Source organism: Mastigoproctus giganteus, chromosome 5, assembly GCF_048544385.1.
Source record: "Mastigoproctus giganteus isolate SK-2022 chromosome 5, ASM4854438v1, whole genome shotgun sequence".
Taxonomy (NCBI): domain Eukaryota; kingdom Metazoa; phylum Arthropoda; class Arachnida; order Uropygi; family Thelyphonidae; genus Mastigoproctus; species Mastigoproctus giganteus.
Genome location: NC_143579.1, coordinates 55,637,631 through 55,709,719, shown reverse-complemented (window position 1 = coordinate 55,709,719; position 72,089 = coordinate 55,637,631). Strand labels below are relative to the sequence as shown.

The 72,089-nt window shown below is 37.6% G+C and overlaps 2 protein-coding genes across 2 annotated transcripts; one reads left to right on the top strand and one right to left on the bottom strand.

Moving 5' to 3' along the window:
* The first annotated feature begins 29,390 nt into the window (after nt 1-29,390).
* LOC150085408 (growth hormone secretagogue receptor type 1-like) lies at nt 29,391-34,157 on the top strand. The gene is made up of 2 exons (XM_090374557.1): nt 29,391-30,112; nt 33,313-34,157. The coding sequence occupies exons 1-2, from the start codon at nt 29,764-29,766 to the stop codon at nt 34,155-34,157; spliced, it is 1,194 nt and encodes a 397-aa protein (XP_090230683.1). The 5' UTR covers nt 29,391-29,763.
* Nucleotides 34,158-44,190: 10,033 nt separating this feature from the next.
* On the bottom strand, nt 44,191-70,792 carry P5CS (Delta[1]-pyrroline-5-carboxylate synthase). Its single transcript, XM_090374556.1, has 14 exons — nt 70,551-70,792; nt 70,136-70,279; nt 69,535-69,651; nt 66,015-66,179; nt 62,981-63,196; nt 59,618-59,780; nt 57,436-57,579; nt 56,533-56,750; nt 56,145-56,282; nt 52,174-52,369; nt 49,582-49,703; nt 49,236-49,422; nt 48,966-49,061; nt 44,191-44,366 (listed from the first exon to the last, which is right to left on the bottom strand). Exons 1-14 carry the CDS (start codon nt 70,788-70,790, stop codon nt 44,191-44,193), a joined length of 2,322 nt encoding a protein of 773 aa, XP_090230682.1. The 5' UTR covers nt 70,791-70,792.
* Between the last annotated feature and the right edge of the window lie 1,297 nt (nt 70,793-72,089).

Sequence of the window (72,089 nt, the reverse complement as noted above, 5' to 3'; positions counted from 1 at the left end):
TTTGAGGGAGGCGTCCAGAGAGGGTATTGAGCTATTGAGGTTAATAATGAGGGCATCATTAGACTGAGGAGAGATTCCTTTGGATTGGAGAAAGCCAACGTATCGCGAATACATAAAGGCGGTTCTAAGCTTGCAGTCGGTAACTACAGACTGGTTATTCTGACTTCAGTGGTAGAGAAAATCTTGGAGTAAATGATTAAGAGTGCAGTCCAGGGACATTTAGATAGAAATAGCATCGTGAAGGACACACACACACAATATGGTTTGTTATGGGAAAATTATGTTTAACTAATATGGTAAGCTATTTCGATAGTTACTCCTCAGCTGGATGCAGCGAACAGTTTCTACGTGGTTTATTTCGATTTTAGCAAGGCATTTAATTCAGTCTCTTATGGAAGGTTTTGTATAAGCTGGAACATGTTGGAATTACTGGAAAGATTCTAAGATGGATTGCAGGACGACTGCAGGGCAGTGGGTTTCAGATTGGTGTAAAACTAGAGGTTTTACACCAATCTGAAGAATTTTACACCAATTCTTCAGATTGGTGTAAAATCAGAAGTGGGGTCCCTCAAGAATCGATTCTTCGACCGCTGTTTTTTTTTTTTTTTTCTGATTTTCATAAACGATACGACAAAGGGTGTGATGCCAAAATCTGCAAAAGATGTAAATATTGAGAGAGTTATTAATTATATTAATTCTCAGTACAAGAAGCGCCCCTTCAGAGTGACTTCAACAGGCTTAAAGAGTGGTCAGAAAAGTGGCAGTTATATTTAATGCTGCAAAATACAAGGTATTTTGACTTGAGAAATAGAAACCCAAAAATAAGTTATACACTTGGTGGGGTTATATTAAAAACAGTAAAGGAAGAAAGCGATCTGGGAATTAAAATACAGGAAGATATTGAGTTCTCTGAGCATTGTAAACAGGCAGCAAGGAAGACCCATGGATAAAGGAAGAAACTATGGTACTATAAAATTGACGGTTGAAATATTTTGGTCCGAGTTGAATACCTTCAGAGAACGATAGCTATTGGGATCCAGTTCCCCCTTTTTTTAAAATTGAAATTATGTGCACGTGTTCAAAAGCAGACAGAAGGATAACAGCCATGGAAGACAACACTTGACCAAAATGGTTAGAAGAGGAATAAGTGAGGTTATATTCCTTAACAAAGATAGTAGGAATAGTGTCTGTACCAGGAACAGAGAATCTTTTAGTGACATGAATAAATTTATGCTGGCACCATTCTACCGCAAAAATTACATAAACGTTTCAATAATAAAAACAGTTCTGCTACCAAAATCTCCATGACACATACGTTTCCTTATTAGTTTGTGTCTACTACAATCGACCTTTGTATGTGTTCCAACCAACTCAATCTATCAGTTGTAATAATGGATTTTCGTGAAAATATTTGCAAAATACAATTTGGCTCTCTTTTCTCCATCCTGTCTCCATTATTGAGGAAGGAATTCTTCTAATTTAAATCAAATTATTTATTAGAGCACCCGTTCCCATCTGTAACATATCGCAATATGTTGGTAACTTCCCCATCTAGGTATAAATTTAAAAGCGTCCTGCTATGTTTCTGGATAGGTATGGAGCAGTCCGAAGTACAAAATATGCACCAAGTTTTACAGTGCATACAAGGATTATTTTGAGATGCCTATGGGTCATCAAGACAAGTTGCGGATTCTTCATTTCTCGGGTGGTATTTGTGGATCAACATTACAGTGATGGTCTTGTAGTAGTCGTAAGTGTATGCAATTCGCTATACCTGGAATATGGAGGAAGCACAAATCATGACGACTGCTACTTTGGTATCGAGAATATATCAAAATTTAAAACGTCTGCGGATCGAAAAGCTGTAATGTTTCCTAACATACCATCCTCTGTTATTCTGACATCACACGACGAGACCTTCCAGTTGCCAATCCAACTTCCAGAGAAGAGTCTTCAGACTTCTTCAACCAAGAGCACACTGAAGTGGTCCTGGGTGAGGAATTTGGCGAACAGGATAATTGCGATTACACTTCAGATGTTCAAATAAAGCGGAATATTTCCCTAACCAAAAAGAATTGGATGCTTAGTAAGCGACTTGAGTCTAACCAAATCCAGTACAGAGCTTCTGGCATCTTGTTGAAAAGAGTGGAATCTATTGGATCCCAGCTGAAATCTAGTAGAGTCCACATATTTAAACGAGATGCCAGAAGCGTCACGGCATATTAACCGTGACCAGTAAAAATGGGATGTCTGCGGGGACTAAAGGTGCTCGGGTTTATCTGTGTTTTTAATGTGGTTTCACAAATTTCTCTTTCTTTCTCTACTTCTGGGACAGCTCGGCAGTAGATAAACATTACAAGAGAAGAAACTGGTCTGCAAAGACGAAGTCGCAGCTTGACGTACAGAATGTAGTAAATAGTCCCTTGGTCCCAAGAAACTTTTGCTTCCACCACTCCGTATCAACCAGCTGGGCCAAGGTGATACTCTCAAGCATATAATATCTGCGTTCCCAGAAGTGAGTAATGCAAAAGTGAAACGCTGCATAGTTATTGGCACACAAGTTATTGGCTTCACAAGAATTGGAAGACGAAATCATTGATGCTGAGCTAAATCCAGACAAAAAGATTTTATTTATATGCATTTCTTGGTGTTTCTGTATGAATGTTGGTATACTAATTCAATATGACAATAAATTCATTAATTTCCCTCGTTTGTTTGACAGTTTTTTAAACTGCTAGATATAAGTGGAAAAAAATGATGCATTAGTAATCTAAAAAGTGCGCGAGCAACTTACATTAAAATACAAAGTGAAATAAGGTAACAAAAATGACGGAACTTAGCAAAGTACTTAAAAATGCGAAGAAGAAGAAGAAGACAGATTATAAAGAACGCAGTTAAGTAAAGGAAAGTTCATGTTACTCGGGGTGTTTGCACGCTAAATGGAAGCAGGCTGGCTGTCTGTGGAAATTTTATTTAGTGAACCGCGTGACCTAAATGGAGAAAAATTGCTTGCTTGTCTTATGTCTAAGAACATGAAGCATTGCAGATCTTTTCTCTCTCTGTCTCTCCTTCCCGATCCATTATAAGCAAAGAAAAAGAAGATAGTAAAGAGATACAAAAAGGAGACTGTGTGAAAAATATGACATAATATAGTTAGAGCGACATATTCTTGAGAAAATAATTCAATGCTTTCAATGCGGAAAAGTATTTTTAGTTAAACCTTCAGCTTTTAAATTAAACGAGTGGTAAACCATATACGCATCTCATTTGTCATTTTTAGTTTCAGTAATATTCCAAACGCATTAACATCGAAGGTTCATTTAATGGTGATTCAAAAGTTTTTACAATAACTTCGGCACGTTTTCTTCGCGAGAAAATATGCCTTCAGTACGCCGCAAATTTTTAATACGCGATCGATCGCTTGTGCAACTTAATTAGCGAGTTTTTGAGCGTGCCAGTAAAGTGTTATAAGTTACCCCTTCTAAAGAACAAAATTATTAAAATTCTTCCAACTAGTCATGGGCCTGGAAGCTCGTGTCATATTGCGCATCTACCTTGTTTTGTAGATCTTTATTGATCTGCCACATGACACTGTTCAAAAGTTATGCGACAAATTCTACGCTGTTGTCAGTATAAAGAACATCTTTATACTGTTGTTAGTACAAAGAGTTTCTTTATACGACGCTACACCCACTGCATTCAACTCACTAAAGCAGATTATGAGAAACCTTTGGAAGAATGTATACGAAAGCAACAAAGAATTCTTCATTAATCGACAAGGGATGAACAACCTCCATACATAAGAGTTGAATGGCATAACTATTGATGATCCTGTTCAAGTTTCTGAAAATAATTGAATAAATACTTTGCATCTACATTCACGAGTGAAGAAACTTCTATGGATTGGAATATCAAAGCATACCAAGGTATAGCTGAGAGCCAAATGATTTTTGTGATAAATGAAAGGAAGCTGCAAGAGGAATTGTTGAAGCTAAAAGTAAAAAGGAACTCTGGACTGATGGTACTATGCAATTATACTGAAAGGAGCAGCAAGGGAGTTAAGTAACCCATAATTATGAAAGTATCCTTGGATTCAGGAGGAGGGCCCTACAGATTATGTTTCAAAATTTCTCTCCTATTCTCACAGCGTGGGGGGGATTCGGAGGGCAAAGCTAGAAATTACAGACCTGTAAGCTTGATTTCTGTTCCATGTACAATGATGAAGGATCATATTGATTGGAATGGAGTTATATGATAATTAAGCACGAATTCATCAAAGGAAGATCTTGTTCGATTGAACTGATCAGATATTACAACGTATCCCAAAAAGCAACTGGATGCAAAATTATAATTTTGACATCATATATTTTGATTTCACTAACAAGTTTCTGGACAGAGGGAGAGGGGTTATTAATGGCCACTGCTATTCATGGACTAATATTAACAGTAGAATCCCTTATTTCAGTGCTGGGGCCATTGTTTTCTATATTATTAATGATATTGGTGAAGGAATGCAGGCTTAATGTAAATTTGAAGATGATACGACGTTAGCAGAGTGATTAATGATAGTAATCAGGATATGGTACTGCAAGAAGATCTAAAAAAATAGGTAGATAGACTGACAAGTGGCAGTTGAAGTCTAACATTGACATGTGCAAGGGGAATAAGTAGCAGTAATCCCAGATTAACACACGAAATGTATGATACCACACTCAGGGTAGTGCAGAACGAAAAAGACTTGGGGTCATTGTGCAGTCGGTCATGCAGTTCTCCGAGCACTTCAGACTGACTGCCAAAACAGTTCATAGTGTTTTGTCGATGGTATACAAGAATTTTGCCAGCAGGGATAAGAAAGCGATTATCCTTTTGTATAAGACAATGGTTAAGCCATATATTGAGTAGCATACAGGGTCTTCGTTTAATGAAAGATGTGGATCTTGGAATGGGTGAAAAGAAGTACAATAAGATTCGACAGAAGCAAGAAAGGAGTCTTACCAAGAAAGACTTCAGTTCTGCTAATTACAGTCATTGGAAACCAGGCACCTACTAAGAGATTTGATTGAGGTGTTAAGACTTTGAATGGATTGAGCAAGCTCAATTCTGATAGCATCCTTCCTCTTGTTCAGACTGCACACGTGAGGGGACATAAATTCAAATTGAGAGAGGATGGTTGCAGGATAGATGTGCAGAAGTTTGCCTTCAGCCAGCGGGTAGTTGATTGTTGTAATTTGATATTTTTTTTGCGTCATCCGTTACTTTTCAAGTTGTTGTAATGAGTTGTATGTGCCTTTAAACAAAGACTTTTTAGATTTGTGTCAGCCCATCTCTGGACACACACTGTACAGTTCAAAATCAATCTGTAATAACAGGAAGGCAGAATTTCTGTTTATTCCTTCTTTTACATAGAGTTCAACTCAGCTACTGATTGCGGGTGTGTTAACCTGACCCGGAACAAACCTACTAGTTTATCCCAAAGATGTTCAATGGGGTTAAGGTCTGAGCAGCCACTAAAGTTTTTTCATTCTCGCCTCCGTTTTCAAATGAAGTCGCTACAGGCTATTCCGTATGACGTAGTGCATGGCCATGATGAAAGAGAAAAATACTCTCCCAGACTGTTGCCACAGTGTGGGAAGAACGGAATTATCCAGAATACCAATGAACTGCTGGCATTCATTGTTTCAGGAATGAGGAACAGTGGTGCAAACCCAACCCACGAAAACACTCCCAGACGCTGACAGCACCCTCGCCAAACCTGCCAGTGTCTTTCCGTCAAATTATACGATACATCTGAGCGTTCTCGACTATAGCAGCATCCTGACGTTTCCATTTGGTGATTACGTCAAACAAACTATTACATTAGGGTCACCCGGAAAGTATTTCATATATCCATATATGTATTGTGTCTCTAAATTCGCATTATAGCCTTAGTTGCTAATGCGCCAATAAACTCCAATCCAATCCAGTCTGTAAATTGCGTGTGTTCTCTGGTCGAGGTGATTACGTCAGTCACCGTGATGTAGGGGTATTGGCGTTTTGCTGCAATGTCCCGAACAGGTTGATTGCTAACGAAGCAGTCTATGATCGCTGGAAATAACTAACGCCACTTTATTTTATGCCTATACCTCACACGTAGATAATTTCTGAAATTTCAGTGGCTTTTTGGAAATTTCGATACTTTTGGCAATATAGTGTCCTTTGTAATCTTCCCAAATTCTTAATCTCCAAACTTATGACAGCTTTAGTTGCTACTCTGCCATCGGAATTTTTCATTTGTTTTCTGCTATGAACGGATGAACGCCTTAAATTAGCTCCACATAAAAGTACAGCAATTTCTCATTTTAACAACGATCATTCCCAAAAATAAATTGACTCGAAAATACAATGGTACAATCTTACGCTTTCCTTTATACTGACAAAGTTTCGAGAACTAATGATGTACCAATAAAAGTTTCCAGTGCCCTTCTCTTGTCAACGAGGATCATTACTTGTGTTGTTAGAATGATTCAGGTATTTGAATGCGACCATTGTGACTCTTACTCACGTCTCATAACATTCCTCGCAAAAGAAGGGCAATTATGGCAACGAAACGTTCTTTAGGAAGATGCAAAATTTTCGTAGAGACCTTGTCATAACAAATAAACTCATAAATCAACCAGATGGAATGGAAAAGTAACTAATCTTAAACAGAGGATATAATGTGTGAAATCAGCTCTCCAGAGCTAAACATTATGCAATTAAGGTATCTAACCAAACTTCGAAAGTAATATTGAGTTATTAAATAAGTAGATGGAGGGTAAACGCAATTAGAGATACAATATCAAGTTTAATGTCTAAACTATATTGTGTCTGTGAAAAACACGAATTTTCAAGTGAAAAACCATGAATTCTTCTCCTGAGACCGTCTAACTCAAGCCTTTCCAACCTGGTTTGAGAGGAGGGATTATAACTATTGTACTAACTGCGAGGGCAGCCTGAAGTTGAGAACAACTTTGATAAGGATTTGAGAACAATAAATTAGAGATACACAGTCAGATATGCATAGACGAGAAGAAAGTAGATGTACGTTCTATAAATACTTTTTTGATTAGAGGGATACAATATGTGTCGAACAGGTAATGTACAGTACCCTCTACCTGCATGCTAGCCACTGGAATATGGAAGCTGCAGTAGGATGAGGACAAAATTTGTATTTCTTGCGACTATTTTTCTATTATTTAATGGCAGAGAGAGAGAGAGAGAGGGGTGGCTTTATTTATTCGGTTAAGACATTAACTAGCTGAATTAATTAAGAAGCAAAATATAATTAAAAATCTGCAAAGAATAAGCGAAGACGTGATGCAGAAAAAAATTAAAAACAAAAGATAACTGATTCTAACAACTTGAACAAGGCTAATTAAAATAGGAAGGACGGAAAAAAGTAGGAACAATGAGTTGCAAGACAGATTACACACTAATCAAGTTTGGTCCAATTAACTACTAAGTCACTACGCGTATGAAATTAATTACGCGCGAATTTTGTATATTTTATCTGTCATTCAATAACCAGAATTTGATTCTTTTTCAACTACCACCACGTGTACCCTAAAACTGATTTTGTTTACTGTAAACACCTCACTTTTATCTCGAAAACAAACGAGTTTTTGAGCTGTATTATCTACCCGCGCTGAGGGCCAATCATTAACTTCCCTTCCACCGACTCGCTGGATCAGACAAACATGCTGATAAGAATTCATCTGAGAGAGAGTCATTCTATCCTAATTAGCATATTTAACTAACCCTTAATGTAGCTATTTGCGAGTTAGTCCATCAACGACAAAGCTAGGAGGTCTCCATGGCAACGTTCCCTTCAGAACAACTGTCCATAATAATAACAGAATATCGTCCTCCTTCCATTTCTGCACTGGAAATAATTTCAATCTATTTTAAAAGAAAAATACCCTCAAAGTCTGGCCTTTGCCAACCTGGAATCTCCAACGAATGCGCCGTAATTAAATTATTTTCGTCCCACTGCCAAGGGATCATTAGCAACCCACTCTTGTTTCAACAACATTTAAACTCCAACACCTCCCAGGAATTCTGCTTATTTCAAATTGCACTGCAGCCTAGGCTGCCGATCGATCAATAAGTTTCTTACGCTTGGACTGTTCATCGTAGATAAAAGAAGTTCTCTTCGACGTACCACGCGATAATGGATGAATGGAGAACCCCCTTCTATGGCACGTTCATTAGAAGTGCACTTTTCAGCGCTGCGATCTGGAAATATCGTGAAAAAAAAGTACTTTTGAAAAAGCCAAAAGTTTGTTTGTCCCATAAGATTAGCTCTGACTTCTTGAGAAGTTTGGTGTCATGGTGGTTCGGAGAATGAAGTCTCTATAGTCGATTAAAATCTCCAAAAAAAAGTTTCAAATGCATTTTATTGCCATCTTAAATTAACTAGCAGTTCAGCAAACACTATTCTTTCCTTCGTTTTCTCTCCCCTCTTTCGACAAAAAATTCTGTTGCTGTTTTCTACCAATAAAAGCCGTTCATGACAGTTTCTGTTCGCTTTATTCTCAAGGTCGTCTTGGATTTTTACTTTCCTTTTATCTTCTTTCCACGTCAGGGTGCCGTAACCCCTCATCTACCTTATTCCTCTCTTTTTCGTTCATTTCATATCTGTCTGTGTAATCGCGAAAGGTCTTTGCTGTAAAAAAAAAAGAAAATCGTTAAAAAGGATTATATTAAAGCCACTTTTTAAAATCACTTTAAGGTACTGTGTACTTTTTATCTTGGTATCCTTTTCTGTTTGCTTGAAAAGGGCGCTGATCACACCAAGTCTGTAAGATTTCAATATACATCGTCCATCAATAGCGTCTAATCTATAGCCAGTATGCTTGGCCTGTTTATAATCTTCGCTGCAGCACAATGGTTATACACGAAGCACTGTCCTTCCACATCGCGTGGAAAAGATCTGAGTTCAAGTCCCGTCAATGACGCAAAGAATTGTGGAAAAATACCACACATGCTCTATATTGTCTTTTTTCACAATGTGGCCGAGTTTGCAGGTTTCGGATGTTTATGGATTATGGAGTGGTTCTGTCTCCCGGAAATTGGAGTTCTTTGTCCATTAAACTGACAAACCAACTCAAATATACACATGATTACAGATATAGTATACTAATACCTCATAGCTTTAGTTGCTTTGGCGCTTAACACACATACACCACATCGCCTGTCTCTGGATGAAATCCCGTTTCCGAAAGGAAGGAAAATATACAGCCTCCATCCGAGGCCAAATAACTAAGCCACAATTTGGAAAATCTGACAGGAGTCGAACCCAGTTAATGATCCACAACTTTCCTTGTTTTAGCCTCAAATGCAATTTGGATAGCCTTAGCAGTTTATGTTATCCAAAGGAATAATCTATTCAAAAGTTACTTGTATCATCTTTCATTGCAATGTATTTCTGAAATTTCTAAAGATTTTTCTATCGCTTAAAGCTAGAGTTAGAAGTTTTTTCATATAATAATCAGTAATCTTGTATTTCTTAACTCTCAATTCTTTAATCTCCGAGTTAGCCCGTTCCTTAATCCTTAATCCGTTCATTCCTTAATCATCAGTCCGTCCATTCCTTAATTCTTAATCTATTCATTCCTTAATCTTTAACCTAATTATCCGTTACTCCATTTGTTCCATACTCCTTAATATCTTTGAATTTTGGAACTGCTAATGAAGCCAGAGGAACACTTCTCTGAATTTGAACGTTGTTTTCGGTTCTTTCTTCAAACTTAAACATAAGTTTGATTTGGAATATTCCATAATAAATTATAACACTCCAAATGTTCACATCTGGTGAGTATGGGCTTGGCACACCAGGGTTCTGAGCTGGACATCATCATTCTTCTCTTTCTTGGTGATTCCTTTCTACTTCTGACTCTCTCTCTGTCTCTCTCAGGGTAACTCTGGAATTTCTTTTGGCTGGTGCAGCATAAGCCTCAGACTTCGTTGTACCATATGGCTAATAATAATAATAATAATAAGCCTTTTTTTAATTTGCGCATGTGTCAAATAGATATCTCATGAGCGAAAACTAATAAACTATACTACGTTGTCACCACGCAAAGGTAAACATTATCTGTCTCTAGAGAAGTGCATCGATATGTCAGTCACAGCCTTTTTATAACCCTTCCTCGGTGCAAGAAAAAGGACAAACAGAACTTGGTTACTAGACGTAGAATCTGGTTGGAAATTATCTGCTTCCTTGGGATAAGACAGCGGTGTGTTGCTAACGGAATTTAAAGCAGACTTTCTCAGATTACTACTCAGCACGCGTAATACTACTCACCACGTATAATACTACTCATTCCAACCGAGCTCTTGGCAACACCCCAGACACGAAAGTCATACTCGGAGTTCTAAACATCGATTCGTTCCACGCTTCGGTTGTTATATCACTATGACGTCACCGCACGATGCAGGAATGTAATTTTTGAGAATGAAGAACTGCAGTGCAACTCAATTTCAAAAAAAAGTGCAATCTGCATACTGAATATACATATGCGATGTGAATTGAGGAGATAGATCACTTTCCTCGCGATGTATACGTATTCTATACTCACTGGCCAAAAAATTAGAAATCCCTTTTGCAAATGATCTCAACAGATATTAAACGTACGGTAAGCGAATATACAGTAAGTTGTCACATGGTATGATTACAAGATCCTTGGTATCCGTCTTGTTTTCAGAGAGGTATTATCGTTGGAACACGTTTGGCAGGAGCCACAATTTAGAAAACAAAGGAGATCACTGATGTGTCGAAAGCAACCATCTCAACAGCATTCAATGGGTGGAAGACGAAAGAGGAATGCAGCTGTAAAAGGAAGAAATTAGGTTAAAAGTCGGTACTTCGAGAACGAGACCGCAGGAATTTAAAGCGAATTGTGCGTCAGAATATAAGGTTGTACAATGTGTAGCAAATTACTAAAAAATTCAATTTAGGCAAAGAAAGACCATTTCCATCCGAACTATGCGGTGGAAGTTGAGCAGCCTAGGATTTCGTAGTCGTGTGCTTATACGCAAGCTACTTCTTTCTGTAAAAAATCGAAATATTTGACTGCGGTGGTCCGAGCAACACCAAGACTGTTGAACAATACAAAAAGAGTCTCAATTTACACTTTTTACTCATGAATCCAGACTGTCTGTTGTCCATTACTCAAGCGGCTGAAAACGGTGTCATGGTATTGGGTACGTTCTGTTGGTGCGAACTATGTCTGCTCATACCATCTGAAGGCCATGTTACCTTCAATGAATATCTTTTGTCGTGTCGGATCAACTTCACACTGCAGCGTTTCATTTATACCCGGATTATGTTGGATTCTTTCACGAAGAAAAGGCAAAACTATTGTAATTGAATGGTTCGAGGAACATTCCGAAGGTTTCCAACATCTACTCTGGCCTCCAATTCTCCAGAGATTAAAAATGTCTGGAATATGTTGGAAAGTGCATTTCGGCATCGCAGTATTCTACCGACAACAATATCCTGACAAATATCCTGCTCGAAGAATTGTCCTAATGGAATCCAATGGAATCCATGTGACAACGTGTACAGGCTTGTAATTCGGCAAAACGTAGCATTTCTTGATACTGAATATAGGCTTCTAATTTTTTGGATCGGTGAATGTACAACTGTGAGGGGGTTTTCTAATGAATCCTCTAAGGTTATTAGTTAATCTGTTAAGATTATATCTTGTATGGATATAAATTGAATTTAGCTGCTAACATCGAATCATTACTTGATAATTTGTTTACTGAAACCAGAACAAGGACGCCCTTTTCAGCAATATTTACACTTTGAGATATTCTCCGAAACCACTAAATAAACCCAGCTGCCTTGACTAAAATTATATTCTCACAAGAAACTTTATCACGGGCGGTTTGTTTTATGTTGGCCACTTAAATGCTAATACCTTTTAATAACTTAACTTAGCCAGGCTTCAGTCTCCAGAGAGGCAATAAACACGGGTTGTCACTGTCCAGAACGGCATCTATTGTCTGTAAATCACCTGTATCAACCGTGTTTGGCAATTAACTTTTTATTTATTACTACAAACCACACATCCACTCAGGTTCCCTTTATACGAGGTTTCCTGGTACAAACAACTCGTTTAACCTTCTTGAACTCAATGACTGCCAAATCCTAAGAGACATCTAAAGATGCTAAACAAACCCTGCAAAAAAGTCCAAAAGTTTAAAATAACCATTTGTTATCTCCTCGAAGATACTTTATTCAGACAAAAAACTGTTGAGTGTACCTAAAGAAACATTTTATAGTAATTATTTTTTCAAGAAGAAACGAGAAACAGTCCTGGAGTCTGAAATATTTATTAATGAATCGAAATTCTTTTTTTATCATTAAGAAAGATGAATTGCATTGGCATACCCTGGGAAAGTAAAGTTGCTGTTTAAAAGTCTTCCGATGATTAGTATTGACGAGAAAAAAAAAGGTTTTCTTAATGAGAGGCTTCTTAATGCTTCTTAAGAGTTCATTCTTTCTTTAGCATCATCGTCTTGGTCATAATGGCTAGCAAGGATTGCTTTTTTGGCTGGGAACGAAAAGTCTTTAGTAATATATAAATTACAGCAGGAGTTAATGGTGAATACCATTAACCTATGACCTATGTCTGCATCAGACAAGGCCATCGAGGGTTGGCGACTGATAATATGTCCTTAAGTTTGGCGTCTTAAAACAGAAAGGAGATTTTTCCCAAAATGAGACAACAGAATTGATTACTTGCAACCCTAGCAGTTCGCAGAGACACGTTTAACACATCAGGATAAGTTACTTCCGATGTAATTTATACAGTTTTAGTATACGCGCATGTGCAAATCTGATCTGAATTAACTTTGTTTCCAAAGTCTTTAAAATTCTCTTAAACGATCCTCGTAACTAAAGCGGACAAATGAGTCTTTTTTTTTTTTTTTTACCATCAGTATACACATGGAAATAAAGTTGTGAGTTGATATCTGATCAGCCAGTTAATGGACGTTTTTTTTCAGATTAAATTATTGGACAGTTCCACCCATATCTAAATAAACATCTTAAATGAATAAAGAATCTTCGTTGACGCTAGTCGCAAGGGAAATTATATGCAGGACGAAATCAAGATAGTGAATTTAATTATCCGAAAGACAAATTATAATCGATTTATAGTCTGGTTTTAACCTACACCATTCTTTTGTTTATTCATACAAAGAGACAGTCAGATAATAGGAAAAATATACGGTATTCAGATAAAGTTCCTTGAGTTGTAATTGGCTTATATTTATTGGATTACCACAGTGAATACTTTGAAAGAATTCACAGAAAGCAGAATATTGTACAACTCAATCAAAAAGTTCCAAAACTAACCACCAGGTGATCTAAAAATATAAAACGTCATCATTGTATAATGTTCATGAATCGTTTGGTCAAGTACAGTTGCAATTAAAATTGTATCTTTTGGTAACAAACTGTGTCTTCTTCTAAACTTTCCTATCAAATGGTAGCTATACACAAGAAGGGGTTACAAAACTGCCGTCCACTTACAGCACCGTGGCCGGCACTCCGCTCTCCTAATGGACTGCGTAACATGATCACTAAGTCTGATGCAACGGGATCACAGGAGATGCTAGCTGGATGTTGTGGAAAGAAGATTTCCGTTATTGAAGAAATCGGAGGTAAAAGAGAAAGCGATGGATCTCGCCCATAGCAGCTTCAAGTGCACGAGCTGTCGTATGTATCCGAAATACTCAGTGGTACAGAAATCTTAAGGATACTACCCATAAAAATTCAACGAATCCGAGTGGCTTTTCTCCTTCACTGAATTTGAATTTTTCATCAACAGCACCTCCTCTTACATAATTTATTCTTTCATAAATTCGACTTTTCATCCTACTAAACAGACAAGTTGATCACATACACGAGAAAATTTACAGACACGATATATCGATATTCCACAGCCTCTGGGGAATATCAGTATATCTGGGAAAAATTCTCAAACAACTCACAGACAGTCCAGTAGTGTTTGGTGTTCTTTGGGAATCTTCCTTTGTAACCTTTTATATTCAATCTTTATGTTATTGATGTATTTACAGAATTTAACTAACGAAAGAAGGGAAGTTTCCGGATTTTCCATCCAAAATAACCTTAGTGTCCGGAAGATCAGCCCTCGTGGTAGCACAGTTGGTAGACTTGCCATCCTCCCTACACTGGGTAGAAAAGACCTGAGTTCGAGTCCTGTCGATGATGGAAGGAATTTTTATGGGCATTTTCACAACGTAGTTGAGCTAGTCGGTCACAGGCGAGGGTAGCATGTTTTCTTCTCCCGGAAACTCGGGTTTTTCGTCCAGCAAACAGAAAATTGACATCAGAACACACGAAATTTACAGACAATATACGCGAATCAATATGGCCTTAGTTGTTGATGCTCCTAAAACCTTACTACAACAGCTACAACCGGAAGATCGAAGGTTTCCACCCTTGCTTTAGGGTGGAAAGCCTGAATAATTGAGCCACGGCGTGAAAAAAACCATTAAATTCCATTATATTCCAGGAACCATGATTTACCACAACCATGATTGTAATACATTGAGCAGATGTTTGAGCTTTTCCTGTTGGCTGCTTTCGAGTCTTTCCAGAATGTTTACTATAGCTTGTTAATTATCACACTTGTTTAAATATTCCTACTCTTCTCTCATTTTGTCCTTTGTATTCTTGATGAATAACGTATCAAGGACTAGAATGAAATCGTGTCTCTGGTATTTATAGAGTAATGAAAGCTCGAACGAATGATGTGCTGCACGTAAACGCGTCTTGATGGCACAGAAACGTATTAACTAAATTTATTTTAGATAATAAATAAATAAATATTTATTGATTATTTCTTACGATTTTTCATCCCGCAATCCAGTTATAGAACATGCGCAATCTACTGATACAATAACCAGAGAATACTCAGCTGTTCCATTAAAGAAAGTTTAGAGTTAGTTGCTGAGACGCGGACGATAAACTTCAAGCTGCTCTTTTTCTTTTTTTCAAACAAATATCATCTTCGTGATACAAGGTCATTGACTACCACACGTCAAAGAAGTGCACTTAACATCGCATTACTTGGAGATCGAAAAAGATAATTCAATGCAAATCACGGACCGAAAAGATTATTTTATCAGTATGATGTCCACAAACAATGGATGTCTCTCATTCCATTATATTTATTCTTTGAATAAAAAGTTAAGAAGCTCTGCCCGGCGTAGAAAGACGAGAAATTTATATGAGAGAGAGAGAGAAGGAAAGAATGAAAGAAAGAGGGTGGAGGAAGAAAGCGAAAGAAAGGGGGAAAAGAAATAGAGAGACAGACAGAGAGAGGGAACGAAGAAAGAGAGAGAGGGGAGAAATAAAGGAAGAGAGGTGGAGAAAGAGAGGGGGAGAGAGAGAGAGAGGGAGAGAAAGAGGATGATACAAACAGTGGGTGAGAAGAAGAGGAAGACTGAGAGGGAGGAGGCAAAGAGAGAAGAAAGAGAAAGAAAGAAAGAAAGACAGAGAGGAGATTGAAAGAGACAGGAGAGGGGAGAAAGAAAGAGAGAGAGAGAGAGAGAGAGAGAGGGACGGAGGGATGAGAAAGAAAGAGAGGTGGAAAGAGTGCATTGAAAGAGAGAGATGGAAAGAGTGGGTTGAAAGAGAGAAAGACAGAGAAAGGAGAAAGAGAGAGACAGGCAGATAAAGAGAAAGAGAAGAGAGAGATAGGAGAGAAGATCCAGAAAGAGAGGAAGGAACAGAGGGAGCAAAAGAGCGACAGACAGAGAGAAGAGAGGAAAGAGAGAGAAAGCGAGACAGAAAGAAGGAGCGAAAGACAGGTGGGAAGAAAGAGAGAGGGGAAGAAAAGAGAAAAGATGGAGAGAGGAGGCAGAAAAAGAGAAGAGAGGAGGCAGAGGAAGGGAGAGAGGTAGGGAGAGAAGAGAGAAGAGAGAGAGGAAGAAAGACTGAGAGAGAGGATAAAGAGAAACACAGACAGAGTGAGAACAAGCGAGATAGAAATAAAGAAAGACAAAGAGTGCAAGAGGGAAGGAGGGGATAAAGAAAGAGAGGGAGAAAGAAATGGAGAGGGAGTTTTCTTATGCACATTTCTGTTTTTTTTCTTGTGCATACAGCGATAAACCCAGTAATGATGATGTCCGCAGATGCCTCAAAACCTGTAAGGCGAAAAGACGCTTGAACTTTGTTGTAAACGCTAGAAAGTTACCTCCTCGAGCGAGATCACTTCAATCACACCTCAGTGGAAGCATTAACCGCAAACATTGACGCAAATCGAAGTAGCAGCTGAAATAACAGATATCATTCACGTCTGGGAGCGTCCTTCCTCGTCTCTTAGCAACAGTGGCATAGCAAAAGTGTTTTTCTTTTCCATCTGACAGTTGCACTTAACACCTGGCAAACTGCTTCATTCGTAATGGTTCCCATCAGCCACACATCGCTTCCATCTCTCTTTTGCTTTAAATTTTCCGCGTCTTCTTCACGCCCGTCAACATTTCGTTTCTTTGTGCGTCTGAGAGGTTTCCGTAAATCGGTTGTTTACGATAAATTGTAGCGTTTCTTATTCGACTCCTTCAGCGCGTGAGTTAAAGCACCACCTCTTGAGTTACGCTTACGCAACAGTCAGAAAAAGAGAGGCGACAGAATACCCCAACTAATATTATCTTACTGGGGGATTACTCCTAATCCCTGTTGGGCTTTTAGGTAATCCCTGTGATCTAATTTCGTTATAAGTACCTTCCACAGGATTATTGTTAATCTTGTGTTCTTTTCCTCCGCTAATGTGGAGTGTGTGCGGAAGGAAGGGGAAGATGTTTATAATTTGCACCAAAGTAGCCAAGGCCATGAGGCTTCCTGTACGTTGTGTCTATAATTCGCGTGGATTGATTCGATAGAGGGTGAGGCAATGAAACGGAGCTTCAAGATCGTCCCATCACACTTGCTAAGTATATTCAATGCCTGTCTCAGTGATGGTAACTTTCTGTCCCTGGAATAACGCGTTGCTGAAGCTTATTTTGAAGTCGCCAAGAACACCTGGGAACAGTGTGGAGTCCTACTGCCCCATACCATTGCTTAGTAGGCTGGGAAGTGTTTTTGAAGCTGCGAGAATCTTAGATTATGTGCATAATAACTATTGCTTTCACCTGGAAAAGGAACTGATGGTGATCTGGAGAAATTGGTGGCAATTGTCCAAAACTGTAATAAAAAATACTGTCTAGGTATATTTGTAGATTTTGAAGGTGCTTTGACACTATTCAATGGGACAGCGTTTTAATGGTGTTACGCAGGGCAAAATGCAAGATCTGTTCTCTTATAAAATATTACTTCCGGAATTGGTTTGTCACTGTAAAATTATCTTGTGGAAGAATTAGGCAAAGAGTAGTTAGAGGCTGTCCACAGGAATCCGTTTTCGGCTCGTTAATGTGGAATCTCGTGTTCAATGAGTGGTTGCTGCAAACGTATCGGGACATGTCCATAGTAGCATATTCCGATGATTTGGTTTTTCTTGTACAAAGCAACTCAAGACAACAGTTGGAGGGAGAAAAATTCATTCCAATTCTGTTGATGGAGCAGTATCGTTGGAGTAGATTTCACAGGTTAACAATTTCACAAAGCAAAAGTACAACAATCTTACCGAAAGGGCACTTATCTATAAATAGAAACTCGGTATCCAGCATCGGGGATGTTAGCCTGAAATGCCTCAAGAGTATCAAATACTTAGGGATTAAAATAGATCGCCAATTACTATTTGTATCGTATGTTACACACATTGCAAAAAAAGGGTCGGCATTTTGTGCACATGATTGAAAGAGTTACGAGAAAGGAGTGGGGAATCAGAGGAAGGTCGTTGGAAATCCTATATGATTGCGTCTTCCTAACAATTGTCAACTATGGAAGACATGTTTAGTCAGACTGTGCTTTGCAAAACATTAATGTGAAGAAAATGTACTCTGTACATTGGACGATGTTATTGAAGCGGTCCATGTCTTGCAAAACTGTATCAAATGACGCGCTGTGGATTGTAATTGGACGCATACCTATAGATTTGGCTCTTAGTTTTAGAGGCATGTGTTATTACCTGCGTCGACGAATCCCTTATGAAAGAATGGACATCTGCAGCAGATAGTACAAAAAGAAGTGTCACTAAAAAATTATTTCCTATCGTCAACAAAGAAAGTAAGGGAATGCCACGTTGGTTCAGCCCAACTCTTGAATTCTGGGGGTACGCACTGCTTTTGTGGACTTAGGGAGGATTGGGAACGCGTCTTATATATGTGTGTCAGGAATATGAAACCTCTGGAAGGACTTTGTTAAGCAGGCCTGACACTTGCAATACTTGAAGCCTGGATGCGAGGAACAGCTTGTTGATTCAAAGGAGAATTTTGCTGCTTTTCAGGTATATTCAATCCAGATTTTAGAAGGAGGCGCTTGTTGTTGGAGCTAGAGCAGCATTAGTATGGAGAAAGTCTCTGTGCAACGATATATAGCAATCATGTGGATCGGCAGCCTTACATCAAGTCTTTATCATTGAGCATTGCTTAGTGCAGCCTTTCTTAGGTGTTTTCCTATAACGGACTGGAGTTTCTTCTCTGACTGCTCCAAGCTGACAGCACTGAGCGTTCAACGGTACCTTCAAATTGGTCTTGTGCTATAATGCACACGCGTCTCCTTGTGGTGCTGTGCAGTGTTTGCCCTAATGGTATGCTGCTTCAGTGTTCCCTGCATCTCCTTGTGATGTACTGGAAACTGGTTTTCTGCCTACATCTAAGTTTCATCTCATTCTGGCGCAATGCTCAATGGATATTTTACAATACACGTATCGTACTTTATTGGCTTTCATTGCGTTGTATAGAAGGCTTCGTTCCATGCCTCTTTCGGTGCATTAGGATATGTCCCTTGGGTGCAGTAATTAAGGTGGATTAATATGATAAGCATCACAGCTCTATTAATGTTGGATCGATCCTATTGGCAGGTTAGTAGCCTTTGAAACGGAACTTACTTGAGACAGAATAAGCACAGGACGTGAAGTAGCCATTTCGAATAATGGTGAGCTGTTACTCTGTTGAAACCACGGTGGGTGGTTTGTGAGATAATGCGGGATGACGAGAGAGGTCATGCGTTTATGCGGATGTTTGTGGACTGACCTGATGAAAACCATTTCTCTTTGGTAACGGGCATGGGCGTTTCAATGGTTAGTCTAATGGTGAAAAGTTCTGGCTCATGGTTGCATACCTATGGGTTACCTGCTGTGATCCTGCTTTGGTTAGTGAAGAACAGATGTACAAGTTAGTGGACATTGTCTTGTGGAACTTTAGATAGAAGATCGGAAGTTGTCTGCGACCGGGGAACATCTCGTACAGTGGTATGCAACCTATATGAACTGAAGAGCCAACTATGAAATTGATCTCAGTGTTGCGGTAGGAGCAGCATCTAAAGGCCAGGCTTGAGTTTGAATTTGTGATCCATCACCCTTGGAGCACCTGTCGTCTCCTGTTGGTGGCTGGGTTCTTGTCGGAGAAACTAGGAGTTCCTGTGGTGGATTAAGGCCACCACGATCAGCCTGCCACTTGTGATGACGACGGTTCAATAGCTAATCGTTGCTTTGCTTTCTTCAAGATGGTTCGGACTCGTGCGCTACTGAGCTGCGTATTCCTTAGTATTTAACCTTTTAAGGAATACTTGTATATGGATTGCGTTCCATTTCCAGCTTTACCATTGCTATGTGATTAGTACATCAGCTTCATATGTTCTGTTCTCCATGTGCCCGGAATGATAACCAACTGGTGGTAGTATATGTTATGCTATAAATTGCATGCACAGTATTGGAAACTCCACCATGCAATATATGGTGGAGTTTCCAGGGACTGGAAACTCCACCATCTATGCATGGATTGGGATGAGATATTAACGAAGGCGGTCCAAGCTGGCTGGGACCGCCTTCGTTAATAAATTTTAAAGAAGTCCACATTGACCCGTCTCAATTTGAATAAAATCGGCCCACAGAACTTCTGTTTTTATTTTTTTTCTCAAAACTTTGAATTATCTCTATACATAAATGGAAGAATACTTCTGACGTTCGATCGAACATTACTCGTTAAATAAAAGTAAGATCACCCCAAATTTTTAGGAGATATATTCTGTTCATCCCCAGAATGGAAAGTTTTAGGAGATATATTCTGTTCGTCCCCAGAAAGGATTCGAAATCAATTTCGATTCGATAGCACTTCCCCTCCTAGAAATCTAGGAAAAGTCGAATGTACATAAAATTTTCAGCATATTTTCGTTGATTCCAGTGCAGCCTTTTTGAGACCAATTTCAATTCCCCGACGACCTAGAGAAAAAAAAATGCGATAAATTTGGAACAGCAACTCCTAACGTTTTCAAAAATTCAGAAAACTCTTTCTTATACGACGACAACAATCTAAAATTCTGTTATAGTAATTACCATGACTCCCTACCATGGAGAATATCATGCAAAAGAACTCCTCTTCAGAATATCTCTTCATCCACAACCATCACAGTAAAGACTATACAAGCATCTGTCAGAGTTTCATTCTCATCCCAATCCATGCACCGAGGCTGTTAACCTCAAAACTTTCCTGCTATCTAAAGTGTACTTGCCTTCGGATGTTTCTCATTAATAAGCAGAATGATGTATGAAACAAGCTACACGAATTTGGACTTAGTCGGTTAAACTTTTCAGAGACCTCCAAAATACAGACAACAACTATTTGGACATGTGATGCTTTGTGCCCTTTCCTAATTTTGACTTTTATTTTCGCCGGTTATAATGCGCAGAAAGTAATTAACCAGGTAAGTGTATTATTATCTTAATCAGGGAGGACTTGACGATCGTAAAGCCATGTCGTGAACTAATTATGCTCCAAGGTTTGTTGAACTTCGAAATGATAACGTCACTAGTATGAGGCGCTGTACATATATTATCGTTGACTAATACGCAGAACTATGCAAATGTAGGAAATAAAATATTCGTTAATGTATACTGTATGACTTTATACAGCAAACATCAGCGTACATAAACGTACACTACCCCATAGAACAGTGGACAAAAAGATCGCAACATATGATTAAAACTTGGAAAACGTTTTAAATAAGTCAAACAGAAGAGTAATACACACCCTCATCGGTAGCACAGTTGGTAGAATCGCTGTCTTCTCCACACAGGGTGGAAAAAACCAGAGTTCGAGTCTCGTCGATGACGGGAGGAGTTTTTATGGCCTTTTTCAGAACGTGGCCGAGTTACTCGGTCTCAGGCGAGGTCAGCTTGGTTTTCAGAGCAACATAATGTTAGTTATTGATGTTCCTAAAATTCAAGCTCAACCTAAACAAATCATGCTCAATAAATAGTTTTATGATGAAAATATCGAGTTAAACTCTGTTTAAGTGAACTAAAGACACTATTGTTATGGCAATCGATGGGATATTGGTTCTTTTCTGAACCTAGACGAGATTTAACCTTCAGGTCACTTATGGCGCATGATTTCAGTTGACGAAAAGGTAGTTTTGTACCGATTTTCTTCAAGAAACAACAGTAAAGTTCCCAATTTTAGTGACACTGTGAGGGGACGCGTTTCCATCGAGGATGAAGGGGAAAATCTAGCGTGTTTAGAATGTTTTACATTTACTTTTACGAGTATGTAGAACTCGAGTGACCACATTTATCTCTCCTAAATATCACCAAACGTGTCATGGTCTATGTCTTAGGCTGTCCTTATGGTATTTCGGTCTGTCACACTTGAATGCATGTTTTGAACGAACAGAATGGGATCTTTCAGTCTCTTGTTGATTCTTTTACAATGAAGAAACCATCGGAATGTAATGTTAAGTTGCACGATTTCAGTTTAAACTAAGTCATGCTGTACTTGGTTGGAGAATCTCTCAAATTTAATCATCCGATGGATTATGGTTTATACAGTGGAGAAAACATTTCCTTAAATATCGTTATCGCGCGTTCATTATTTAAAAACTGGACCTAGAATTAATGGCATAGAACTGGACATGGAATTAACAACGTAGATAGATAGATAGGTAGAGAGAGAGAGCGAGGAGTACGAGATGCTTCATGATTATGTTCCATGTTTACGTATGTATGACGAAGAGATTATTGGATTTTCAGTCACCTACTAGACGTCGAAGTAAAGGTCACAGGGTCATTTCCACAGAGCTGTGTCTATAATTGAATAGCGCCGCATTTGAGTAAGAAAAACAAGTTTCGTTAATTTACCTTTTCTTTAACAGTCGGTTAGATACGCTTAATTAGCAAGTGCGTGTGTGGTCAGAATAACCGAATGCCATGAAGAGATCACACGGATGGTTGACAACAACCAATTATTCTCTCTCTCTGTTCTCCCGTCCAGCTATTAAACCAATTCTTTGCCGTCTATTATTTTCTTATCTTTTTTGTTCGCCAGGAAAAAGATTACAATTGAAAGGGAAAAAAGTAGGTGGAGAAAGAGGTGGGAAGCAAAATAAGGAGAGCGAAGTGTTTGGTGGACATCCAGCGTTTAGTTGAGGAAATAGGAATGTAGAAATGTTTTCCCATCTTCTTGCGCTATTGAGTGGAGATACTCTTCGTTCCTCCCTCGATACGCAGAAACGAAAGAGAAAAGATGAAGCGGTTTCTGTTGCAGTCAACCATTTGCATCGGTTAATTGCCTCTTGGCCTCGACCTCGTCAGTTAAATGTGTGCCTCACGATTAACACGCTCGATGCAAAACCATTTTGAAGTAGAAACGATTTTTTCTCTCTCCCGGAACACGCAAACCGGAAATCAAAACCTGAGGTTTTAACTGCATATAGCAATATAAACATTGTTGTAATGTACTGCATTTCATATTGCAGTATAACTAAGATTTGTCTCCCTCTTCCTCTTTCTCTTTCTCTCTATTCCTTTTTCGTTTTTTCTTTTTCCTCTCTTTCTTCTTCTTCTCCTTCTTCATATTCCTCTCTCTCTCTCTCTCCCATTTTCGCTCTTTCTTTTCCCTCTGTTCCTTCGTCTTCTTCTCATGCTCTTTCTTCGTCTTCCTTTCTCTCTATTTTTTTATCCTTCCCTTTCACACGTTTCACATCTTTCTTTCTGTTTATTTTTCCTTTTCTCTGTTTCTTTCGTTGTCTTTCACTTTATTTATTTCTCTCTCCCCTCTACCGCTTTATCTCTATTTGATTTTTCTCTTTCTTTCTTTCTATTTTTTCTTGGACTGTCTCTCTTTTACTATTTCTGTTTTACTATTTCTCTATACTCTTTCATTCTCTTTCTTTTTCCCCCTTCCCATTTTTCTTCTTCTTCTTCGTGTTCTTCCCTCGCTCCCCTCTTTCTTCTTTCTCTCTCTATTTCTTTCTAGTTTTTTTTCTTTCGTTATTTTTCTTTCTCGTTGTTTTCACTGTCTTTCTCTCTTGCTTTATTTCTTGTTCGATTTTTGAAAAAGAAATTCACTTTCTTATTTCAATTTCTTTTTTCTTCTTCCCCTTATCACTCTTTCTTTATTTATCTTCCTCTCTCCCTTCCTCCTTCTTTTTCACTCTCTCTGATTCGCCCTTTCGCTTTCTTTTTTCTTTCTGTCTCTCATTTACTCTTTCTCCGTATCTTTCACTTTCTCCGTCCATCTTCACTTTCTCTCTTTCTTCCTCTCGTTATCTCTCTTTTTTCTTCCTTTCCTCCTTTTCTTTCTCTCTATCTTCTTCGACCCTCTTTTCTCTATTCTATTTTTTTCTCTCTTTTTCCTCAAATTTTGTTTTCTTTTTCTTTCTCTCTCTTTATTATCTCACTCGCCATCTTTTTTTCTATTGCTTTTTCTTTTACTCTTTCTCTCTTTTTTTTCCTTTTTCTTTCTCTTTCTCTCCCTTTTTTCTGCGTCTTTTTTCCCCCTCATATCTAACCAGATTTCCAAATTATCTCCTGATACACAATTGCTTCGTTCTGTTTTCTTATCGTGGATCTTCTGTCATCCATTGCTTATTTTTCATCAACATCCATCCAAACTCCGTTATCTTCCGCTAAATGGACTACAGAAAGACATTTTGCTTAGCCACCTACCTTATCTAGCAAGTACAGTAAGAAAAGAGTTGTCTGGGAGGTGCATCTACTAATTTGTGTTGTCAAACTGGAAGTTGTTGAAGCACTCTCTCGTCCATTAGTAGGAACTCCTCAACCTAAAGCCCTAGCCAACCGTAATAAGAAGAGCAATTTGGGAAAATAAGAAAAGAGAGAAGAGAGAGGAAACATTTTTCTGATTTTATCACTTAGGAAGTAAGTTATTGTTTCTTATAATACGCGTAATTGTTATATCAAAACAAACTACCCCCATTTGTACGATGACTTGACTTTTCAAACTCCACTGCAGAGACATTTAAAACTGGTTGCATTGAAAATTACGTTTCGAATAAATCAACACATTTCTGTTAATATGTTTAAGTGTACCTTCAAACATATTGGAGAATTAACCACGCGAACGTAGCCTCCGTTGCCTGACTTTCCTGCAAAGAAAGCTATCAATCCCACTGCAAGAAGTGTTCCTAATAATATCAAATTCTTCTTCTACCCAGCAGGGAGTAAATCTTCCTCTCAGAGTCTGCCATATCTTGAATAAATCATCGGAGGCCATAACACATAACTACAGTACTATCAATGCCATCAGAAAACCCATCAAGCGATTTCGAGAACGGATTTATTCAATACACCGTGGTCTGTAAACAGCAGAAACTGGTCGAAATCGCTTTAAAGAGTTATTGTTCAATTTCGTAGGAAGAAGGCCGACAGTGGTCATAAACATCGATAAAATTAACATCACAAATCGTGTTTAGTACTTCTAGGAGAAGGGGCTTCGGCTAGAGGAAACAGATGACCAATTACGAATATTCGTGTGTATGTTTCCTTAAAGATAAATGGCTTCAGTGAGGAATGTTTATCGATAACATTTTAGGAAATCCATAAGGGCTAAGTTTCTGAATGAATCCGAATTCATTGGTGTTTCTTATATTTCTTAAATCATATGGGAGCCTTGAAAGTACCCGCCTTAAAAAGTAACGCCACAAACTCGTTGATTATTCTTTTTCAAATAATTGTACACCTGTATTTCCGCTCTGAAAAGGTTAGAAAATTTTACAAAAATTAAAATATACTCACTGGCAAAAAAATTAGAACCTTTATTCAGTATCTAGTCGGGCCACATTCTCTGAATTACAGCTCGTACATGTCAGAACATGGCTGAGGAAATGCAGCTCTAGATTTGACCATTCTTCCATCAGAATATTTGTCAGCTGCCGTTTTGTGGTCAGGGAAAACTGCGAAGTCGAACTGTCCTTTCCAACATATCCCAGACATTTTCAATTGGATTCAGATCTGTAGAATTAGGCTACCAAGGTAGATGTTAAAAATCTTGGCAATGTTCCTCGGACATAGTTTTTACACTGGAGATAGTTCTGCGTTTTCATCTTGAAAGAATCCCTCACGACAATCCTGGTAAAAATGATGCACTATAGGATGAAATTGGTTCCATACGACAGAAAGATATTCATTAGAGGTAATACAATTTTCTAGTAGTATGAGAGGATCCAGTCCGTTCCAACAGAATGTGCCACTTACCATACTACCACCTCCAGCCGCTTGTATGGGGGACAAGAGACAGTCTGGATGCATGGCTTCTTCACTCGACACTCATCAGGCCACATGATCTTTTTCCATAGTCCAGTCTTGGAGTTGGCAGCACCACTCCAGTCGAATATTCTGATTTCTTACAGAAAAAAGTACCTTTCTTATAGGCACACGACTCCTAAATTCCAATTCTTCAACCCTCACCTACAGTTCGGCTTTAAATGGGGATGTAATTCCAATTCGCTTTAGATTCCACTCTTGAAGTACTTTCTGCAACATTTCTTCCTTTTAGAGCTGCATTCTCTTTTAGTCTTTCACACACTGTGTACTTTTGAGATGGTTGGTTTCGACACACCACAGATTTTCTTTGTGTTCTGAATTATGGCTCCTGCTAAATATACTCCAACAATAACATCTTTCTGAAAATGGAAAGATCACCTGTCTTCCCCTTGACCGGATCGAAAGGAGTCTCAGAAAATTGGACAGTATTGGTCTAATACAAAGTAACTTGTGAACCTTGTGATCATTCCATTTGACAACTTACATTTTCACACATTACGTTTAACTATCTGTTATCGCCAACTGGAAAATGTTTCTAACTTGTGACCAGTGAGTGTAGTTTAACTGACATGAGTCCCTGTAGAATAGTTCATCTATAAAGCGTGTTTGAATTCTATATGCCAAACCAAAGAGGGGAAACATTTTAGCATTTTATTTTGTTTCCACAGATACATTCTTCTGCAGGTAAAGAATAAGACAATATTCGTGGAACCAAAGATTGTAGCCATCACACTGGGACATTTTTCTTATAGTTACTGCATCGCAAAAGCTCATTAATCGTAAAGAATGATGGGACAGGCACCTCTACAAATGACATTTGCTGGTTTGATGCGTAGCTTCTTTGTAGAAGCACTCTACCGCGATAAATCATGCCGTACAGCCCCGTACGAATCGAGCATTCACTTACGGACGTCCCAATGGACATTTGGAACTCTAACATAACGTTTTTCAAAAATGTCTCACCGCTCGCTTTCATCACTTTCTTCTATCCTTTCAATACATCGGCTGTAGTTCACTTCGCGTGGTTCAAACGTGTGGCCATTCCATGCCTTAAGAAATTGCTGCTATGGCAACCGAAGATTAAGCCTCGTTGAAATTCCGTGTCTTGCTGAGACTCATTCTGCGTGTTTATGGTACGATGATGTGTGTTAAGTACCAAACGAACCAAGGTTATAAGGCATCAGCATTTTGGATTTTTCGTTCAACCTTACTGTTCGAAAAACCTCAGTTTATGGGGGAGAAAAAACATGCTAGCTTCGTCTGAGACAGTCAAACTCAGTCACTTTGTTAAAAAAGCCCACAAAAAATTTCTCGCGACGGGATTCGAACTAAAGCCTTATCCACTCGTATAAGGACTGAATTCGAATCGTGAGTTTAAAAAAGTCCCTCTAATTCTTGAATCATGATTATGAGATCATTGCTAAACAAAACAGAGGACTTCTCAGACATCATTCAAGTGTTTAATTGTCGCCACCACTGGCAAAACTGATATAAGTTTTCCTTGGAATTGTCCCTAGACCGTTGAGAGCTCAACAGACAACTGATTGTATGTCTAGCTGTTAGGACCAGATAACCGTCCAAGATGACCGTTATCTGAACTTGTCTTCGAGACACCGCTCTTGTTTTCCTGTGTTGTTGTCGTGACCTTAAAATTACCAAATTACCATTCTTGACACATTTACACCCTTTTTGATTTGCATGTTCTGGAGTATAAAATGAAATTCTAAGGCCATAGTAGGATCGACCATGTTAAATTACTTTAGGATGTCAAATTCTAAGGTAAACTCTACAAAAAACATGGCTTGGTTTTAAGTTTTGGACATCAGTGTATATTAGCACTTCAGTAGGCAGTGGACTGGATAATAAAATTTCAAATTTGATCATTTGATTTGATGACGTTACCTGGACAATAATACTGAGAGTAAGAAGTACAAGGGGGTGGTCAAAAAAGTTCTGAGAAAGGAGTATAAAAGACATAAGTAAAAAATTCTATGTTTTTTTTCATTGTATTTGACTTGCAAAGAGATTAATCCTTAAAAGAGTGTTCAGGTCGAGCATCCAATCAAACATGCACGTCTGCTTTTAGTTCTTCGTCATCTTGAGTTCCACAAAGATGAGACTTGAGGTTTCTGAGTAAATAATAGTTACTTGGAGCCAGCTTTCAGCTGTATAGTTTAATTGTCCAAATCCACATTCATAAATTTTCATCATACGTTTTGCGCTGACGTGCATTGTCATGTAGAAGCAAAACCCGATTGCTCAAATTTTCTCATCTTTTTTTCCCGAATTACAGCTTTTAAACTTTGGCAAAGGCTGGCAAAATATTCCCCTGTTATTGTAGTTTTAGGTGAAAGGTAATCAATTAACAGCAATCCCTTTGTGTTCCAGCTGACTGTTCGGTTCGAACTTTATGAAGTTTTCAGATTCCTTGTGCTTCTCTCTCTCCTGCATGCTTTCTAATTTGGATTCAAGATCACAACAATGTAGCCAAATTTCATCACCAGTTGCCACTCGGGATGAAAGTCCATCTGGATTTTCAATAAATGATTTTAAATTCTCTTTTGTATCGTATAATTCATTAATACATTTTATATACCCTATTCTCAATACTTTTTGACCATACCTCGTATTTCTCAAAGTTCGGAGAGAGAATAATTGTTCGTAATTAGACTATGGTTGAAAATAATAGTAAGTAATGAGCCGCTTATTGTCCAATCATTGGAAGTGAATTTTTAATTAGTGAAATATCTGAGAGGCAAATCAGCTAGTTCCATTAACTCAACGTCGACTTGCAGTAGTTAAGAAGTTCTTCTGTTTGAAAACTCCTTGACTACCTCCAAGATTTTACTTCCATAAACTCATAAAACCCAGTAAGGCCTTAAAAGGTGATATTGCCGACACACCTTTCTTTGTTGTCCACGATCGTTATTCCACTTAAGCAATATTCCAGTTTAATAGCAATGGCATCAACCTTTTAGGAAGGCACTGCAACTATTCCCATTAAGCAAAGTTATATCCCGAGGAAAAATAGTCCCTTCTGCTCAGAATTAAATTATGGGTACTAATAAGCTGAAGAGCAATTCTTCCCCCTTCTCAAGCTCATTGAAGTTTGCTTTCAAAGCTCCAGGCGACTGAGCAACTTAATAATGCATCTTTTGTTTAAAATTCTTCATATCACAAGCGGAAGCTCAACGTGGAAGTACTTTTATGAAAAATAATTATTCAGTAAATGAAACAAATAGGCCTCAGTTTATCACCTCATTTGGAAAGTCTTCGAAGTCATTCGCTAACGTCATAAATACATTTCAAATGTTATCAGCTATTATCCCCCTACCATTCTCTAAAGAATTCTCTTTAATCATAACTAATATTTTGTGTTATTTATGAAATTTTAAGGACTGTTCTTTAATTTTCAGTCTCTCGCCTTGAATTGATCGCTCGTTTACAACAACGTCTAGCGATTCGGGAAATGTAAATACCAGCGAGAACATCTTCGTCCAATAAGAAGTTGTATGTCTTTTCAGTACTGCCATTTCTAGTTTTAAATTACAAAAAGGAGAAACAGAAGTGATAAAACACTGCAGGATGCTTTTGAAGTAACTTTGATTCTGTTAAAATGACGTCCATAAGTGCAGAGATATTTTGTGCAGAAAACATTTCTTTAGAAACAATAACTGCCTTCGAAAATAACATTTTAAAGTGTAATGGTCAACGGACAGCCATTTGAAAATCACCCAGCAAGAAACTGAATAATGGATACACAGAACTGCAGGCGTAAACCGCCCTCTGGAGACAAAAATGAACATTATTTCCTTGAGATAGGAAGAATATGTTTTGGGAATGTATGAAGAATTTTCATTCTTTAACTGAGTAATCATGTGATGATTCTAGTAAAGCACCCGTCATGCAACAGGACAGCTATGGAAATGATCCGCCCAATATTGGGCTTCTCCACATCGTCAACCAGCCATCCCTATTTATCACCACCTCCTTCCAAGTGGCACAAACAGGGTATCCATAACCAAGTCCAAAACCAATCGATGTCATGAATAATAGCGACATCTGGTGCAACACTACGAAAGTAGAAGAACCAAAAGGCAGCAGCGACACTTCGGCAATATGGTGTGGTCCGGAGCATTCGGGACAACTGGAGTTGCCTCCGTACATTCGCATCACCGTGTCCGTGATCTGCTCAGCCGTGTTCGTTGTCGGCACAGTCGGCAACCTGTTGGTACCTGTAGTGGTGTGTCGAAACAAAGAGTTGAGGAACTCGACCAATATTTTCCTCATTAATTTGAGCGTTGCAGACCTTCTGGTTCTCTTGGTTTGCATGCCGCCCACCATTATAGAGTTACACTCGACACCCGAAGTCTGGATATTGGGAGAAGGCATGTGTGAGTATCTTCTCTTGACTTAGTTTTTGATTATTTATTCTTCTGAATATCATTTATAATTTATTTAATTAATGTTATAAACTTATATATTTATAATTATATTTATTTATTATCTAAAAGTGCCCTCGTGGGTGATACAGTTGGTAGAATCGCCCTCTTACCCACAACTGGTGGAAAAGACCTGAGTTCGAAAACCCGTCGATAACGAGATGAATTTTTGTGGGCCTTTTTCGCACCTTGGCTAAGTTATCGGTCTCAGGTGAGGGTAGCATGGTTTTTTCTCCCGGAAACTCGAGTTTTTCGTCCAGCAAACAGAAAATCGACCACAGAACCCACGCAATTTACAAACAGTGTATATGGAGCAATATGGCCTTAGTCGCTGATGCCCCTATTACAATAATAATTATCTAAAAGTGATATGAATTTTCTTATGAGGTATACTTATCCATATACACCGATGAGCCAAAACATTATGACAAGTGAGTCGTTATGCAAATCGAAGCAACTGCAGGTGAACTACAGCGCGTGCGCGGGTCGGGACAGGGTATAAAAAACACCTGATACTGAGCTCCATTAATCAGTGATACTGTTGTTCTTCAGTTGGGAAAGGCAGCGGACTTAAGCTAGTTTGACAAAGGGCAAATTGTCATGACCAGACGACTGGGTCATAGCAAATTCAAAACGGCACGGCTGATGGGATGCTCACTGTCAGCCGTAGTTAGTACCTCCGAAAGTGGTCCGAGCAGGGAAAACCCACGAAACGCCGACGAGGTGTTGGACGACCACGGCTCATTGATGCACGAGGTGAGCGAAGGCTCTTCCGGATGGTACGTGGCAACAGAAGGGCGACTGTGGCGCAACTCGCCGGTAATTGGAATAATGGTGACGGGAGTAACGTGTCACAACGCACAGTACATTGCACCCTACTGAAAATGGGGGCCGCAGGCCTCTCCGAGTACCCGTGCTACCCACGGTTCACCGACAACAGCGCCTACAATGGGCGCGCAAGCATCGAAACTGGACCTTGAGAATCGAGCATCGAAATTGGAAAGAGGTCGTCTGGTCCGATGAATCACGTTTCCTGTTGCACCATGTGGACGGCCGGGTACACGTGCGTCGTTTACCTGGGGAAGTGATGGTGCCTGGATGCACCGTGGGACGAAAACAAGCCGGTGGCGACGGTGTCATGCTTTGGGCGATGTTGTGCTGGGATGCATACCCCACTGACATACCTGGGGGTCTTCTTCTCTATTCACCCCACATTTCTGTCTTTTCCCCCCAGCCTTCAGTCTTTCTCCCCACTACTTCTAAATGCCACAACGTTTTGAAGTAGTGGGGAGAATTCAAAATTAAACTGCTTAGCCGTGCATCACTCTTTTGGACTCCTAATCTCATTAACGTCTTACCAAAACATCTTTCACAGCGTTTTCAGCCTCCAAATTTAACTACATCAAAATTTCTTGCCAGACACATTTAGGCATATAGAATATATCATTTCAGCGTATAGCCCCTCGAAAGCTTCTAAATTATTCTAACAAACTCTAATGACAAACCGCGAGCACTTTTTTTTCCTTTTTAGGTCCTAGACTAAAGGTATACTGCAATCACAGGAAAGTAGGCGGCAGGAACCGCCAGAGTACTATATATTACAGGTATCACCCAGCCAGCTTCCCCGTGGCACGGTATGGTAACGTCGAGACCCATTAGGGACCCGAGGACTAACAGGCCAGATGAACAAGGGCACAACATTCTACATACCACACGACCCATATACTTTTAAATCCCTGGCTTGTCCGACACAGTGTACATACGCGGAGATGGGAGAGATCCCAGGAGCCTTTAGACCCAACTATACCTATACCTATACCTAAACATCATTGCTGACCAGGTATGCCAACGGCCTTCCCGTCTAGCGGTGCCGTCTTTAAGCAGGATAATGCACCATGCCACATCGCCCGGATTGTTCGAGACTTGTTCGCGGAACATGAGGAAGACTTCCAGGTTCATTGCCCTGACATCCAAATTCCCCAGACATCAATCCCTTCGAGCATCTGTGGTTTGTGTTGGAACAGCAACTCCGATCTGCGGCATCTCAACTACGGACCTCACAGGAGTTAAAGGATCTGCTAGTTACGTGTTGGTACCAGATACTAGAAGGCACATTTAGAAATCTTGTAGGGTCCATGCCTCGCCGGGTACGAGCTGTTTTGGCTGCACGTGGAGGACCAACATCATATTAGGTAGGTGGTCATAAGTACACCTACTTAATAACAAATAGGACTCTCTTTAGCCCCTCTTTAGTCTGGATTGCCGTTGGCCGGATGCTGTTTGGTTAGTGGACCAATCTTGATACGCCCGAAACACAGTCCTACGCGAAAATTCCAACAAGGTTGCAGTTTCCCAGATACTCATACTGGCGCATCTGGCGCAGGCTTATGCCACTTTCAAAGTCACTTAAATCTTTTGTCCTATTTCTTATTCTCGCACTGAAGTGGACACATACAGCATCCCTACATATCTGCCCACCTATCGTATGGCACGAATATGTGATGCTATTATTGACGGAGCGCTCCATTTCATGGAAATGTGGGTGCATCTAATAAAGTAGCCACTCGCTGTATATAAGGCAAAAAATAAATGAATAAAACGGAATACTGAAAAAATAGGAAAGAGTGAGATGTTTATCTTCGAAGTGGACAGGCTAATTCGATCCTAGATGTTCTCCATAAGACAACTAACACATCCTCACAGACGGGAAAAATTAAAATATATCATATTTTTAGAAAAAAGAAATTAAAAAGTTTTCTGATTTCAGATTGACCGCTTATGCAAATAAACCTCGATTACAAAACTCCCCAGAGTACACCATCTCTGATCTAAAAATTACCAAATTAAGAGTTCAAAGTTATCGTCAGTAATCGTGATTAATGGTGGGTCTTGTGGGAGTTGAAACGCGACACTCGCTCGCTACCAACCAGCGAGTCATGACCCCTCACTCAACTTTTTTTTTTATTCAAGGAACTCTTCCGACACTTCAATTATATTTAATTATAGGTTACAGTTACCACTTCACGCTCTCAGCACGAGAAGAAATGATCAAAAAGATAGGGCCTAAAATGCATACGGTTAAGCTTAATTTATATAAGAGGATCTTTCTTTTATCCGTGAACTAATTTTATCTTTTTTTTTTCTGTCTTTAGGCAAGATTCTTCCTTTTCTAGAGATGACCGTTGCTCACAGTTCAATCCTCACCATCCTGGCAATTAGTTTCGAGCGTTATTACGCCATCTGCAAGCCTCTGAAGGCCAGTTACGTCTGCACCAAGATGCGAGCTTTAGCCATCATCGGAGCAGTGTGGATTGTCGCTTCATCCGTGACCTTCCCAGTGTTTCTGCTCACCGAATTCAGCTACGCCCCTAACATGGATGATGGTACCCTCGTTCCGGTGTGTTTAACAGCGAGCGACGCAATGTGGCAGAAGATATATTTCGTAATGGTCACTCTGTTGTTCTTTTGGCTTCCTCTGGGGGTGTTGGTTCTCGTTTACGGGAAAATCACACAGACCCTGGTCACCGACAGACAAATTCTACGCTCGGCTACAGAAAGATCGCAGATGAAAGCTAGAAAACAGGTGGTGGTGATGTTAAGCGCTGTTGTGGTGTGTTTCTTCGTGTGTCTGATGCCCTTTCGCCTGTTCATGCTTTGGATCATCTTTGTGCAGTCTGAGAGAGTGGAAGAAATTGGGATGGAGATGTACTACAATATCCTCTATCTCTGTAGGGTGATGTTGTACATAAATTCCGCTTCCAATCCTCTTCTGTACAACCTTATTTCGTCGAAATTCCGACAAGCTTTTGTCTGCCTGTTGTGCCATTACAGACCTTTATTTTTCACCCGACAGGTCACCTCTACAGTCGCTACCTCGATCACTGGCACGTCCCACAGCAGTCTTAAAAAGACGTCCTCTCATTCAGCTTCTCCCAAACCTAGTCTAAAAACAGTAACTGTTGTGGTATTGGGCACTACCCGTAAAGCTGATGTGTAACAGAGCTTCGAGTCTTGTATCTTCTAATACGAATAAACTGCATTTTAAAACCCAGTTTCTTAAAATTTGATTTAAAGAAAAAATGAGTTCTAAAAATGAAAATAAAAATCGTGAGTTTTTAAAACTAAAAGCAACAGTCAGGCTTCTTTCAAAGTTTCCTACTTGATTATGAAATTCCAAAGAAAATATGTACGCTTAATAAAAGCAACCTTTCTTTCTTATTTTCACTCACTGATGACCAAGTATATGGCTAATATGCAGTTTTTTGCTATTTCTGGAGTTATTAATATTTCATAAAATCGATATCCGTTATTGTAAGAGTTTGCAGCTGTCGTCACTAAACATATTGGACTGTGGGGTCACCGTACTGGCAATGAAGCAATTTCCTCAGATTTGGAAATTTAAATTATCGTAAGAGAAAGACACACATCTGCTTATTGCTTATAGGAGTTTTTGTATCGTATTTTCTTCATAAAAAAAAGAAAGAAACTAAGCATATCAAGTTGTTCATATACACTCAGTGATCACTAAATTATGGCCACCACATTACCAACGGATTATACCACGTAGCTCGCAGTGCAAAAAGCCGAACAGATTTGTATGCTAGAGAAGTGGTAATTTGATCTGGTTGTGCAAGTCAAAGTGATAAAGTAGCAGTTATGGAACGCAGCAAAGATACCAAGAAGTTTCAATAGGGCATAACTGTAGGAGCTCGTGTCGGTGCTTTCATATCGGAAATGGTGTCTTATCGACTATCCACTGAGGTGTACAAAGAAAAGATGTCGAAAGGTCAGACCAACTCCAGCTGACAAAACTGTACAGGATTACGCAAGCTGGATGTTCGTGGTGAGTGAAGGTGCAGAACGTTGTACGGTTTCAACGGCGGGTCACTGTGCGACAGATGACATCGCAGTATGGGGAATGCAAGAACAGGATCCCAAATGGCGATGTGCCGCACACTTAGACTTATGGGGTTTCACAGCAGGCGACCCAACACACCCTCTCCTCACCGCTGATTATCGTCGACGGTGAATGCTGTGGTATCAACAACACACTGGAGGACTGGAAACGAATGTTCTGGCTGAATGAATCCAAATACTTGGTGCAACACACCGACGGACGCCTTCGTGTGTTGCACCATTGACCCATCGTGCTCGTTTCCCACTCTCCAAGAAGATGGCGGTGGTTGCTTAATATGGGGCACGTTTTTCTGGTAAGAACTAGGACCCCTGATGCGTATGGACCAACATTTCACTGGTGTGGTCTACCGGCAACGCGTATTAACATGTACACTACACAAAATACATCCAGGCCTCTACGCAAAGTGTATTATAGGTGGATTTGGACGAGAGTCTTGGGGCCACCGAAGTACAGATAGATACATGCATACCTGCAATTCTTGGGAGACCCGTGTGCCCTGCCACGTTCCATTTTTTAGGACAGAAACGGTGTCATTGGACCCACATTGTGCACAAGTGCGAGAATACAGTGAAGATATCACCCATCTTGATTAGCCTCAAAATTTTCCGATCTCAATCCAATTAAACATCTGTAGGATGTTTTGGAACAAGAAGTGAGGCGTATGGCCACGCAACCCTCATCTATTCCAACACTGTGGAAAGCCTTTCAGCTGAAGATCCCTACGGACGTCTTCAGTCATCTAATGTAGTCAATGGCTAGACGAATAACGGCTGTTATCCGTGCAAACGGTGACCCAACAGGATATTAGGTAGATGGTCATAATTCAGTGATCACTCAGTGTCTTTCAAAATAAGTTTTGTTTGTAACATTAAATTCGGTGGGGATTTTGTTTTTGTTTAAATCAGTCCGACATAAGATCTACCAAGAAAACTGTCTTAAGGCAGCTGGAATTTACTGAAAATGCAATATACAACGACAATAAAGAGCTGAAGATAAATGACTTTAAATGGTTGTTTTCCTCTGAGATGTTAATAGCCTTTTTTGTTTGTTGTTTGTCATCTTACTAAAAGATAAATAACAGTCACAGCTCACGATACTGCTTTTCTGTCTTATGTGGATCGTTGGCTTTTCAAAGCAAGGACGAAATACATCAGCTGGCAAACACAATATGTCACCATTATCCATTTATTGGCAGACAGGCTAACGACCGGAGGTTCCGATACTCTTGGGATATTCCTCAGCGATTGGAGAAATTTCTTTTTTTTTTTCTATCTCGATGATTGCTCTTTTGTTGGTGCTGATGTTTCCCACCCAAGACTCCTCAGTTTGAACAGCTGACATCGATAAAAAAAAGGAAGTAAACGAAACATCTTTAAGCACTCCATATCTGGTGAAAGAATGCATCTATATTCAATTTTAAAATTCTGGAGTTGCTGTAATGAATCTAAAGTTGCCTTCAGCCACGTGACGTCGTGTAGGGGAGGTGGAGATGGGCTGTCTTAATCTGACTTACAGATTTATTACGTTTCTTTAGCTGATCTCTTAAACGTAGAGCTGGATCGATATCACAAGGTGAAAGAGATAACAACGTGCCCTAAGAGAACCCTATAAGCCATCGAACCAAGGTAAATACCTGACATTAAAGTGTGGTTACTATCGATCCTTAAGTATATAGTCTTTCGACCTTGATATCTGCATTAACGTCACGCGCACTTAAAGGATATTCTGTTGGTGAAGATTAATGAATATATTTTTTTAAGATTATGTTTATGAATATATACTTTTGTTAAATTCATCCTTGTTATTGTTTCATTTAATGAAACAATAACAAGAAAAAGAAAAAAATACAATTAATAAAGTAATCTCATCCTTTCTTTACTTACTTTAATACTGTAATAAACCAATGACGAATGAACTGCGTGGATATAGTTTATGCTAATCCTCATGAACATTTAATTTAATAAACCAAAGATTGTTTATCCTAAAATCAAAACCACGTGAAGTTAGCAAACCTTTTCTCACCTGCACAGTTAATTATTTGAAAGAAAGATAATGTCAGATTTTATTCGAAAAGAAAAGTCAGATTTCATTTCGAATTTAAGCACCTCAAGGATCTTCGCTAGGATCTTTTTTTACTATTTATAATAATGAAATGGTAGTACGTTCATGCTCTTTAAATATTTTAAATACATTCAAATGGATTAAATTATATAAAACTATTTGAAAAGTAGAACATGCAAACGTATTTTGAATTTTGTCTTATATAAAATTACATGTTTAAGGGAGACTAATAATGTCCAAATGTATTATTTAAAACAGCTAAATTTGTAGTCAAAGAAGTCCATTATTTTATATGCTACCATTGACATATGGATATAATTTGGATACTTTTATTATTAGTTTTCAAGAATGGGAAAGAGGTAAGATCTGGTTATAATCTGTCCATTAATGTTTAAAAATAATTATATCTGATTACACTCATTAGGAAATTATTTAAATTATATTGTATTTATTTAATTTTGATATTTATATTATGTTTTGAATTTATCGATTCTTGTCCTTTAACATAAATAGTTGACTATGAAAAATATACAGCAGGTTCTTAAGTGTAGTTGGGAAACTTGTTTTCCCGGATGGAAAGTATAAGTGCGTGCTGAAGGTGCTCTCAGCCACGTTTACGAACCAATGCATGTTGAGATAAGTTCCAGCAACGGTATTGTGGATCCAGAAAGAGCGACATGCTAATGGCTGGGTCTCGTGGGTTTCTCCAAATTCCCCTTATTGATATCTAGAATTGACATCGTTACGAATTTGCTAATTCCCTCTGAAACTTTGGAGAAAGACCCCGAGCCCATTCCGTTGAATTGCACCAGTCCAATGAATGGCATCGCTAAAGTAAATAAAACTCCGTGAATAAAGCACTTTTTTGTAACAGCTGTGTTTCCACTACTTTTTGAACACCCCTCTTAAATAAAAATAATGCAATAAAGTAAAAAAAAATTATAAAAAATATTTGCATAGAGAGATAATAGTAAATGTATAATCTGGAAATATCGAAGGTCCTGTATGATGTAAAATATATTTTTTGAAATATATGTATATATATTCACAAATAACATAAATCAGGAATCAGCGTAACTGCTGAAACAAGATCAAATTTTTCCTTCATCGCTACACTAAGCCTGATGGAGTCTGAATTTACAGTTATCCAAGCGTAGGAGGATGCAATATACACTCTTAGCTGACAGCCTTCAGCTATATTGGTTTCCCAAATATAGAATTTTCCTTCTCATCTCATGTTTAAATGTTTAGGGAAAATATTTCGATAAGAATGTCCGAGGAAGAGCAAACAATACTTCAGATCGATCAGTTTATTATATTAAGAGATGGAAATCCCTTGCTCTCCATTGTAAACAGAATGCCAATATTCCATATTTTTCACGGCTTTGTCTGTTATTCAAAAGCTGGTTTACTCATCTCTTCGCGTAGGTTTAGGCTAGCCTTGTACAATATATCGCGCACCTTTAAATGATATAAGATACTTTAACTGAAAAACACGCTTTAGAGCACAATTGATATTGAAGTATACAATATCGGTTATATTTTGTCTGAAGGGAAATCAGAACTATTTTTGGTAGTGTGAAAAGCAAAGAAACGTGAACCCATGCAGCACTTATTGAAGATATACTCTATATTGCCAAAAGTAAGCGGACAGAGTTTGATTCACATTAGGAAACTTTGGAAAAAGTTGTAGAAATCGCCTGTGATATGTAATTTAAATTAATTGAAGAAATACTACGCAACGAAATAGGACTTCAGAGTAATTTATGGATTTTTTATTTTTCTATTTTTCTGGACGAAAAACACGGGAGAAAAATCCATAACCATGCTACCCTCGCCTGAGACCGACTAACTCGGCCATAAAAATTCCTCACGCCATCGACGGACTCAAACTCAGGTCTTCTTTTTTCACCTGGTGGGAGGACGACGATCCTACCAACTGAACTTTGGCCCATTTCTCCTTCAACATAGGTCAGTTCAGCTACTAATTGTGGTTGCGTTGGCCTGGCCTGATGCCAACATTCCAGTTCATCCCAAAGATGTTTAATGGAGTTAAAGTCGGAAGCTGTGGGGGCCAATGAAGTTTTTGACAGCTCATATCTTCAGACTAAGTCTCTGCAGGCTTTGCAGTATGAGAAGCGCGTCACGTTTGAAATATAAACACATGGATGAAGGGTGTAATTTATTTTTCCCCAAATCCCAGGAGTGTACGGTTACTTTTGGCAATATAGTATATACAGTGGTGTGTTCTCTCGCGAGGAATACAGTAATAGTAGCAGCGCGATCATAGCAACACACATTTTGTGTGTAAACCAAAATCAATACAATTAGTCCTCGCTTAACATGAAAACGCGTTAAATGCATATTAGACAACCTTCAAGAATTAATGGAGGAGATGCGACCAAGGTCAGAATTTTTGTGAGGATCTGTATTTTTAAATACGCTATATTCGAGAGGTACTTATTGGTAAGGTCAAATGGTTAGTAACATTAAAAACGATTTTTTAGAAGAAAGCATGGTAGAAAAAGACCCGATCTTTCTTAAAACTGAGATTTACAAGCTAACGTTGATACATTCATCACTGTGGTAACATCAGGAGAGTCCTAATCGTAATTTTTCCAACGCTCTCTCTCTCTGTTACTAGAATAATAACAAACTCTCCTAGAGCCCAGCCTTTTCTAATCTGGTGAAGTAGCCCTGCATCAATCTAGAACGACCCCACACGAGATAATGGCACTATTACGTCTTGCCCAATATACAAGAGCAGACGACGCTTAGTAGCAGGCGAACTAAATAAATGGATTGTGTTTCTCTGCTCTACCAAAGCTGGTGTCTGCAAGTAGCCTTATCGTTGTATATGAGTGAGTATGCTGGTTAAAATATTTTTATGGACATCTGAAATCGCTTACGACGCTGCATGTACAAAATCAGATGCGCTTTGAACGAACCACAATTTTTATTTTTTTTTTAGAGGAAAAATGGAGTCCGGGTCCGATCGGGGTTCACCAATTCAAGCCAATGCTGATGAAAAGTTTTATAGCAGTAGTGATTACGTTTAGTGATTTGTAGTATTTGGACTCTTTATCTTCGATAACGAGTCCAATTATTTATTAATTAATTTTTTTAATAAAAGCTTTCAATATTCACACGTCATGTGGTGTATATCTTATATAATTAAAATTTCTTGGAGAAATATTTGATTATGCAACAAAAGTTTAAAGGAATTGCTGTCTGCGGTTAATTAATTTGCTGTATAAAACTTTGGGTTTCATCATTCATTCTTTATCGACTTTTCTCGTATACTGGAGAGAAAATTTATTCTACGCTAAGAATGAAAAACTATCTTGATTGACAAAGATGGCTAGTATGGATGAAAGTAATTAAACAATAAACAGCATTTTTCTAGAAGTATACGTCCACACGATTTGAACAATATAGGCTTTCTCACTGCTTCGTGTATTTAAAGTGTAAAATACGCTTTGAGATGTTTTATAAAGGAAAAGTTGTAAAATGTCAGAACTTTTATGCACAACTACGTTTATGGCAGAGGGAACAAAAGTCTTTTGACCTCGATAAATAAGGCATTAAAACATTTGAATCTTTATTGTGGTAATTACTAAGTACTTGCTTACCTAATATATGGCCTAAATAACACACGGGTTTGTATTCCTTGTTTCTTATCCTGAATTATTTAAATAAGTACTTTGGCCTTATTTAAAAGGATGCTTTTGATCAGTTCACGTGACTTTAAACGATAAAATGTTTCAGTGGTTCAAAGACATTAATTTTCATTCCATGTAGTTATCAGCTGCATTTATGTTATTAAACAAGACAAAAAAAAATAAATAAACAACTCTGATTAATTCAAAATATAAAAGATTAAATGAATACAGATTGCAGCAGATTGTTACATGCTCTCTGTGGTTACAGAATGTTGCATATATGATCTGTCCATTTTAGCATATCAGATCATTATTACATGCTGACCATTTCAGTTCAACAGATTGCAACAATATGCATTTTAGCTTATTCATTGTTACATGCTATCCATTTTTAGTTTATCAGCTGATTCTTGCAAGCTGTCCATTTTTGCTTATCATACGACTGTTACGTTCTATCCATATTTAGCTCATCCGTTAATTATTATATATTTATTTTAGCTCATCCGTTGATTGTTATGTATCTATTTTAGATCATCCGTTGATTATTACATGCTACCTATTTTTAACTCATCCGTTGATTGTTACATGCTACCTATTTTTAACTCATCCGTTGATTGTTACATGCTTTCCATTTTTAGCTACTCCGTTGATTGTAACATGCTATTTTTAGCCTGTCCTCATTGTTAGATGCTATCCATTTTAGCCTCTCCGTTTATTGTTACATGCTAACCATTTGTATCTTGTCCGTTCACTATTACATTCCATACATGGAATGTAACATTTTTAGCTTGTCAGTTCATTGTTACATACTATCCATTTTAGCTTATCTGTTAACTGTTACATGCTATTTTAGCTTATTCGTCGATTTTTGCATACTATCCATTGTTACATGCTTTCCATTTTTATCTATGCCGTTGATTGTTACAGACTTGTTAGATGCTATTTTTAGCTACTCCGTTGATTGTTACATGCTATTTTTAGCTTGTCCGTTCATTGTTACATGCTATTTTTAGCTTGTTCGTTCATTGTTACATGCTATCCATTTTTTGTTTATATGCAGATTGTTTCATAGTCCATTTTCGTTCGGCTAGTTGAACAGAGGTCTGCGTGTGATTATTACATGCTATCCATTTTTAGCTTTTTCGGATGACCAATAAAAAACTGTAACAACAGAGAGTTACACTCCTTTTATTTTTTTTGTGAATTGTCTGTTATTTCTTATTCATAAGAAGAAGAAAATGATTTTCATTGTAGCTAAAAGGGACCACAAATGAAGCAGGGAACATTATTAGTTTTAAATTCAATAAGCCAACGAAGACAACACTAAGAAAGAAAACCGTGTTAATGATTCAAAGCCTACAGCTGTTTTCCATATCGCGTGGTTCTCCAATCCCCTTAACGCTTGGCATCTGTAAAACATTTTCCTACAATAACAGGAGCAGAATTAACTGCATACCTCCCGCTAAAGAAATGCCTGGAAAATAAACTACTAGTTTATTTAAGGCAGAAACAAGGATAAAAATCTTTAATGTTCAGTCATTTTCAAAAGTTTCTCCTTAAGAAAGTGTTATATGCTGGAAAGCATTGCGAGGGTACAGCAGACCGTTTACGATTCTTTGAAGAAAAGTAATGTAATTTCAGTGGGAAAAAGTCGGGCATGAAGAGACGTTATGAAATCAGATGAAAGATGTGTCGAGTTGCTCGCGGCTATTTGAAGAAATTGAGAATGACTCTGAAGAATTTTCGCCGCGTACTGCTTACAAAAATAGCTTTACTTTTCAGAAAACTTTGGCGTTCTTTTTCTGTTTATAACAATACCCGGATGATGGCAAACGGCGAAGGGTGAATATCGCGCGTAGTAAGTTGATGCGGAAGGATTTCGTTCCTCACAGAACACACTTACTTTGCGTTTAAAATAAGAAACTCAGCTTCTTAAATAATAGCCAGAGATAATAATAAGGACCGTCCCCTGAGAAGGTAAAAATCGGAGAAAATATCGAGTTCGTATAAACCGCCAACGGCAATGCTGCATCCGTCTTGGTAAATGCCGTGAAGCTTTTTTCCTTATTGTCGTCGGTGAGTTGCGAGAACAATTGCCATCAATAAATTATTAATGACAGCAGCTCACATATATTACATATACCAAAGCATTCCCCTTCACTGTAGTGATAAGAATTAATGGGACCTGTCTTCTTGGCAAATTAAAAGAAGTCTTTTGTGTTTTCTTAACAATTACATCGAAGACCGTTGAGATTATAAATCGATTTTAAGCTGTCTCAATCGGCATTTCTTAATTAGCATTAAATGTTGGTCAATATTTTATTTTTGAAAGACGTGTTCATAAGTAACGATTAAAAGGTGTTGATATAGATACAGATAAATATCCATTTAGATATAGCTTATAGTAGGGACGTTGGCTGGAGAGAAAATCAGTACCTACGTTCTTATTTAATTGCTATTCGATATATTTTCTAGTTTTGTGATACAAAGTTGGCAACATTGGCGATGATAGTCAGTTATCATAATAAGGATTTTATTTACTGTCTGTTCGAAATTTTAAGCTTCCTTTTCACATTTTTTTACAAAAATCCACGAAGGTGGCATTTTGGACAGAGTTATAATTCAACTTTTATGAAATTTATGTAATTATTTAATATGCATGGAAAACTGGAAGTGGTGGCTTTGAAATTGCCATTAACCCGCTACCTTAATTTTTGCTCTCATTTCATATATTTTGACAAAGTAAACAAAATCTCAAATTATTATTTACTCTTACGAATTTCTAATTTATTTTTAAATTATACAATGATGTTTAAAATTAATTTTAATGTTTTTAAGTTAATTTTATTTTTAAAAGAACCTTAGTAATAATCCTCTCTGTTGACAAGCACACCATTTGCAACATGTAAAGTGTAAAGTAACTGACAAGCAATAATTTATACACTGAATTAAAAATATAATTTTATTGTGATCCCGTTTCGTCTTTCAAAAATAAATACATATGCACGATCAACATATAATACACATTTCACTTCCAACTTTATACACAACGTGGCACGAGGCACTTAATTTTTTCCTTTCTTTTTTTTTTAAATTTCAATTTGTGACACGAAGGAAACTATATACAGCTGGGTTTTATAAATTAAAAACGTTACTCAGTACACACAAACATTAACGGAGAAACACTAACAAGTATACAAAAACCGATACACTAAATACAAATAAATACAATTATTAGTTTCAGACTTTGAACACAATGAATTTAACTAATTTTCACTACAGTGCTCGACATGCGGTAATGGCAAGCTTAAAGATTTAGACTTCTTTGCCTTCTTCTTAAAAACAATACATATAAAGCTGTTAATAAGTAGCGTATCTCCAGAAGACTATTATTCTGCGACAAACACTGGAAGTGGTTCGTGGGCGTATTTCATTGGTCCTCCTTCTCTGAAATCGGTTACCACGTTACCAGAACCATGAAGAATCCACTTTGTTGTAAGCAAGCCCTGAACCCCAACAGGTCCTCTGGCATGTATCCTTGAAGTACTAATTCCTACTTCAGCACCTAGAAAATTGAAAAACAAAGAAAGTTGGATTTGATTGTCAGTTTATAATAACTGGAATTAAGTTAATTAAAATAATAAAATTAAATTAATTGAAATTCAAATAATAATTGGAATTAATCGTGGTATAAGTTACCACAGTCACCAAAGACACAGATTATGAAATCAGTAGTAATGCTACCAATAGTTATGCTTCCTCTAAATAAGTAGACAAATCTTGTAAATTAGCCACACAATTTCTTTTGCAGGTTTGGATTCAACTCTGAATAATACATTCTTGGTTTTGCAGTACATCTGTGGATGTACTTGCAGGATCAAAATACTTGTGCAGAGGCTTTTGACTGGAGGGTAAAATGATTATCTCATTTTCCAGAAAATTATCGCCAACCGAAGCTAACTGAAAGAGATCCGCCGGACATTGAAAAGGATTGTATCCGGAAAACATAACACGGCGTCGAAAATAACTGCAGAACTTAATATCAGTCTCAGAAATTTAGTTTCTAGCAGAACAGTTCGGCGAGGACTTCATAAAACGCCCTCGTGGGTAGCACAGGTGGTAGAATCGCCGTCCTTCCCACACCAGCAGGAAAAGACCTGAGTTCAAGTCCCGTCGATGACTGGAGGAATTTTTATGGTCCTTTTTCACAAGGTGGCTGAGTTAGTTGGCCTCAGGCGTGGGTAGCATGGTTTTTTTTCCCGGAAAATGAGGTTTTTCCTCCAGCAAACAGAAAATTGACTACAGAACGCACGCGATTTACAGACAGTATATACGGAGCAATATGGCCTTAGTTGCTGATGCTCCTAAAACCCTACCACAACTTCATAAAACTGAAATTCGTGGCAAAGCTGCTTATTGCCAAGTCACTCGTTACTGGAATAATGCTATAAAGAGGATGCAATGGTGTAAGGAGTACAAAAACTGTACACTTGATGAGCGGAAGCGTCATATTTTCAGACGAATCATCATCCACTTTTTTCAACATCTAGACGAGTTTACGTTTGACGAATTCCAAAGGAAACGCATCATCGGGACTGTCTTGGCCAACCATCAAACATGGAGGAGGATCAACAATGGTTTGGATAGCAATATCTTCGTATTCTTTAAGTCCTATCATCACCCTGAACGGGTGAATTATTGCAACTGATTCTCTGGGCTCTTTTAACGTATGGGCGCATCCGGCGGACGCCAGGTGCCTCGGCTTACTGGGGGCCTCACTTGTTGATCTTGAATAATTTTTTAAAAGACCCTCTGTCCCATATGTTACGTTTCGGACGAAAGCACCGCAAACACGGGACATAATGATATACGAATAATGTTTTTGGCTTTCTAAACTCATAGTAAATAATACAAAGGTCTTTGAAATAACAGAGGAGGAGAAAAAGCAGTATGTACTGGAACTTAAGAACAAGTTTGAGCTTCTGCAGACTGCTCAGGACCAAGATATCGACGAGGAATATTACAACTTTCTGAAAGTGATAAAGCCCAAGAAACCTATAGGGAAACAGAAATCCAAAGAAGAAAAAATTAGTCAAGAAACGCTTGTCATGATGAACCAAAGACGACAAATGAAGAGCAAGAAAAACACTGACAGGGAGAAAATTGAGTATACTGAGTTATGCAAAGCCATTAGAAAGAGACTCAGAGAGGACATAAGAAGATTTAACACAAGAAAAGTAGAACACGCATTAAGGGAAAACAAAGGATTTAAATCAGCAGCCATGAGCAGTAATACAGAAAGACAAATGATACTGAAACTGAAGAATAGCGATGGTGTACTTATAAACAGCAGAGAAGGCATAATTCAAATAGCAGAAGACTACTATAGAGAATTATACAAGGAGCGAGGGAATGATACCAGCAGTGGGGAACATGGATTGCAAAGTAGCAACACATACGACATACCCGATGTTCTTCCTGATGAGGTAGAACATGCATTGAAGAAAATGAAGAATCGGAAAGCCCCGGGGGAAGATGAAGTTACTGTAGAGTTGTTAAAATTGGGAGGAAGAGACATAACACAAAAACTGGCAAGGCTCTTCACAAAGTGCATTAGAAAAGGTGTGATGCCTAAGCAGTGGAATAATGCAATCATAGTTTTGCTGGCATAAGAAAGGAGATAAATCAGAAATTGGAAATTATAGACCAATTAGCTTGTTATCCCATATCTACAAGTTGTTCACAAGGGTCATTACTAACAGATTAGAAAGAATACTTGATGAGAATCAACCGAAAGAGCAAGCTGGCTTTAGGACAGGATTCTCAACTATGGATCACCTTCACGTAATATCACAGCTAATGGAGAAAGCAAATGAATATAAAACACCATTATGCCTGGCATTTGTGGATTATGAAAAGGCGTTTGACTCCATACAGCATAAGGCAATGTTTCGGGTAATGGAAAGACAAGGCATAGATACTCCATATATTATGATTTTGAAGAAAATATATGAGAGTGCTACATCCTTTATTAGACTAGACAAAGACAGTAGCAAATTTAAAATCGAGAAAGGAGCTCGACAAGGAGACACAATATCTCCGAAGCTGTTTACTGCTGCCCTTGAGGAAGCTTTCAGAAGATTAGACTGGTCGCAGAAAGGAGTCAATGTGAATGGAGAGTACCTAAACCATTTACGATTTGCAGATGACATTGTGGTCATAAGCCACGATCCCAAAGAATTAGAGGAAAATCTTAATCAGTTATGCACAGTTAGTAAGGATTTTGGACTAAAGATGAATATGGCTAAAACAAAAGTAATGATGAACAAGTATGCCACGGAAAGGGAAATAAAGATTGAAGGAACAGTAATTGAAAAGGTGGAGTCATATACTTATCTGGGACAAGTCATTAGCTGTAATAATGATAAATGGCTGGAAGTCAAGAGAAGAATAAATTTCGGATGGATAGCATTCAGGAAATATAGTCACATACTGAAGAGCAATATCCCAGTTTGCCTGAAACGTAAAATAATGAATCAATGTATACTCCCCACCATGACTTATGGAAGTGAAACTTGGGCACTCACCAAAAGAATGGAAGAGAAGCTAAGAACTACACAGCGAAGAATGGAACGAATTATATTGGGAATCAGACTGTTAGATAAGAAGAGAAACACATGGATTAGGCAGCAAACTCAAGTAAAGGACGTTCTTATCAAAACTAAAGAACTAAAATGGTCTTGGGCAGGACACATAGCTCGAAGACATGATGACAGATGGACTAAGAAAATAACAGAATGGTACCCAAGAGGAGCTAGAAGAAAACCTGGAAGACAAAGGCAGAGATGGATAGATGAAATTCACGAGTTTTTGAGTAGTAAATGGATGGCCAGTGCTCAAAACAGAAGGAACTGGAAAGTTGCTGGAGAGGCCTTCATCCTGCAGTGGATTGAAAATGGCTGAATGATGATGATGATGATGATGATGATGCTCATATGCAACGAGAAAACATTTTCAATGTATTTCCAAATACCGTATTGAAATTGCAATGAGAATATTTTTGAGCATGATGGTGACAAACGCAAGCGGTGAACGTTCATTTTCAAAGTTAAAGTTTATAAAGAATGAATATAGAAATAATATGAACCAGTCGCGTTTAAATCATATAAGTTTAATGGCAATAGAGAATGAGCTTTTACAAAACATCGATTTTAATGATGCCATCCAGGAATTTGCCACTTTGAAAACCACTTTTATAATTTTTGTAAAAAAAACTTTTCTTTAAGTTGTTCATAGGTATTTTCTTTATATTTCGAACAAATTTCATACGAATTAAAAATTTCAAAAAAATATATAAATAAATTTAAAATTTAAAAGACGGAAAAAAAAAGGAAAGAAAAGAAAAACTCAATCGACTGGTTTTACAACTTTGACGTGGTGATGGAGCGTAGTTTCCAGTAGCTCTTTTAATACATAGGGTTAGGAATATGACTAACAGAGACCCAGAGAAAAATTAAAACAAAATAATTTACACTGAATAGGGGCCACATTTGGAAATTCGCTTGAGGGCCTTAGAGTTCTTAAAATAGCCCTGGATATTCTGAGTAAAACTTCATCTCATGGTGTAAACATTGTTTCCCCACACGATGCCATATTTCAAGATGATAGTGCTCCAATACACACAGCGAGATGCGTTCAGTCTTAGTTGAGGAGCATAAAACTGACATTAAGTATCTTCCATGGCCATCACAATCACCAGACTTATACGTTATTGACCCACTGTGGACATATTTGGAGAGGAGAGTGAGAAGCGGATTTCCTTCACCTTGATCACTCAAAAAGCTTGAAACGTTCCTCCAAAAAAGAACCATCCAATACTCTTCTTAAGACAGTTTCAAGATTTATTTGAATCTATTCCACGTATAATAGAAGTTATTTTAAAAGCAAAGGGTGGCCCAACACCACATTAGTGCATACTGGTAACTCTTATCATAGGTGTTTCCATTATTTTGTTCACTCCCTCTATTGTGCAAGTCTATTTTGTCCATTTTACACAAAACGATCACAATTATAACAACCTACACTTTAACCACGAGTTTCCCGGGCCATGCACTAATAGAAGTACATTCGTCGTGACAACTGATAAAAATTAAAAGCTGCTTACCCAGGCCGAATCTATAACCATCAGAGAAACGAGTACTGGCATTGTGAAAGACGCAGGCACTGTCAACCGCTTGTAGAAAATACTTGGCAGCATCATCTGGAGAGAGAGAGAGGGAGACAGAGAAGAATAAAAAAAACATTACTGATGAAACAAATAACAAAGTTTGTGATAACTGTTTAAGAGTTGTTATAACAAAGCACACATGAAAAAAAAAGGAATTTAGAGAAAAAAAAAGAATCTCCATTTAGTGTCTTCACTTTATTGACTTACCATTTTCTGTTACTATGACATCCGTATGTCCACTACCGTAGGTGTTAATATGATCCACCGCTGAGTCTACACCATCTACAACTTCAATAGCGCATTCAACATCTCCATATTCTATCTTCATTGACTTAGCTGGAGGTGGACCAAATGTAAGCAGCTTGGACAGTCGAGGTCCGGAGTATATGGTTACCTACGAAACAGTAAGGAGGACTAATAAAATATCCATTGGGTATTTAGTTGTTAAAAACAGAATTACAATATCTAGTGTTCAAAATAATGAGGAAATCTGTTCCAGTTATAGAGACACAAGACATATTAATTAATAGCTTGTAGGTTTTTTTTGTCTTACCCCTTCTTCCTTGAGTGAATTGCACAGTTCCACAAAGAATTCTTTCTCTACAAGACTCCGATGTAATAGTAGAGTTTCCATAGCATTACAAGCAGCTGGATAATCACACTTGGAGTCACGTACTGCAGTTTGGAAAGAAGGCAAAATACATTGTTGTGACAGCCATAAAAACATTTTTTTCAAGTAAAATTTAATTTATTACGTTTTGTATAAATTCCAAATAATAATTAATAAACATTGCGTTACAGTTATTGAAAAACGAGCTGAAATAGATAAACAGCTTGTCGACCATACTAATAAACAAAGTCCAAATGAAGATAACAAGCTCACAAGAATAAAGTTAATTGGTCTGTTTCTGTGATGGATTACAGACAAAATGGCTAAATTCCTGAGGCAGTTGTGCAATTGATGGTCAGCTTTATTCAGCCAGTTCTCAGTGAACGTTGCTTGGTTGGAATATTTACCAAAGAGTCTGTTTTGTTTTCCATTTCAATTTTCAGGTGCCATACGGACGAAAACATAATAGCACGTGTCAAGATGCACACAACGTTTAAAAGTTAAACAGACACACACACTTAGCGAAATGTTACACCTACAGTCAAAGTTAACTTTGCACTAGCAACACTTATCTAATACTCGAGGGATACAATAATTTGACCGTAATACAGCCCGTATACATCTTGGCATAAAATCCATAAGGTGCTACAGGGTATCCTGTGGTAGTGCTACTCTTCGTTGTACAATGTGTCCAATAATGTCCGCACATTGCCAGTTGGATGGTAGTGGCATCGAATGTCCTTCATGCTAAATTGGGTTGAAATCGGTAAGTTGGGCGGCCATAGGATGACGGAGAATTCATTGTCATGTTCCTGAAACAGTTAGAAACCTGCCGAGCTTTGTGGAATGACGCGTTGGCTTGTTGATAGACGCCGGAGTTGTCTGGATACACTGTCATCATGAAGGGATTCACTTAGTTGTCAGCGGTAGAAAGGTGGGTGTTCCCATCGAGTCGTTGATTAACGGTGATCAGAGGACCTTGCATGCCATGAAAGCAGTCCTCAAACCATAACACTACCTTCTCCAGCCTGCCGAACACCAATAGTGCATCCAGGTGCCATGACCTCAGGTTGCTTTCTCCAAATGTGGATACGCTTCTCAGCATGATAGAATTGGAAACGGGATTCATCTGGCCAGATTTCAACATGTCGGTGATCAAGTGTTGATGGAAACGTGTCCATGCAAGGCGCAGTTTCTTTTGTCTCGCAATGAGCATGGTTACTAGTAACAGCGTTGAACATTAGCCTATACGAGTGCATAGTCCATGTGGATTTTGGTCCTGCTATTCGTACGTTGTACTGGGTGGTAAGCTGCTGCTGTGTTAAGTGGCGAAACACATGACACTTACCACGGTCGTCGATCCACGTGGCTGTCTCACGTGTGACCTTTCGGTGGTTATTCGACCGGCGTTGAGCCAGCCGGGGCACATTCGAAACACAACAGAACTGGAGCACTTAACCATGTTCGCTGTTGTCAAGATGCTGGCACCTTCACGTCTTGCTAACCCCCTCTCCTCAAAATTAATCCACGTTAAAAGTCAGAAAGGTTTCGACGCCGACCCATTCTTCCTCGCTTACTACAATCTCATATCAGTCGTTCACGACCTTTGAGCCTTCCCCATCATCAGGGACCTAACGATGGTGGCCGGATTCCTACCAAAGGGGTGGTGAGCCAAAACCAAATCAGTGCATTTCACCTTCATAAGAATTGAGCTCCTTGTATCATTAAATCGATGGTATGGTAATAATGATGCTCGTTATATCGGACTTTTATATAGACAGTACTCGTAATAACGGACAACCGCTACTTTTAATTTTCGCTTCATTATTTTTATGACAGGACAGTAAACAGAGGATAACATTAATTACGTCCATCAGGTATATAATAATTGCCTTTTTGCAATAATTCTTAATTAAATGTCATCACGTTTTGAACGAAGGAGGGAGTCATAAAGTAAATGAAAGTCAGCATCGATTGATTGCTGATATTAAATGTTCGAGTGAATTGCGCCAGTTGAAAAAAAAGGAACCTGTAAGAAGCCAACTTGGTGCGCGTAATCGTTTCATCTCTCAAAAACTTCCAACGTTGAGTAAATCTTTAAATCAATTTTTTATTGCTATCAACATTATAAACTTTTTTTTTTACAATTTTTTTTGAAATCAGTTTGTTCAGAAAAGTTGGGATAATCATTAATGTCAATATTACAAATGAATTTAGTGAAGTACATGTTTTCTCTCAATGAAGAAACAAGTTTTTTAAAACAATGAATTTACTCTTGTCATTTTTGATATTAAATAACGAGGAATGGGCGCATATTTCATTGATGGCCAATTCTACGTTTTCTGATCTAGAACTGGTAATGGCAAAACTTTTTATTTTTGTTCCAAATTGCTAATTAAAAAAAAGATAAAATAAAAAGAGACATTCGGATATGGTTTTTTTTTTTAAATCAAGATCAGAACTTTTTGCTCGACCCTTGTAAATCTGTTTAATTTATTAATGTTTCTATTAGATATTTTATACAATTCTACATACCTATCTTAATAGCTGTCCTAAGGTCAGCATCTTTGTCGAGATAAACATGACATACTCCTTCACTGTGACCCAGCACTGGAATTCCTCTGCTCTGCTGTTGAATACTTCGAACCAATTGACTAGAACCTCGAGGAACTACAAGATCTATATAGTTTTCGAGCTCCAGCAGTTCCCCAACCTCTTCTCGATTATTCACCTAAAAAGAAAGTACAGTATTAAGAAAAATTCTGTAATTCACCTAAACGACAGAAAAAAAAAGGAATGTACTTAATCTACCAGGGTGGCTCAAAAAGTTCGTATTCTAACACATACAAAAAGCCGTACCATTATGATTCTCTTTTTATTTTTCTACATAGTCTCCGGTCACTGCAATGCACGTCTCCTACTGATGTTCTAGTGCCTTAATCTCATTGGAAAAAAAAAACTTTATCTTGGTCCTCCAAGCTCATGCACCCACAGCTGCGACCACCTCAGAGTCGGAAGCATATCTCTTCTTACGGATGTTGACTTTCAACTTGAGGAACAAATGAAAGTCACTACGGGCAAGGTCTGAAAAACAGGGTGGGTGCTGAAGCAACTGAAATCCTGCAGTCTGTATGGCGGTGATCGCAATCTGGAAGGTGTGATGGATGGATTGTCGTGAAGGAGCAAGACACTTTTTTAGCAGTTTTCCATGCCGCTTTTCCTTGATCTCTTCAGGAAGTTGTCTTATGATGTTGAAAAGGCACCACTCTCACAGTGAGAGTGGTGCCTTTTCCAGTTAGTCAATCATGATGATACCTTCTACGTCCCAAAAAAACGGATGCCATTATCTTGCTAGCTGATGGCGCAACACTAAACTTCTTGGGAGGCAGAGAACACGGATGCTTCCATATTAAACTGTATTTTAAACCTTGGGTCAAAGTCAAATTAATGATATGCTTCATCCATAGTGTTTTGTGAAAGGCGCTAGATGTGGGAAACTACAGGTGGCGACTTTCACAAAACACCATGCTACTATGTGCTTCATCCATTATAACAATCCGGGACCAGAAATTTCATAGATCCGCACGAAGCATATTCCAGTTGGTGAATCACATTCGTTTGCGGCATGTCTTTTGCTCACATGTCAACATTCTTGGGACATATCCAGTACTGACCTTTTTCATCTTTAAAGATTTCATCAGGATTGAATCGACACTGCCAAAAGAAATGCTTACAGTCTCAGCTATACAATAGTCATTTACCTGTCTTACATCACTAGGTCATGCAAGCGGCTGATGTTTTTCTCAGTGGTGGATGTGAAGGTTCGTCCAGAACGATCCACTTCACAACTGTGGAATATGCAAGAACCTCATCCTTCAATGTCCGCACCATACCAGCACGAACCTTTGGGGACATCCCTTTCAAAGATATCCCTGTCCATAGTTCTTTTGTCTCCATTTCGAATCTAGTCTTTATTTCACAAAATCACCTGCAAAAAAGGATTGGATCTATCAAACTGGGATATACAATGACGTACAAGAAGATGTATAACTGCCGAAAAAATACTGCGTAATCATATTCACTAGAAGTAAGTTAAAATGCTAACTTTTTGAATTCCCCTAGTATACTATGCTATTGATTATTTAAATTAATGATAACCTAGTTGTTTCTGTGCTGATAAAACGATATTTTAAATCAGTTTATGTGAACGAATGCATAGCTCTTACTAGACTCGTTTCATAATATCGACTATAATCTTCACAGAGTGATGAGATTTATAAATTTTGGTTCAGTTTTGAAAGTAGGTGTTAATTTCGCTCAGGATTCTTAATAAACTCATTAAGAACATGCCTGAACATGTTAAGCAATGAACTTCAACCGTGACAATCTTTAAAAAATACGTGATAAACACTTCAGCAAATTGAAAATAGTTAAAACAGACATTAGTAAAATATAAAGTGAAGTACCAAAAATAAAATAACTATTCCTTCTTAACGAAGTAGCAGGAACAATCAAGTTTTTGATAATTAAGAAACAGAAAATCTCCATCTCCAAAGAGTTTAATACAATGGACCGGAAGAATCAAAAAAAAAAAAAAAAAAAAAAAAAATGAAGCGAAACTTCATATATACAGTAGGTTGATAGAGAGATAATTGATTAGGTCATTACCTTACCAGTCATTATTAGTTACTAAATAAAGCATTGTAAACAATTAGACGGACCATGTGGGAATACCGAAAGATTTATGAACACGCTTTGTCACCATGCATCAAGTAATACTACAGCTAATTACTAATTAGACTACCAGATTGACCATAAATCTTAACGGAACCACATGAGCTTCCAAAAATATTTTGTTATATGCAGTATGTTAATAAGCAAAAATGCGTATGGTCACGCATTCGTATAACAGCCTTTTTTTTACGGAAGTTGAATGGATAAATGAGGAAGAAGAAAAGTTGGACCTGTGAGTTCGAAGTTGGACAGTTGTTGGACAGTATGTTGATCAGTTGCAGCACGTGTTTGAATTGATTTGGAAGCGAGAGAGAGAGAGAGAGAGAGAGAGAGAGAGAGAGAGAGAGAGAGAGAGAGAGAGAGAGAGAGAGAGAAAATTACAGATGGTAATTCAGAAGAACAGTGCTATTGGAAGTATGAATAGAAAGGGCATGCAGTAGAAACAGAACGTTTATGAGACAGAAAGTAAAGAGCCTTTGTAAAGAGACAGGTCATTAATTAAACTGACTGCCCCTCTTTTGAATGGAATCTAGAATCCTGAGAGAAGTTTTGGGGGAGATGTTGTCCCCAAAATCAGAATTCAGCAGGCTCAATTCTGATGGAATTCTTCCTCTTTCTCAGATTACGAACCTGAAAGGGCATAAATTCAAATTGAGGAAAGACAATTATATAATAGATGTGCGGAAATTTACTTTTAGCCAGCAGGTAGTTGATTGCTGAACAAACTTCCATCTGCCGTTGTGGAAGTTGATAACTTAAATAAATTCAAGGAGGAACTGGATAACGTTTAGAGGGAATGGATGTGTGAAATGTTTTTTTTTTTTTTTGGCTGATGCATCACATGCCTCTACTATTATTATGTGGGAACAATATTCCATGATAGGGAGGAATTGAGATTTGTACAGAGTGAATAGCTGTTTTGAAGAAACGTAATGCCAAGAGCGAAAAATAAAACCCAGTTGTTTATACTCCGGCTCGACCACCAAATCAGAGGAATTTACATTTATTAAACGTATTTAGCAGTCATGGGCTTGAACTGTGGTCCACTCAAAGAGTGTATACTATTGTACTCTTGCTCCTGGACACTCGGCTGTATCAGGCCTTTCATTCAGAGAAAGCAACATTTGCGATACGCATATTCCTATAGAGATATGTGATCATGTCTAGAAATCTGAGTTTCATCGAAGACGAGCAAAGGAACAATAGACTTTTTTATCCCAGAAATAGGTCAGGACTGAGTTTCAGAAGGATTGGAAGTAGCTAGGTAATGTTTGCCCATAGGCGAATTATCTGGAAATCAGCATTTAAGGAACTGGTGGTGGTGGACATTCGAGAAGTCGAAACTGTGTGTGTGCAGGATAAGGTTTCTCAAACTGGAAGATAGAATGCAATCTGCTATCATCAGTAAAACTGCAGATAAGATTTCCGGTAAATGGAAGAAGGTCATTAAATGTACAAGAGGAAAAGACTGGGATAAAGAACTGAACCTTGGGAAACACCAGCATTAGCAAAGAAGTTAGAAGACAGAGAGCCATCTACTATCACCCACAGTGGGTGATCAGAAAGAAAACTGGATAACAATTGGCAAAAAAACAGTTGTTAGTCCGTAAGATGGGAGCTTGTTTAGAATATCTTCATGTCAAACACGAGCAAAAGCCTTAGAAATGTCAAGAGCAACTGCTTAACATTTCTTCAGCTGTTTTTCATGCACGGTTGAGTAAGTGTGATTAGCTTTACTATTATGCCTGTTCCTGACAGGACATCTTACTTACTAGAGAAATTGCGTCTTCAGCTCCAAAGCTAGCCAACACCTCCTTCACTAACTCATAAAGGTAGTTGTTGGTATGGGTAGCTTCCTTCCCGCCTTTCAGCAGTAATCCATTTCCTGTACTGATTGCCAAAGACGCCACCTGTATACAGAAACACAAATTAATTTTAGTAAGTGCGGTAATTTTAAAATATCTTTCCTATGCTAAGAAATTAATTTATTCATATATATTTTAAATATCCTTAATAAATTGGAGAATGATCAGAACATTATCTATTTTTCTTTAGTTAGTATTTGATTTTCAGTTTCATTTAGATTGTATTCAAAATCGAAAAATTTAATCAAGTTTCAATCCAATCCAAATCAAGTTAATTTCTGATTAATCAACTTGCCTGAGGTAGGCAGTCCGGGCGAGACTCAAATATCACAAGCAGAACTCCAATTGGAACGGTAATTTGCTGTAACTCCATCCCTTCAGCCACTCTAGTACGCCTCAGTACCTGACCGAGAATACTGTGTGACCCTTCTGCAATCTGTCGTAGGCCGTCAGACAAACTATTGAGTTTAGAAGGCGTCAGCGATAATCGGGAAAGCAAGGGTTTGGCTAGGCCTAAAAATATAGGCAATTACTTTACTAAACACTATAATAACAGATTATCAATTAAATCTGTACATCGTAGTTCGTTTTCGAAGCTACGATGATGAGCATATTAATTATTTTTAATTACTGCCACCTCCTACACGCAACATAACTTTGTTAACTTAATAATGTGTATATTACTTGACATCTTGCGTGTTCAACGATGCCTCATTACGCAAGGGAAAGTGAACAATGGTTTTTCTAATATACTCATTTATTATGTAGACGGTGACAAAACCAGCAAAATAAATCAAAAGCGTCAACCTCACGTTATTTATTTAGAAATAAGAGTAAAGTTTGCATACCAACGAAAACATAATTTAATTACCCAATAACCCAGCATTAATTAATGTCTATATGCCAACTAATTATAACTTACTTAATTTATAGCCGATATTAATTAATACGAATTAATAACGACTTCTTAGGTGTATATTCAGAACAAGCATAATGCTGAATCTGTGGCGCCATCTAGCAGAAAAACTGGCGTGGAAACAATGTAATTGATAACTGATGTACGAGTAGGGAAAATAAAAGTATACGAAAAATTTCCAGTAATTCGTAATATATAAAAGAATAATTGTGCTTCGGTGAATTATCTTTATCAATATCATACCTAACGTTGTATTTTCTAGCGTTAGGTGTTTTGCCTTACCTGATTCTTCTGCTGCTTTCAGATCTTGGCTGTTTGAAAGCAGAATTTCTTCTTTTCTGTTTTTCAACAACTCGGCTAAGTTATAAATCATATCAGCCCTCTGGTCTGCTGTAAGTGATTGTAACACTCGACTACCTTTCCGAGCTATATAAAAAAAAATCAAAGTATAAACAAGTTAGTGGATCAAACTGCAATATAAAATTAAAATTAAATATAAAACTAATGCCAGAGCAATATAAAATAAAATTATGAAAAATATTTCTGCATGTTAATAAGTTTGACGTGAAACATTCATTGATTGCTCTGCCGTTTCGATGGTAGTGCCATCTCATCAAAGTGCAATTATAGCAACTGACAGTAGAGCAAGTGAAGTTTAAACTGCAAAATCATAGCACCCAAAACGGAGACTTGCTTGCAGTAAAGAAAGCAGCAGTCATTAGTGTACACAAATGAGGATAAAATATTCAGTTTTTTACGATAGCTAAGAATGAAAGGCAGAGACAACAAAAGTAACCGTAAAAGAAATAATAAATAATCAGTTCAGAAGTTGTAATTACTTATAGACGCATTATAGTAAATTACGAACATTCTAAATAATGGTAACTGATAAAACAGCCACGCCCATTGCAGTACCCTTGACCTGAAACCTTCCAAATACGGATATACGTCTTTAGTTATTAAGATTTAATCATTCGTAAGGTTTTAAGTGAAGAATTAATATCTGATTGAGGTGGCACGTTGTTAATCCGTCCCTGTAGATATCAATTTTGTCCTGGTAAAATGTAGGTTTTCCTTCAAAGTTCTATATCCTTTGAAAATGTGTGATTATACAAAGCATATAGAACGCATAAAGAAAATTTATTTTGTTTAGTTGCGCCATCTTGTTGTGCAATGAATAGCAAGCAATTGTTTCTAAGTTTCAGGGTGAAAACCCATGATACGAGAATAACTTCAAGTAAAAGAGTGCTAAGGATGTGAAATTTATATCACATTCTTTATTCTCTGTTGGTCCTTAATTTTCTACAAGCACTACTGAAAATGATTATCATGATCAAAATATAACGGAGCACAGCGAGATATTCAAAAACACTTCCTGTCAAAACAGGCGAGTGTTGCATGGTTTTTCAGTCTACGAATCTTTAAACAACAGCGAACACTGTTTGCAGGCACAATATACTGACGCCTGACGTAAAACCATTGTATTAATTTTACGTATTAAGTAATATAATTTATCACCTATTTGAAAATAGACATATGGATCCATTAACTCAGAATATGAAAGTCCAGAAGAAAAATTAGGAACCATTGTATGTAAGAAAAATTTAAATAAGCATGCAGAGCTATCTCTTTCTGCAAGCTCAGAGTTTATCATAAACAACAGTAATAGATTTTGAAGAGACAAGGATAAAAAATAAAGATCAGCGAATACTTTAATGTAGTAATTCAATAAAGATTTACTAGAAGGAATTGGAAGAGAGCGAAAATATATACAAATATATATATATACAAATTCAATATAATACAAATGTTGAAACAAAGTTGATGGAAGTTAATGCATCGCATCTAAAAACAAATTGGAAAATATCTGGAAAGAAATAAGAGGATTCAGATGTCGACGCTCTCAAAAGCAAAGCGAGAAAAAGAAAAAAGAATATGGTGTTTTGGAAGCCCCTCGACCGATAAAATAGCGTAAATAAATCTCACCAGCGACAAATGCATATCTATCGAAATAAAATTCCTGTGGTTGTGAAAGACGACGAAAAGGCTCTAACCACAACAGTAAATACTTACTAGTAACGTCCCTTAGTAGATAAAAAAAAAATCACCACTGTTTTATTAAAAATGTAAAGACTGCTTCTCAAAATTATATATTATATATCATATAATATATAGATAGATGCTTAAAAATGAACGGTGTTTTAAAAAAACTGCTTTTAATTGTTAGAAGCAGGAAAGTAGAGTTTTCTTTCATCTATCATACTTATCTTTAAAAATACAAACAGGTTTTATATGTATTAATGCTAATTATAATTACTTTTATCAAATGTAAACTCTATATTTTTTTTCTCTCCAAAATTTGGATGCTAAGACGAAGAGCAGGTTGTTAAAAAGCAAGAAACGTCAAGAGCCTGAAAATAGCTATCAATTATTTTTTTTAAAATTGTAATTGAATCATACATACCATTTGATGCTAGTGTCTCTACTGGAAGAGCTAAACTTTTATGATCTGTGAAAAATGTTCCTAGGCGTTTTCCCTGAACAATTCTAGACACAGCCATTTCCGATGTACCATTACAAATCACAACCGACACACCACGCTCCAATGCCCAACTCGCTGCTCTGACCTATTTAAAAATTATAATAAATATACTGTATTTCCAAATATAAATTTCACAAATAAAAATATGAGTATAAATAAACGCTTAGATAAATATATAAAAATATACTTATAAATAAACACTTAGAGTCTATTCTACATAAAACTGCAGTTTTTTTTTATTTCCTATAGCTACAAAATGATGGTGCAAGCTATCCCCATACTCTTTCCTATATCCTATCCTCCTTCCAGAGAAGAGTCTTCAGAACCAGATAATGAATCTGGTGCGCAGGATAATTGGAATTACACCTTAGAAGACTGTCCAAGTAAAGCGCCATATTTCAGCAAGAATTGGATGACTTAGTGAGTGACTCAGGTGTAACCAAATCTAGTCTAGAGCTACTAGCATCTCATTTAAAAGAGTCGAATGAATCTACCGGATCGCAGCTGCAAGACTTCCACATACGAAGTATGATAATAAAGTTCCCGGACTGGTACAATAAAAAGAACACGAAGTGAAGAAGCTCAAAAATGGTTTTATATTTATTCAAAGTAATCACAACTTGACTGAATGCATGTATTACACCGTTCTAAACAGTTTCTGAAAAGAGTAGGTGAAGGAGGCTAAAGAGACGATGTTCAGTTCGGCAGTTACGTTTTTCTTTATGTCCTGAAATCTCTTTCCTTTGAGGATAGTTTTCACTTTGGGAAAGAGAAAGAAGTCCGCTGGTGCTAGATTGGGAGAGTAGGGTGCCATGTTTCTTCAGGAATGTCTTCAGAACAAGTGTGAAATGGGCGGGGGCATTGCGTGTAATAATCCAGCTGCCTTTCTCTCAAAATTGCATCCTCATCCGGGAAATGTGCTTCAATAGTCTTTGAAGCACCTGTACGTAGCCCGCAGCATTGACTTTCTTCCCTTCAGATATAAATTACTTGTGAATCACACCCTGTTTGTCAAAAGACATGATCAGCATCGTCTTTATCGTGGACTTCTGTAAACGAAACTTTTCGGACCTTGGTGATGATTTCGAAGTCCATGCATGATCTGATGCTTCGTCTCTGGGTCGTACTGAAACACCAAATACTCATCTCCAGTGACAATATAGTCGAGGATATTGGGATTGTCGTGATAAGTCTGGATGAAGTCTTCGCATGATGACACTCTTCGTTGCTTCTGCTCATCTGTGAGGCTGTGCGGAGCAAATTTTCCACAAACCTTCCTTTTCCCTAAACCTTCATGCAAATTTTGACGAACCGTCTCCTTATTCATATCACTCATCAGCCAAACGATGATCTCTCTTGCTACAATTTCCCGAACTTTTGCAATTCTGTCTTCATTTCGAGAAGCTGAAGACCGCCCACTTGTTGGGTCTTCGCCAACTTCTACACGTCCGTATTTGAATCGCTTATACCATTCAAACACACTGATACGACTTAACATTTCATTACCATACACATGTTCTAAAATATCATACGTTTCTTTTGCAGAGTTTCCCAATTTAAAGCAAAATATGATATTCGTTCTTTGCTCCATTGAAAAATCGTAACAGGGAACATTAATGCTAAAAAATAAACTGATTGTTACTTGCAACCTGTCAACCTACTGAATAATTTCAGTACCACTAGCTGTTAGTAGAAGTTTGAACAACATATCTTTTCCATTTTTACCAACATACCATTTTTCCTTTTCTAATTTTCTTAATCACATTTATCATTTTCTACTTTAACATAAAACTACTGGCCATGTCGCCGTGAAGAGTAGTATTGTTCCCAGTACCTGTACGGTACTTAGCAGCAATAAAGATAATTTATTTATTTATACCACTTCCATTTGTTTTCAAACTTAACGAACATAACCGCAACAGCACAAGTCCGGGACTTCATCGCCACGCCTCTCACGTTCCACAAAAAAATACTTATCACTTATGCATGTTTCTACACTATTGCAGAATACCTGTACTATTGTTTTAATTTGATTGGTCTTTATGAAAAAAATTGTATTACTCCCAGTCCAGCAGAGTTGTGTCTTTTCATAGACAATTGAAGTAAAGTTTGAAAAATGTGTTGCTTCAAAATGGGAATATACAGCTACATTTTTACCTATCCTGTTGCGCACTCTGTTCAATCCTCAGTAGCAGTATAATGGTTTCGCCATTTGTCACTCGTTTGGAAAGGTTTGACAAAAGTCCTTGTTTGGACCCAGACCTTTCCAAACGAGAATTTTTGAAATTCCTCGAAGACTGGAGGAATTTCTAATATCCTCTTGAATCGAAGCTATAGTTATCCGATATCAGATGGAGAGTGTAGGGCTTAACCCTTTTTTATGAGAACGATCTGCAAGAATCGAGTTGTAGACTGGCGCACACAATTCAATAAATAATCCCTTGGTTTCAAGAAACAAAGTATTTCTTCTACCACTCCATATCAAGTACAGCTGGTCACACAATTAGTTTAACGTATTGAATCCGCACGATAACACCTTCAAGCATATACAATCCATGTTTCCAAAATTGTTTGCAAAAGGGAAAGGTTTCGTATTTATTGGATCACAACTTAAGTGTATGTTGGTTTTACAAGAACTATAAGACAAAATGATTGATGCTGAGGAAATGTATTGCAGTAAATGGGTGTTTTTGGTAATATGAAGGGTGAAAATTACAAAGAACTAGTTAACAAATTGATTGGAAATTACAGAAAAATGGGATTCAGAATGTCAATCAGTCTCCATCACTTTTACTCTCACCTGGAGTGAGACTTTTTTTAGACAAAATCTTAGCGATATTAATGAAGAGTATGGGGAGAGATTCCACCACGATATAACGCTCAATAGATAAGAGGTACCAAGCAAGGAAGATGACACGAAGTTATAATGGGCGAATATACCTGCTTCTTCGTTCGGGATGATCACATTGACCACAGAACACAAAGACGTTAAAATGTACATTTTTAAGTATTTTTTTAAATCCAAGGACGATTTCTACTTATTAATTTGTGATTATTATCTTGTTATTTATTTGTAGCGGCACACCGAAATTCATAAAGAAACACCAAGAAATACAAATAAAGGAGAACCGTTTTGAAAATTTGCTACATTATTTTTCAAAATATATTAAATACTTTACTCACTTTTATTAATTTATTCAGTTAAAAGTTAAATAGATTTCGCTAAAGTATTAACTTTTTATGGATATTTTAACTATATTGAAAAATACCGAAAGTAAATCCAACCTTTGATTCCATTCCTCCAAGTCCTACTCGTGACTTCTCTCCAAATGTCACATTACCATTTATGGCTGGACAATAAGAATGTATTAATCGTGCTCCATCTTGACCAGGTGGAAGAGTATAGATACCATCCACATCGGTCATAAGAATCAAGAGATCAGCATTCACTTCAACGGCCAAATGGGCTGCCAAACTATCATTGTCTTTAATGTTAATTACCTTGAAAAGAAAACACACGCTATGAATTATAGTATCGATATAACTCAACAAAATTACAATAAAAATTAATAGCATTTACTATTATGTTCAGCTCATGCCAGTAAAAATAAAACCAAGTTTCACATTGAATATTGTTTAACTAAAGTTTAACTCAGAACGGTAATTTGAATCGCTCTGTTATTAAAACTCATCGGTTACTGTCTTGAACTTCTACCAATCAATTATATAATGCATAGTAAAACTTAGCGTACCATATTACTGTTGTGATTAATTTATAATTAAGAAAATAATAGAACAGCAATTGCTTAAAAAACGGTACTCACCTTGAATAAATCTGCAGTGGTATATTGAGAAGAGGTGGTTAGTATTTAGGTTGAATTGTTAGCTAAGAAACTAAGGGGGGGAAACGAAGAAAAAAAAACGGAATTTAAAATAAGCGCAAGGAGGTAGAAGTGTACACATCCGATCCTTGGTTGTCATTGAAGAGGGAAGAAGTATTTTAAAAGCTTGAATAAAATAATACGATGAGGCCAATAGTCATTACGAAGGACTTTCATTAAATAATAACGTCTTCAGTTGGCAATTGAATGGGCAAAGAACGCGTGTTGTTTTAAAGGTTTAAGTTTATACTCTCGTGATGCACTTTTTGACACGTGGGAAATTTAACCGCGAAAGGTTCCAAGCTGGTAAAGGGTTGAAGGGGAGTTTGGCGTTAATAATTTTAAGATTAGAATGATGTCGACCCCATTCAATTACGAGTGCTTCATATTGAAGAATTCTATAATTAGATTTGAGTTTAATAATGGAAATAGCAGAGTCGACGAGAGGGGTGTGATTGTGGGTTTGGGCATGAATTGTGAGTTCTGTACTGGATTGACTTGTTCTAAAACTGTTGAAATGGTAATATGCGCGAGTGTTGGAGGATTTGGAAGAACCGAATTTTGTGGTAGTGCTGCCAATGTAACAGGCGTCACAGTCTGACAATTTATGAGGTATATTATATTATTAAGATCGCTGGTGGAATAAGTTTGTGTATCGTTATAGGAATTTAAAAAGGATCCTAGTTTATTGTAAGCGTAAAAGACGAGAGAAATGTCTGTGTTATTAAAAGTACGGCGGAATTGTCCTGCAAGTTCACTATGGTAGGGGAGGACTATACGAGTGTTGGTTTTGTTATTGTGTCCGGTTGGATTAATAATTTTATTTTTGGCGGTGGAAATTGTATTTAGGATGAGTTGAGGGGGGGTAACCTCTGGCTAGAAATTTTTAGGTAAGGTATTGAAGTTCATTATGTAGGTCATATTGTGAGGAGCTAAATTTTAAGGCGTTGTGAATTTGGTTGTGTAAGACGGCTTTTTTAGTGCTGAGGGGGTGGTGTGAATAGAAATGTAAGTACTTGCCAGTGTGCATGCTTTTTCTGAAGATCTTTGTGCATAGTTTTGTACCTGTTATATAGAGGGTGAGATTGAGAAAATTGATCTGGTTGTTCATTCAGAATTCAAGGGTGAGTTTTAGCCTATCATGTACCGAATTAAATTTTGAAAAGAGATTGTTAATGATGGGTCTATTGCCTATAATTAGGATGTCATCGGCATAGCGTAAGTATAATTTTATTTCAGAGGGAAAGGGTTGTAAAATTTGTTTCTCGATAGTGGCTAGGTAAATTTCGGACAGTGGGGCAGAAATGCCTAGGCCCAATGGTAACCCGAATGTTTGTTGGAAAATTTTATTGTTAAATCTAAAATACCTGGCATCTAATAAAAGTGTGGTGAGTTCAAGAATGTGGTCGACAGAAAGGGAAGTGCGTTTGGCTAGAGTATCATCTGCAGTTAAGAATTCCCGTAAAGCTTGCAGAGTAAAAGGGATATGTACATTAGTATAAAGGGATATGACGTCAAAGGATGCTAATATGTCTCCGTCAGATATTACAGTATTGTCTATTTTTTGGAAAGCTTGATTGGTGTTATTAATTTTGAATGTAGAGAATCTGGTGAGATTCTCTACATTCTAATGTAGAGAATTATAATATAGAGATTATAAATTATAATTATAAATTATAATGTAGAGAATCTGGTGAGATTCTCTACATTATAATTTTGACAAGAAAGGTGGATAAATTGGCAAAGGCTGATCTGATGAAAGAAATAATAGGTCTTAATGGGTAGCCGGGTTTATGTAACTTGGTAAGTCCTTCGTAATGACTATTGGCCTCATCGTATGTATTATTTTATTCAAGCTTTTAAAATACTTCTTCCCTCTTCAATGACAACCAAGGATCGGTTGTGTACACTTCTACCTCCTTGCGCTTATTTTAAATTCTGTTTTTTTTCTTCATTTTCCCCCCTTAGTTTCTTAGCTAACAATTCAACCTAAATACTAACCACCTCTTCTCAATATACCACTGCAGATTTATTCAAGGTGAGTACCGTTTTTTAAGCAATTGCTATTATATTATTAGTCCACCAATACGGTATTATAAGATTTCTAAACTTTTATAATTAAGAAAATATATTTCCTAATTAAGTTCATTTAGATTTTCATCCAATTTCTAATTAATTATCTTTATAATTACGAAATAATTAAAGTTAGTTAAAAATAATAGTTTAAAAGAAAGAATATTTTGAAAAGAATATAATTATTAAAAAAAAACGAATTTATTCTAACAATATCGTGTAAATTTAATTTCAATAAACGTCCATTTTTAATGGACGAACGATTATTAATTAATTAATTACCGAAATAATTCGATTGTGTTCAAGCTTTATTTGATTAATATGTAAACACAAATTTCACAACTTAGTGGTCAGTTTTGACTTACTTGACACTGACGGTTTAACCTTTCGATGTCTGGATACATTGGCGGAACTACAGTGTCATTTGTATTCACGATGGGAATGATATTAAGACCAAGCAACTCTAATACTGTACCCTTCAAGTTGAACCTGCTCTCTGGGTTGTAGAAATCTGGCTTCGTAACCAGAACCTATAAATTACAAGACGATATTAAAACATTGAAATGAAAAAACCCTTGATTAATAAGGATTTTTTAATATTCAGTCAAAATGCATGACGTCAGAACAAGTGGGCAATTGTTGGTTGTAAAAACTGAATTTTTATACAGTACTTTGAAATTCTAGCAACTATAATTATAATCTCTGCAATTGATTTACCTGAGCAATGTTAACTCCATACTGGGAAAACATGGCTTCGTAAAGGGACATGAGTCCACTCTGGCCAACGGCAGCTGCAGCACGTGGTTCGGGTAATAACCGTCCTGACATTTCTCCCTGCGAATATAAACTAAAATCCTGCCCATGGTGGACAAACGAACTGACTGTCTTACGACGGGCTGTATATCGAGCTAGGAGACAGTACCAGCGGCATCGGAATTGGGGTCATTCTGAGGTAGTTAGATTGCATGACAATTATGTATCTCTTAAAAATAATTACAAGAGAACCATGGCAACTCGGAAGAGAGAAACCTGGCAATTGTTTGTAAAACAATCGGGGAGAAACGATCCCTGGGGTTTGCTATATAAGTTGTCAAGAGATAAACTGAGAAGTTTGGAGGTATTTAATACAATTCAAGAGGATTCTACTGAGACTATTGGCTGGGAGGATTCAGTAGATGCAATATTAACCAGGCTGTTCCCGGTTGACGATCCCATCTTAGACTCACAGTGCCAATTCGAACTGCGGAGAAAAAATCAATTTTATGTAGCTAGAGGCAATACCATGGCGTTTACAATAGATGAACTAGCAGGGGTGTTAAAGAAACTTAATTTTGCAAAATGTCCAGGAATAGATTTGATTGAGAACGCATTTATAGTGAGGTTTTTTAAGTTAATACCTAACATGTTACTTTTGTTATATAATAAGTGCCTAGAGGAAGGACTGTTTCCATTGAAATGGAAGATTGCTTTATTGAGGCTAATTAGAAAGCCTGGGAAACCTTTAATTGAGCCTAAGTCGTACCGTCCAATTGCTTTGTTGGCTAATCTGGGGAAAGTGTTAGAGAGGTTAATGGCAATACGTTTACAAGAATTGTTAGAACGCCATGACATGATTACACCTAATCAGTATGGTTTTACACCGGGGAAATCGTGCGAGGATGCTCTTCTGGACTTTCATACATACATTTCAAACTCTGATTCAAAATATGAACTCGCTATATATATAGATTTTGAAGGTGCGTTTGACTCAGTATGGTGGGAGGCAGCTCTTTCTCAACTGTGTCGTGCTGAGTGTTCTAAGCAGTTATACAGTCTGTTCAGGAGTTATTTTTCTGAGAGATATGTGACTGTAAGGTCTAAACATTTTCTCCTTCAAAGACAAATCACGCGAGGTTGCCCTCAGGGCTCTGTATTAGGTCCTTCCATTTGGAATTTAGTGTTACAGAACTGGCTGGTTCGACCACAAGTAAATTGTCACGTGATAGCTTTTGCTGATGATGTCACATTAATTGTGGCAGGTCGATCACGACACGATTTGGAGCAAAATGCAAACCGTGTAATAAATGATATTAATACCTGGGCACAAGGATTTAAGCTTACCATTAGCCCCCAAAAGACCAAAATGATGCTTTTTAAAACCAAACTTGATTTGGGACGACCGCCGCAAATAAAATTAAATGGGAGACAGTTGACTATGGTTTCTGAAACTAAATACTTGGGGCTCATTATTGATCACAAGTTGTCTTATTATGCGCATATAACACATCTACATAGCAAGATTAGGAAATTTGCCGGCTATATTATAAGAGTATCAAGAGGAGATTGGGGTGTGTCCAATAAAACTTTATTTTTATATTATAAGGTGGTGTTTCTGCCTATGGTTACATATGCAGCGGGAGTTTGGTCTCACAGAGTGGCTCTTGTTAGATTTCAGGCTAAATTAAACTCACTACAAAGAACGATGCTTCTCAGTATATTAAGGGTATGTAGAACTGTAGCTACGACTGCACTTCAAGTGATGGCTGGGGCAGTCCCTTTGGATTTGTTCGTGGCTTATCGAGGGCTGTGCTATGGCATTAAGAAGAAAATATCTACTATACTTGTTGGCATAGAAGTTGACATAAATTCTGATATTAAGAGGGAGAAGAGAAGATGTTTAAACGAGATTGTTAACTTGTGGCAAACAAGATGGGACACTGTATCTACTGGTCGAGTGACAAAGAAATTTATTCCGGATGTTACCTTTTTAAGTGACAGAACAGTTCGAAGTTGGTTTACGCCAAGTTTACAAACATCATTTTTACTAACAGGTCACGGCTCGATGAAAGCGAAATTATTTCAGTTGGGTCTTTCGGATACAGATCTCTGTTTTTGTGGTGAGAGTGAAAGTTGGCACCATATATTATATGTGTGTACAATTTACGATAATGTCAGGGAAATAATCAGGGAAATCATTGCTGAAAATGAGTTAGGTCGGGAAGAGGTGTTTGTATCTAATAGGAGTGTATTTCAATTATTCCAGGATTTTGCAAAGGGAGCCTTTGAACTGAGGAAACGCCTGTTAAACAGTTGAACCAGAATAGTGTGTTGAAAAGAATACTGAAGTGGGTCCAGAATGCCCAAGAGACTATTGGTGATGATGAGGAGGATTTATTTATTTATTATTTTTTTTTTTTATTATTTTTTTAATTAATTTATTTTTTTTTTATTATTTTTATTTATATTTTTTATTTATTTTTTTATTTTTTTTTTTTTATTATTATTTTATATATATATATATATATACGTGTGTTATTTATTATTATTATTTTTTTTTTTTTTTTTTTAAGCTCTGGATTGGGCCCCCAGAGGGTTTTTTTTTTTTTTTTTTTGTTGTCTCATAACCTGAGACCTTATGCGTCCCATCTACTGGAACTGGCCCACCTTCCCGTGGTGTGGACGAGTATCTAGAAGCAGCCTTCCTGGTGATAGCTGCTTCTCGGTAGCTAAGAGGTCAGCATAACACAACAACATAACATGCATTAAACTACACGAACATTGCACTACTACACGCTGGCCTGTTTTGCAGAGTCTGTTCAACGTACAAAGAAACGAGGTGGATTTGAACGGACGTTCTAGGAGCCACCCTACCTATACACACACATGTCCACATGTCCACATGTCTCTGGGTTGTAGAAATCTGGCTTCGTAACCAGAACCTATAAATTACAAGACGATATTAAAACATTGAAATGAAAAAACCCTTGATTAATAAGGATTTTTTAATATTCAGTCAAAATGCATGACGTCAGAACAAGTGGGCAATTGTTGGTTGTAAAAACTGAATTTTTATACAGTACTTTGAAATTCTAGCAACTATAATTATAATCTCTGCAATTGATTTACCTGAGCAATGTTAACTCCATACTGGGAAAACATGGCTTCGTAAAGGGACATGAGTCCACTCTGGCCAACGGCAGCTGCAGCACGTGGTTCGGGTAATAACCGTCCTGACATTTCTCCCTGCGAATATAAACAGAAAACAATGAGAGAGTAAGAGATCTAGCTACATTATGTCCCATAAAATTTATAATCAAATAAAACGCCAATTTGAGATTAGTTTTTAGATTCAATAAAGTTGTAGAAAAATTGATTACTGTTTCACATCTTAATATGTTGAAGCTTTCATTTTATGCAGAAATTATGCTATAGAGTTAAAAACCAAATGGTTTTTCACAATTATATGCATGCATTACGTACATACGCAGTTTCAATTTCAATTTTGTTGCAATTTCGATGTATCATACGCTGCTGAGTTGGATGCTTTAATAATTGAAATTAGAAATTATTTTAGCAAAAAAAAGAGATATTCTTGGTAATAAATGGTTATGGATAGTAATTAGTGTAAATTTAAATATATGTATTGACGGTCTCTTAATTCGGTTCAACGAGAAAAGCTAGTATTCCGTTATGGGATTTATTTCTATTTAATCTCAAGCTGACTTACATGTCGTACTGATTCCTTTGGGGATAAGGTTTCCCTCATTGACATGGACATTCTCATTTCGGCTCTTAACTTCTGAAACCCAAAGGCCACAGCACCGCTGGTTACCATCAGCATTTCCTTTCCATCGTTTTGTAGCTGGGATACCTGAATTGACAAAAGTTTTGTTAGAATTTTACAATATATGATATTCTCTACCAAAGCCGTCTATATGACAAATTTCAATAGAGAATATCAAATAAAAAAGAGAATAAAAATAGTTGAATAATACTCAAATATCTATTCAATTTCAGAAATGAATCCCTAATCTGGATAGAGCTATCGGTTATCCAGACAGGCGCACCACCAGCTCATCGGGATTGCATTTTTGAAGAGAAGGTAGTGCGCCTGCGCTCTTGAAAGGACTTAGACTACCCACCTGTTCGATGATGGAAGCTAGACGTCCTAGGGCCAAACCGTATTCATCTTCACGGGTCACTACAGCCGATCCGAGTTTCACGACAATTCTTCTTGCGTCTCGGAGTTCGTTCCGATATGCGTACGCCATCTTTCTCTCTCCGGTTGTTTGCAATTCGCGGGTGATGCTGTCACGAATTGACGAGAGACCTTTCCGTCCCCTCTGCATGAAGCGGAGTCCGACTCCCCCAATCCAGCCCATGGTAGTCCAGCGACAGCACGGTAGATGGTACGTTTTGCTCTTTGCGGCACTCCAAACGTTCTGCCTCGCCGATAGTGCAGCAGTCGTCTGGGAGCGAGAAGAAAGAAGTTCGTGCTGCAGGTTCCGTAGGTGAAAAGATTTGTGATAAGTTTCACAGAGACGGAGGACAGATCCAGTCATCTGCATGGCGAGTTCAAGTGCGATAATAACAAACAGAGGTGACTGTCAAGGACTTTGTCCGATAAAGTAATAGGACCCAGGCGATAACCTGCAAAGAGAGGGAGAGAATGGAAAATTTTAGTGATCGTTATTACCGAGTGGCGATCAGAGTCCGATGTTTACACAGTTTGAGGTGGGGGAATGTAATGAGTGATACATCGACAGTCCCCTCCTGTTCATTTGCATACTCACTTGTTCATCAAAACACCATTATTGGTATATTTTCGGTATAAACACCCATAATAATTAAACGTATACAAGTTAGGTTAATATTCACAGATGATAAGCATTTAACTACATTAGGTGCCTAAAACAAAGAGACTTACAAGGTACAATTACATTTACGATTAGAATTATAAATAAAGACAAAAAGATATGGTTGTTGCCAAAATATTCTAAGAGATATTGGCTTTGAATGTAATCAGGATACTAGCCAAAGTATCCCCCATTCCTCTAGGAAAATCGATTATACGTGTATAAAATCACTGTCGTGTGATGGTCACTGACACAGGCAAGAAGAGTGTTATGAAAAACGGAAATATCAAAACGCACACGCAAGACACACAGAAAATGTTCAAAAAGTATATGCAAAAAATTCTGGGACGTATTCTATAAGTCATTCGCCTCAGGTACCGAGGTAATGGCAGCAGAGCAAATAATCCCTTTGGATATGAGCAAAATATTAACAAAAGCAGCTTCAATGAAACAGCAGCAGTATTTGAAAACTAGTACATTTGTATGTGCGGCGCGTAAAATGGTTTTTTTCTGAGAAGAACGTGTATTTATATTGGAACATTATCTGGTATCTAAATAATTTTATAAGGGTAAGAGACATTCTGTAATACATTCACACGCCAAGAACTACTTTTTTACCGTTGGTGAACTTGTTTTTCATACAGCTGCATCAAACACACTGAAATAAGCAATGCATTTCTATGCGGATATTGCAGCTAGCGCAGTGATTACTATCACTCTCCTTCCACACTTTGGGTTAAAGTGCCGTCTAGAGGGAACAAACTTCTATATTCTTTTTTTAATTCGGTGGCCAAGTCAAGACGAGAATGGCATGGTCCCCCTTCT

Bases quoted from the DNA above. Each gene is read 5' to 3' on its own strand.
- LOC150085408 (XM_090374557.1), top strand. From the start codon at position 29,764: ATGAATAATAGCGACATCTGGTGCAACACTACGAAAGTAGAAGAACCA. The intron at 30,113-33,312 runs GTGAGTATCTTC...TTCTGTCTTTAG, and splicing joins GATATTGGGAGAAGGCATGT to GCAAGATTCTTCCTTTTCTA.
- P5CS (XM_090374556.1), bottom strand. From the start codon at position 70,790: ATGGGCTGGATTGGGGGAGTCGGACTCCGCTTCATGCAGAGGGGACGG. The intron at 52,370-56,144 runs GTAAGTAAGATG...CTTTCTTTTTAG, and splicing joins CTGAAGACGCAATTTCTCTA to GTGAATAATCGAGAAGAGGT. The intron at 49,423-49,581 runs GTAAGACAAAAA...ACTGTTTCGTAG, and splicing joins ATTCACTCAAGGAAGAAGGG to GTAACCATATACTCCGGACC.